This window comes from Haliotis rufescens, unplaced genomic scaffold (genome assembly GCF_023055435.1).
Source record: "Haliotis rufescens isolate VD_foot unplaced genomic scaffold, xgHalRufe1.0.p SCAF_15, whole genome shotgun sequence".
Classification (NCBI taxonomy): Eukaryota; Metazoa; Mollusca; class Gastropoda; order Lepetellida; family Haliotidae; genus Haliotis; species Haliotis rufescens.
This window is the reverse complement of record NW_025963835.1, coordinates 4,970,364-5,042,452: the sequence shown is the minus strand read 5'-3', so window position 1 is coordinate 5,042,452 and position 72,089 is coordinate 4,970,364. Positions and strand designations below refer to the sequence as shown.

General features: G+C 39.9%; 4 protein-coding genes across 7 annotated transcripts in view; all 4 read left to right on the top strand.

Annotated features, from left to right (window-relative positions):
* The window catches only part of LOC124134980 (spermatogenesis-associated protein 22-like), a 15,735-nt gene extending 7,269 nt beyond the window's left edge, over positions 1-8,466 (top strand). For 3 of the 4 annotated variants that reach the window (XM_046500113.2, XM_046500110.2, XM_046500114.2), the window contains 4 exons: positions 1,119-1,272; positions 4,135-4,235; positions 5,461-5,501; positions 7,006-8,466. In XM_046500113.2, coding sequence (XP_046356069.2) covers positions 1,119-1,272; positions 4,135-4,235; positions 5,461-5,501; positions 7,006-7,156 — 447 coding nt within the window. In that variant the 3' untranslated portion in view covers positions 7,157-8,466. The remainder of the gene's footprint in view (positions 1-1,118; positions 1,273-4,134; positions 4,236-5,460; positions 5,502-7,005) is intronic. The other variant, XM_048396066.1, reaches the window with a different exon arrangement.
* Positions 8,467-20,748: 12,282 nt separating this feature from the next.
* On the top strand, positions 20,749-30,429 carry LOC125379998. The gene is made up of 17 exons (XM_048395960.1): positions 20,749-20,826; positions 21,136-21,359; positions 21,731-21,861; positions 22,329-22,510; positions 22,878-23,086; positions 23,550-23,873; positions 24,152-24,294; positions 24,518-24,588; positions 24,719-24,861; positions 25,145-25,311; positions 25,648-25,816; positions 26,072-26,628; positions 27,274-27,536; positions 27,901-28,098; positions 28,456-28,656; positions 29,307-29,446; positions 30,394-30,429. The coding sequence occupies exons 1-17, from the start codon at positions 20,757-20,759 to the stop codon at positions 30,427-30,429; spliced, it is 3,228 nt and encodes a 1,075-aa protein (XP_048251917.1). The 5' UTR covers positions 20,749-20,756.
* Positions 30,430-31,513: 1,084 nt separating this feature from the next.
* LOC124135018 lies at positions 31,514-51,951 on the top strand. The gene is made up of 22 exons (XM_048395959.1): positions 31,514-31,525; positions 31,780-31,937; positions 33,119-34,324; positions 34,887-34,981; positions 35,297-35,830; positions 36,387-36,568; positions 36,958-37,186; positions 37,503-38,200; positions 38,353-39,806; positions 39,987-43,225; positions 43,417-43,707; positions 44,914-45,021; positions 45,265-45,409; positions 45,542-45,681; positions 45,884-45,951; positions 46,055-46,862; positions 47,336-47,418; positions 47,675-47,807; positions 48,132-48,213; positions 48,664-48,797; positions 49,074-49,153; positions 50,728-51,951. The coding sequence occupies exons 1-22, from the start codon at positions 31,514-31,516 to the stop codon at positions 51,604-51,606; spliced, it is 10,758 nt and encodes a 3,585-aa protein (XP_048251916.1). The 3' UTR covers positions 51,607-51,951.
* A 6,634-nt stretch (positions 51,952-58,585) lies between these two features.
* On the top strand, positions 58,586-70,399 carry LOC124134979. Its single transcript, XM_046500109.2, has 20 exons — positions 58,586-59,062; positions 59,566-59,771; positions 59,877-60,215; positions 60,426-60,483; positions 60,657-60,915; positions 61,164-61,291; positions 62,056-62,264; positions 62,482-62,658; positions 63,029-63,243; positions 64,108-64,458; positions 65,205-65,313; positions 65,453-65,661; positions 66,344-66,425; positions 66,789-67,211; positions 67,486-67,814; positions 68,043-68,142; positions 68,409-68,590; positions 68,732-68,929; positions 69,258-69,448; positions 69,822-70,399. Exons 1-20 carry the CDS (start codon positions 58,883-58,885, stop codon positions 70,092-70,094), a joined length of 4,218 nt encoding a protein of 1,405 aa, XP_046356065.2. The 5' UTR covers positions 58,586-58,882; the 3' UTR covers positions 70,095-70,399.
* The last annotated feature ends 1,690 nt before the right edge of the window (positions 70,400-72,089 follow it).

Here is a 72,089-nt window from a genome sequence, read left to right as displayed (position 1 = left end):
CATCAATGGCTGAATGGGGGCGACCAGGAATGGCAGCTGTTTCCACAGATGTCCGACCACACTTGAACTGGCGATGCCAGTGTTTAACAACGTCATATGATGGGGCATCTTCCCCATAAGTTGCTTTCATTTCATCGAAAGTTTCTTTTGGTGTGCGACCTTTCAAATATACAAACCTAATCACTGCTCGGTATTCTACTGGCTCCATTGTCACACCCTACTCGATCATAACACCTGTAAAAGTGGTAAGATTAATAGTTCGGTGCTGCAAATTCAGACATAACCCATAGATACATGTATCATTACACATGTGAAATTTCAACCAAATATGATAACCCTAAGTGGTTTAGGGGAAATCTTTAATGAACACCCCACGTACCATAATGGCACTGTTAAAATAATTTTGTAGGACATCATTTATAGCCAGTGATAATTATTTCTCAAGTAATCTTGCTAAACATGCAAACTGAACTTATGGAACCAGCTTGATGCGCAGTGTAAAATGTGGATTCATAGATTGAATAGGGTGTTATTAAATTCAAGGAAAAACTGTGTATTAGTTTAGAGATGTCACAAGTCACCAATACATGATGCATTAATAATATTCACAAACAATGCAATATACTATACATATCTGTATCGATTCATAATTTAATCCTGTATTGATTCATATTTTAGTCACATGTCATTTCACACAGGAACCCATTCATTCATATTTCGTTTATCTAAGTTCAGGCACACGTTTGAGGTATTTCAAGAACAGGGCAGTTGCTAGCTATAGTTTATATAATAATAGAAAATACTTATGATGTCACTACAGTTTAATATTGAAAGTATTGATTGAAATGAGACATTTTTGTATCAAATATGATAGCAGATATTGAGGAAGTTTCAAGCCTTGTTAATAGTGCTTATGCCTAATTTTATACCTAATGGTGCAATGGCATTCACTGAGGTGTAAAATGTCTTGTTGACACTCTCCTACTACAAAGTGCACTCCTGGACATTGTTGTTAGTGCCCCATGGCACACTGGGAAACATTGTTCTACCTGTATTGCCATGTATGTTGTATCTGGAAGTACTCATCCCTGTTGTGTGATTGTGCAAATCAATTTCAGTTCCATCAGGCCTCAAGCAGCAAGCCTTCAAGACTGGCTGACACAAAGGGTAAAAACCAGGCAGGTTTGAGGGTGCTGTCTTCAAGTGTGGCCATGGTAAAGAGGTCTGCCCTGCACACTGATCAGTTGGGCCCTCACATGCTGGAAGTGTTTGGTGAGACATCCTAAAATGGATATTTTTCCAGGACAAGTCGCATGGGGATTCCAGTTTAGAATAGCTCCCCTGTAACCTATGGAGGTTTTATTAGGCAACTTAAAACTTGGGAGGTCAGGCTGAGTGACTTGGACCAGACAATCCAGTGATCAATATTTTGAACAATGATCCACGCCTTCAGGGTACGATGGATCACTATCAACCATGGTCACCATGTCTGACAAATTCTCGCCTCTTAAGGGGCTGTTGGGTAGCCTAGCGGTTATAGCGTTCGCTTGTCACGCCAAAGACACAGGTTCGATTCCCAACATTGGTACAATGTGTGAAGCCCATTTCTGGTGTCCCCGCCATGATATTGGTGGAATATTGCTAAAAGCAGCGTAAAATTACTCACTCACTCACTCACTCACTCACTCACTCACTCACTCACTCTCAAGTAACTCACTCACTCACTCACTCAAGAATTTAAGTTGTTACTTGTAGGACCATGTAGGGTGTTATGGTCAAATACAGACTAGCATTTACATTCGGTAAACAGGTATAGATTACGACACTGAGCTAAAACTCTACTTGATTTTCCGAAACTACATTCAGTTTAGTCTCCATTTTGATAATATACAAAAAGTTTTAAAATGTATTAAAGTAGTTATACTAATCTCCAGTTTCACAACAATATATATATGTACCCATTAAACTCTCATTATAAAATATTGTGTTTTGAACTTTTCATTCCTTTTGTATTATTTACAAATGTGGGGCAGTTGGGTAGCCTAGTGGTTAAAGCGTTCGCTTGTCACGCCAAAGACCCAGATTCTATTCCCAACATGCATGGGTACAATGTGTGAAGCCCATTTCTGGTGTCCTCCGCCGTGATATTGTTGGAATATTGCTAAAAGCGGCGTAAAACCCTACCCATCCACTATTTACAAATGTATTGCTATCAAATCAAGATAGCTAATGCTTCATTGACAACCACACAATATATTCAGTTTCATACTTCACTAGACTTTGACATGATATATGGTGTTTCAAAGTGGACGTGTAACTATTGACAGAAGAGAAGGCTGAATATCCACGTTGTTCAATGGGTAATCTGGTATGTGTCACCTGAGCTGAGGTTTTAAATCAATAGGCATGTATACCAAATGATAGTGTTATAACACTGTGTATAGATATACCTTTCTCAGATATTACTCTAGGATACAAATTAAATGTCTACCATCAGTCACAACAGCACTGATATTTTTTTTCACAAGTGCTGTAAGAATGATGCATGCCTATGCATTATTAGGTAGTTTATGTGGGTCAATTTCAAATACACATAAGAACAGGGAAAGTATCACATGAACCAACCAGACTGATGTACATTGCAGCAGTGTTATACAATAGTACATTCATTCTTGCAGATTTAGAAACATGGAAATTTAGCTACTTGTTTCATATTTGTAAGTGTTTTGTCCCCAGTATATATACAGAAAACATTTGAATAACTCTTTTTTAGATGCTGACCTTATTGACATGTACACTGTTGACTAACTATCAAGGTGTATCTACAGTGCAGTGGCATTAATTTCACTGAGCTTTGAAAATTAAGAGTTTGTTTGTCTTTAATATTCAAGTTTTAAATTGTGAAGAAATCAGTATGTCTATTCTTACTAAGCAACAAAATTCACATAAATTTCTGCTAAAAGCAGAGTTGATTGTAAAATTCCAACTATGTCATGAGCATATCTTTAGGAATTATTATGAAATTGTGATGACACACATCTTTGTATTATAATTTACTTATTTTCATCTAATTTTATCTAAACAAATAATAATTTGCAAACAAAAGATTATCATTAAACATGCGTAGAATTATGTTTATTGTTCTTGTTTGAGTGAGTGAGTTGGGTTTAACGCCGCTTTTAACAGTATTCCAGTTATATCGCGGCGGCGTTCTTGTTTGAAGTGGTTTTCCTGTTCATACACTAGCCAATATGGAATTTGACGAGAGGGGCACATTTCGTCTACATTTGACTTGTCCCTGAATGGCACGAGTTGGTCATGCATTGTATGATTTGGACTACATGAATGTTGTATCTTTGTTGCAGGAATTTTTTCTGCAAAATGTATACTGTATTTTTGGTGCTACATGTATGTTTTGAGACATATTGTTATTTATGATCAAATTTAAATTTTTACATACATGGCCATTTTGTCTGTATTGCATTACATATATGTTTTGCGTTGCGTGTATCATTGCATGTCATGTGTTACAGGCATCTTTTCTGCAATCTCATTAAAATCAGATCTAGGTTCACGCTGCCGCTAAACAAAGATTACATTACATCCCATTACAGGTCACATCAGAGCAAATTTTGACGACCACGGAAACGATTAACAAGAAGTCAACATCAGCCAATTAGAAAGCGGCTTTCTCCAGCTTTACAGCACTTACAAATTTTGAAAACTGAACAAACGAACATTTCGGAATGTCTAATATATGGCTGCAATTGTATGGCAGTGCTTCCCATGTTCTGTTTAACGCCTCCTCCGTTCAAATGTTTATCCCACGGAAGCGAGAGATAGACGATAATTTTGATGGAATCAGTCGTACAGACCGTAACTGTCATTCGAAATAACCCGTCTTAACGTTTTCGAGGTTGCATGATTAGAAATTACATTCACTTTCATGATCTGGTAAGCGATACTTTGAATGGTTGGATGAAAGGTCGTTCTGAAGTGACCCTTAATGGGATGTCCTCAGATCTTTGTTTAGCGATAGCGAGAACTAAGATCTGATTTTAATGAGATTGCTCTCTTCTGTGACATAGTTGTTGTCTGTTTCGCATGACAGGCATGTGTCCTTCGGTGTTGCAGGTGTGCTGGACTCAGCTGTCGTGACTGACAAGTCTGGAACAGGGAAGGAGTTTGTTCTGAGAGATGAGACTGATACAGTCCACTGCATTTTCTATGAAATTGTAAGTTTTCTTTGTCGTTTAAGCGGCACTGACCAGGGAATCTAGATGTTGCTGGCATGAGCATTGGCCCATGTCATCAGTGTGCTAGGTAAACACTCAATCCTCATTTGTGTGTTCCTAGCATAAGCATGAGGTAGTGGAACTATTCTGCCTTGGAATTCCTATAGGGTTGGTTGGATCCATCGGTGTTTGGCTGAAATCTGGTCATTGTCACAGATTGTTGAAGCTGATTGAGACAAAAAACTTTTGTGTCTTCTTGCCTTAACTTATGCAATTTCAGTAGATTTTAGTGGTAGTACAAGTCAAACCACGCTTATCCAGACACTTGCATCTTCTCAAATATTGTCTGGACAAACAAATTTCCGAAAAGCTGAATTGTCATCTGATAAGAGTTACCTCCCTTACCCAAATTTTACAGAAGCAGAAAAGACATGTTATATAATGCATATGATTTTCCTCAAGCAAATTCATATGTGCGTAGAGGTAATAACAAACTTGGTCAATAAATTTGTGATTTTTATGATAAAACATCACGCACTATGATGATTTACCATTAAATTGCATGTCCCCTACTGCTAAGCATTGTTATATATGCAATGATTGAGAAAAGACGTGTGCAGTTTCTCATAAACTAAGCTGGAAATAGCAATCAGCTGTATACACATTTTCTGCAACCAAATTTTGATAATTCTGCACACAATTCTGCAAACTTTACATTTACTGTTCATGCATTTTGTAGTGTTTGACTTTGTTTGACTTGTGGCAGGCATTTTTATGATGGATGTATCCATGGTTAGAATAGCTTACTGGAGTGAATTTGGAGATCGCTAGTGTAAACATAAGAGATCTACACTTTCAGTACGCAGTGATGCATAAGTCAGCTTCTTTTCAAAACAAAATCAGGATTTCGATTTCATTTAACCGTTCCTCAAAATGTAGAATATTAAAAAGATTGTTTGTCAATTTGTTTTTCTCTTTTTCCATATAACGTAAATGCCTCAAATAATTATTTTGAATGATTTAATTTATTCAATGCTTGATTCAAATAATGACTATTTGTTTCAATAAACCTATGCAAGTTTTACATGTTTCAAACCAGCATTTCACAGTTCTGCAAAATATTCTGCGACCGTGGAATCACAGAATACAGAAGGGACTGATTTACATGATAAAACCTACATTGTACCTGGCCTTAAACTCACTCACTCACTTGCTTTATTTACAGGATAGAAGCCTTCCTCGACTGATAAGGGGACAATGGCAGAGGTATGTTACATATGGGCTTGGACTATGTGATCACCATTAAACTCCTAGTAGCTACAGTTGTTAGAAAACAATAAGCAGGCACATGGAAAGGATGTTCCAATGTTCTTTTGTACATATTGTGCAGTTATGTTTGTGCAGTTGATTGCTTAATGGCAATTTTATGTCATGTTTAACCCAATCACTTGATCACAAACCAATTAGGATTAACAGAAATGAATGGACCAGTAATAGAAATATAGGTGTAGGTGACAATTATTGTCCAGAAACTGACAGTCAGTAATAGAACTATAGGACCAGATGTCCCATATTGCCCTGAAACAGATGGGCCAGTATTAGATATATTTGACCAGGTGTCACGTATTGCCCTGAAACTGATGGGCTAGGATTAGAAATATTGGACCAGGTGTCACGTATTGCCTTGAAACAGATGGGCCAAGAATAGATATAGGACCAGGTGTCATGCATTGCCCTGAAACAGATGGGTCAGGAATAGATAGATATATAGGACCAGGTGTCACATATTGCCCTGAAACTGATTGTGACCGATAGCATATGGGACCAGGTGTCATGTATTGCCCCGAACAGATTGGCCAGGAATAGATAGATATATAGGACCAGGTGTCACATATTCCCCTGAAATAGATGTGCCAGTAATAGAAATATAGGACCAGGTGTCACATATTGCCCTGAAACTGATTGTGAGTGATAGAATATAGGACCAGGTGTCACGTATTGCCCTGAAACAGATGGGCCAGTAATAGAAATAGTTGACCAAGCGTCACATATTGCCCTGAAAAAGATTGGCCAGTAATAGAAATATAGGACCAGGTGTCACATATTCCCCTGAAACAGATGGGCGAGTAATAGAAATATAGGACCAGGTGTCATGTATTACCCTGAAACTGATTGTGTGTAATAGAATATAGGACCAGGTGTCATGTATTGCCCTGAAACAGATGGGCCAGTAATAGAAATATTGGACCAGGTGTCATGCATTGTTCTGAAACAGATGGGCCAGGAATAGATAGATATGTAGGACCAGGTGTCACATATTTCCCTGAAACAGAAGGGCCAGTAATAGAAATATAGGACCAGGTGTCCTGCATTGCCCTGAAACTGATGGGCCAGGATTAGAAATATAGGACCAAGTGTCACATATTGCCCTGAAACCTACAGCCAGTAATAGAAATAGACCCCTGTTTTTCTACAGCATTTGTGTTTGCTATTATTGTCATATCATTTGCTGAGTCCATATTCTCTAAGTGAAAATGTATCTTTTAGACTCTTATCATGTTTATCATTGGTCAAAGTTGTTCTCAAGGTCACATTCTAATTTTGTTTATAAAGTTTGTTCACCCAAGATGTGAAGTAGCAAGGACTGTAAAACATATACTAGTATATCATCACCAGGCTAACATTATGACTGAGGTCCAGGTCAGTAATGATCACATTCTGTGTTGCCATGTTAGTTAAGGAGCTATCACTGCTTTTCTATCAACTCTAGATGTGTAGGCTCAGTGGAACACAAGAGTGGCAGACTCAAGTGTGTGTCTGTTAGGGCAGCTGGAGCTGAAGAAAAACATCTGGCCAAACTCGGTGAGCATCACATGGAACAACAGATGACCACAGGCAACAGGCGGCCCACCGAGGAGTGAACGTGTCACATGAACAGGTGTGAACATGATGTCATACATTCAAGTTTGAACAAAGTCTCTACTACAAGGCAGCTGATGCAAAACTGTGTTATTGTATTTGTAAACATTCAAATGCCTGTTAGAAAAGCAAACTCTTTCAATGAGGAATCTGAGTAGTCGTTGTCAGCACGGGTACTACAGATATGTACCCATGGTGCGTTTCTGTATACAGAAAGGTACCCTTGCCCAAATCAGAATACAGAAGGGTAGCCTAGGCTGAGTCCATTCCACTGCATTGCCCAAGCGCTTGACCGATTCCTTGAACGCTTATGTATGCGACACATCTTGAATGCCAAACTGAGGTAAAACTCAAAATGGCAGTAGGCATTCCAGCATGTTCTACAAAAACAGGCATACACAGTGATGGACATACTTTCTCTAATATTCCGCGCAGCATTATCCAGCTTTTATCAGATGAACTGGACCTACAGCATGTTTTGGTTTCGGGTTAAGTAATATTGATTTGCCAGCTGTTAGGTGTCGTGGGTATCTATGTGTATTATGATTTTGGCTAGGGTACATATCTGTGTGCAGGGATGTTCATGGCCTAAATAGCTGAAGTACCAATGCCGACAACGACCTCTTCAGCTTTTATCCATGACAGGATCACTTCATTGAACTACTAATTCTCAAAGAACTAAGTTTGCTTATTGTATAAAGGTTGTCTTTATTGAACTGCCTGAACAATACTTTGAGAAGTTTTTGTGTTTTGCCAAATTTATATAAGGATGTAAATGTCATGAGGTCAAAGTCCATGACAAGCCATGACAGTCAAAGTAGAACCATCAATGGTCACATGACATGAACAAACTACATGTACAACAGTTCCCAGTGGTCTAAGGTGATACAGTTCACTGTACAGAATTGCATCCCTTCGTCACTCCAGGATCTGCTGTGTTAGAGGGTTCCATTTGCAGATTCTCCATGATTGTGATCATTGGTCAGTCAGCATCATACACATTGGGGTTTCACAAAGGGAAAAACACCAGTACCTGAATCACTTCCGACTTCTCCCACACAAATATTGATCAAAGAAGAGTAAGCCCAACTACTCACTCACTCACTCTGTGTATAAGCAGCTCCTGGTGTTCAACTTCAGATTTTCGTTAATTACATTTTTCATTTCTGTGTTATTTGAAATAATATGTTGTATTTATTTGTAAACTGTGATGATCTTCTCTGCCAAAAACAAATATTGTCATGTCATGTGTGACTCATCACCTATTGTTATTTATTGTTATTTATTATTCACCAGATAATAAATTTGTTGTACCAAATGGTTTGGAAATGTTTTACTTTATTTATGTGACCATATATTTAGGGATGTTAAATGTACATATATTCAAAGGTTTATGGCTTATGTAAAGTCCAGATTTGCAAAAGACCAAATAATGACTAATATGACAAACTTTTGTTCTTACTTTAGAAATGTTGAAGATTCTAATCAGAGATTGGCTGGGCCTTCACATTTTTGATATGCTGCATTGCAACACAATGGGCCTCAAATGACAGCAAATTCTGCAAAATTTGCAGATATTAAAACTTTGAATTTTTTAATAATATTTGTCTCTCAAACCAAAAGGGCTGAAACATTTCTGACAATATGTAGAGGACCATAATATGGCTTGTATATATGCAGGGCATGAAAACGAAAAATTACTTGTTTTGTTTTTAAAATTAAATATTTCATTCAAATTATATACCATGCAAAAGCAGCTACTTAGACACCTCACCTTTTGTGTGATTCACTGCGATTCTTTCCAAATTCATTTTAAGCCTCCTCTACAAGCCACGTATGATGATCTTATCCTTACAAAATATAAACACATGCAAAGACCATATCCAGCCATTTGTGCAAATGTGAACATAGAAAGTAAGGTAACAGGGTAAGCGGTGCAAGGGACGTAACTCTTGATACCTTGTATGCTTTCCCACAGTACAGGACCAAGCAACTAATGACAATAAAACTCTCGGAGTGTGAAAATATGCGAAGAAGTCCGCGAAAGTCCTGCTATATCATGGCGGCATGTGAATAATCTGTGCCAGGTAAACCAGTGGTAGATAACGAGCAATTATCCACGCAGCCCAGATTGGATGGTGCGCTATCAGGAGGTTCATTCACCGTGTAACCGTCAGATCCTCATCACTGACTTCTATGTCAGGAATGAGGTACTGTTTGTTTATTTGTTGTTTAACGCCGCACTCATCAATATTCCAGCGGCGGTCTGTAAATAATCGAGTCTGGATCAGACAATCCAGTGATTGACACCATGAGCATAGATCCAGGCAATTGGGATCGATGGCATGCATCAACCAAGTCAGCGAGCCTGACCACCCGATCCCGTTAGTTGCCTCTTACGACAAGCATCGTCGCCTTTTATGGCAAGCATGGGTTGCTGAAGATCTTTTCCACCCGCATCTTCACGGGTCGAATGAGGTTATGAGAATGGAGACCTATACTTCCCCGGGATACCACCGCAATGAGGCTGCTTTCATCAGGCCGCACACCAGTGCCCTTAGGTTAATGTTGGTAAATCTAGATCGATTGTAACACTGTCTTGTGCAATGGACCACTGTCTGCAGTTACCTACGGAATGTTTATGGGTAGTCCTACAAAGCCTGAAGTGTGTAGAACGTAAAGAAAAATTAGTGCCGATATATTAAACAAGTCAGTTGGTATAATTACACTATGGATGCTTATTGTTTGTTTGTTGTTTAACGCTGCGCTCAACAACATTCGAACTATGTGACGGCGGTCTGTAAATAATCGAGTCTGGACCAGACAATCCAGTGATCGATATCACGAGCTTCCAATCCACGTAATTTAGGATTCGATGACATGCATCTACTAAGTCACCCAATCCCGTTATTCGCCTCTTACGACAAGCATAGTCGACTTTTACGGCAAGCATGGGTTGCTGGAGACCTACTCTACCCCGGATATTCAGGATTTGATTATTTATTGCAGTCCAATACGTGTTTGAGTGAGCTTTTGCGCCTTTATACCACCAACCAGGACAGGCGGAACCAAGCAAAGGCTACATTCATGTTGAGATCGAACCCGGCCCTAGCTCCGTCTGAGGACATGTGTTCCCCTTTGACATTATCTGAGCCGATAATCCTTAAAACAATCTTATGGTAGAGCACCGGCTTTGTCGCAAGGCCGGTATAACCTTGTATGATCGATAATGCATGAGGTCACCTTGGTTTAGAGTGCTGACTGGGGAGTTTACCCCATCGAAGGTCCAATGTCCAGTCCCATATATCAGTCCTTGAAATGGCTGTTTTCCAAAACCTGTTTTAGGTCAAAGCTTTACCCTGATAAGAAAATGCTTTTGTAGCGTAGACCGGTTTCTTTTGTTTCAAGCATTCACCCAATACTTCATTTTGAAGTTAGTCCCGTTCACTCTTGAGTTCCCACATTTCACCTCTGACCAGCAGCCATGTAAGACGCTGAAGACAACAGAATGGTCAACCCACACTTGTGTCTTGTTCTGCTTGTGTTGGTGTCCTGTGCTGCAGGTTCGCCGTTTGAAGATGGGCACAGGCATTACTTCACCTACTTCTCCAAGTCTCAAGTTCTCGGTCTGCACAACTTGTCAACGATCATAAAGGTAGATTATCAAAGGCATTTTACCAAAGATGAAAAAATCAGAGAACGAGTCCGATACAGTGAAACCCCGTTAAACCGGTCGTTACCGTTCCAAGCGTAATCGAGAAATGGTCTTCAGCAACCTATGCTTGTCGTAAGAGGCGACTAACGGGATCGGGTGATCAGGCTTGCTGACTTGGTTGATGCATGTCATCGTATCCCAGTTGCGTGGATCGATGCTCGTGATGTCAATCACTGGATTGTCTAATCCAGACTCGATTATTTACAGACCGCCGTCATATGGCTGGAATATTACTGAGTGCGGCGTTAAACAACAAACATCATTACAAGGGCAATCTGTGATCTACAGGACTTGGTGGGGGCATAAGTCTAATACGCCGCAATTCACAAAGCAAAATTGATATTTTTAGACGTGCCAGAAACGTATGATTGATGGATCGAATACCAGCTCGCTTAGATGTCGTGTCAAGGTTTGACAGCTCTATAGCACTACACCGGTGCTTGAGTGTTTAAACCAAAGCGGCAAACATCTAAAACCTCCCTTTTCTCCCACATTTACCTGACACTGTTTGATCTTACTGAAATACTTCTCAAAGCGGCGAAAAATCAAACTCACCCTCTCACAAATACCATTTTCTATGTTTTAGTTTTGTGAATAGTTATAAGAATAATAACATATTTTCATTATTTATGTGTTTGTTTTAATTTTAAGTTCAGGTTCACGAGTCCGCGGACCCTACTTTCGCTTGTGTGGAATACAATATATTCTATTTATAAGATCCAACCGAAGCTATTTATTAGCGATCACGTGATGAAAACAAGTAATATTTGTATTCAGTTTTATTCCGTGCACCAACCCTTTGGTGTTTCAGAACAAAAGCCGTACCAAAGTCTTTTTGATTTTCTTCAACTTGATCTGGAATTCAGTAAATGCCAATGCTCTTTCAAAGAAATGTTTCCCTTTCTAGGGATATTTTATATATACACAGGGCCACGTATACGTTGTGTTATAGTGATCAATCAATATCGGGTGCTTTCACCATGTGGCCTGAATTGTGGCATCGGACCCGACTATGTAAATTGTTGTTCATGCTATCAACAAATGGTTTGCCTGATTCAGGCTCTGTTATGAATTTTGTTGCTTAAATCGAGGTGGAACGAGCGTAAATCCCCAACTCCGTTGTAAACGCTCCCGTTGTGACCTGGGTTAGAAAAGGCCCTCACCACTCTATCATCGTATCCCGACTACGTAGGGCGTTGCTCATAACGTTGACCACTGGTGTATCTGTCCCAGAGTCGATGCAGGCGTGACATTGCCGGAATATTTCTGACTGCGGCGTAAAACAACAAACTATCATCTATTCCTCAGGTAAAGCAGTGTTGTAGCCAGTAATCTCAGTCACTGTGAGTGAATGTCAGCCATATTCCTGCATAATCACGGCGAGGGACTCCAGAAATGGCCCACAGACATTGTATCCATGTGAGGAATCGAAATCGGGCCTTTATTGTGACGAGCGAACGCTACCCCACCGCCCCTCAGTAATGATTATTGTAATGCAGCTGTTATAATGTCTTATTGCTATGCCTGATATGTCCATTGAGTCATACAATTCTGAACTGAATATATCTCTGAATTTATTCTTCGTAGACGAAAAGGTAACCTAATATTCGTTTTGTTATGTCCATTACGTATTTGCTGTACAGACCACCGAATTGGTATCAGTGCGGCTTTAGAATTATGACATTATTTTGAGTCCTTCAAAACCTAGCCTGGGTACATTTAAATTATCCCCCCCCCCCCCCCCCCCCCGTCCACCATCGCGAATATGCATAAATGTCAACTCATTCTGACGCCCTTAGCTTGTGACGTCACAGATGACTACGGTGTTGCCCATTTTGTCAGATAACAGTGAGCGTGGTAAACATTTGTTACAATTCTGGAGAAAAGAAAATGCTGTGATGCCCTGAGCCCAGTTCCATGAAACAATCCTGATCCTGACCCTTGACCATCACTTAGCATCTGCTGAAGCGTTATGAAACTATTAAAAGCTTGCTTTATTAATGCGTGTAGAATACACACGCTGACATTGTACAACATCATATATTATTCAGTTCCACGTGACGCCCGTGAACCAATCAGAAGATGGCAGCATGAACCTCCTGATGATTGACAGCTTCGTACAACATTCCGATCAAGGATATGGTGAAATATGTTTTCAATTGTTAATAGTGCCTGTAAAACGTTTTTAGTTTTTTCGTCGGTCTTTGACCTCTCCTTCATTTTAACACAACGGAAGAATTATCCATTAGGTCTAATCCTAACCCTGTAACAGTATCGATTACGAAACTGGTAAACTGCGTCCAGACGATGATTGCTAATGTCATGATGATGTTATTTTCAGTGGACAATAACCCAAAGCACTGGGACCTGACACGGAAGTAAGTTCTCCATAAACACGTTTAACCATCGCTCAGAACCAATATATATCTATATATACTCCCATTCTATTTCGCATCTTAACTGGTGTCGTTTTTCTAAATTTTCGTTCTAAATTCTGCCTTAGTCGCAAACAATTCTAGACTTCGTTTGAGCAATAACCCTCAAACGTAGGGTTTGTTTCCGGGCCATAAAAACATTAAAAAAACTTTCAGCATTTTGCAACGAAACGTGGCATATACATTGCACATCAGCGTAGCTGGTGCCTTTTATATTTTGAATTTTTTATAAACTGTATTTCTTACGTTACCATGGAAACAATTTAGACTTAGTCTCAAACAGTTATAGGCTAATACATAGGTTTGCATGACACTAAACATGTTAAAGGACCACATACTCAACTTGTGCCTTTTCATATTTTTCAATTTTTTATTACTTTAATTTCTTGTGTTTCAATGGAAACAAGTTGGACTTGTCTCAAACAAGTAGCCTTTGTTTCCCGCCAAGACTCTACACCTGATGCATATTTCTTCATGAAACCATTATCTTTCAAGTCTATAATTTTCTATTTTTGTTTTTCGGATTTGCAAACACATTTACAGTAACAACTTGAACTAATGTATAAAAAAAAGCAGGGGAGACATATGATTTTGTTTGAGTGAAAACAAATTCTAGTTTAGAATGATTTCACTTGGAACGGTATCGTCCCGATGAACGGTCATTGACCTGGGGATACCAATCACAAATATTAACTATATTTGGAACAATAAATGCTTGGGACACCTGGGTGCCTCAGTGCTTGCAGACGCAGTGTTATGCCGTCTTGATATAAGCAAGTTGCAGGTTCGAATCCTACATTCACTCCCATGATGATCCATGGTGTATGTATCGTGGGACACGGTCGCCCAGTCGTGATTCCCTGACCAAAGCCCCCCTCCAATTCCCTCTCCCTTCATTGTGTATAGGCACCATGCCATGCTAGTTGGATTCAGCAAAGTGGTACACCTCGATAAAAATGTGCTTCGTTCCTTCCCACGTTAAATATAAATGCTTTAATATGGTAACTGTTGAAGCCGTCGTTAAACTTGACTCACTGGTAGAACATACGGATTTGTTAATGAAAAACTAAAAAATGTTCTTTCACAAATATTACTTAATTCTGATGTGTGTTGCAGCTTCCTGTTCCACGTGGGCGGGGCTGGAGCAGTGACACAGATCTTCCACCACCCGGAGGAGGTGCACGAGGTGGTGACCCTGAAGAAACTACTGGCCGGAACACTGTCCATGTATAACAAGGTGCGGTGCCACACGGGGGCTGCCATGACAGGAACAAAATTAGTTTTTAAAAATTGAGTGTAAAAAGTACAGAGAGCCGGTCGATGGGTGACCATGTTCGGCAGCCTGATTCTCGACAGTTTCTAGGGCTTCTGTCCTGCCCCACGCTGAGTGAGTGAGTGAGTGAGTTGGGTTTAACGCCGCTTTTAGCAGTATTCCAGTTATATCACGGCGTGTCAGCTTAATGTGTGAGGAAAGCCCGAAGTGATCCCCTGTTTGGTGCTGACAAACCTAATCGGGGCGAACCGGAATTCGAACCAACAATCATACTAGGCTTCTGGCATGCCCAAGGTACGCAACTCTGCACAGCAGATCGCGGCGCCTTAGACAACTGAGGCAGCCCCACAGTGAAGCACGTGTAGCACATGTGGTGTGTTCTCAGGCAAGTGACTTTGTTCACCCAGCAGTGAATGGGTGCCCCGTGAGATAAGATGATAACGTGACTCTAGCCTCTCATAGGCAGCTTGAGTTGTATACTACCTAGGGAGATGTGAAAGAAAATTGAATATATACTGATCCATTGACCAGAGTAATACTGGTGTCAGCGCTTTGAGCTTGCGTAAACGGATGGGATGTAACGCATTACAAATACAAATTTAATATTATTATGTACAGATTAAAATAATAGCACGTGAAGACCAACCAACAATGCAGCCTTTTGCATTACCCAGATTGCCAGAAGGCCAGAAGTATTCCTGGTACTATCCCAATGTCAGTCAACTGATTGGGAGGTACCAAACCTAAGGCACCGAGAATAATGGTGAGTCGGACAACTTGGTACTTGGGATACAAGCGTGACATTTCGAAATATTATTATTATTATTATTATTATTATTATTATTATTATTATTATCGCTTTGGCCAGTACTCCGGTACCAAAAAATGCACATATGAAAACCTTCTTATTTTCATTCTGTTGCATAAAATTTCAGTTTTTCTTTCAGCATTCCTCGAAGATTACGTGGAAATACAGTGATTGGGAGACGGATCAACATGGTAATGTATAAAGTTTTATTTAATATTACCTTCATTTAACGCTCAATAACATAAGAAAACATACGTAATTGTATTTGAGATTGGACTATTAAAGAACTGTTCACATTGTTGTATTAAAGGGAGGCTACTCCACTCGTATTCCGGCAAACGATTGTCAACCGGAAGTGTGGTGAGCAGACGACACGACAGCACAGCCGAAACCCACAGACATCATGAAAAGGTAGGTGTGTGTGTTTGTCTGTGTTTGTGAGTGAATGAATGTTCATTTACACCTCAGTTGGTTACATCAATATAGGCGAGGTCATGGTTCGATGTTAGATAAGTGTTCGCTCGTTACACCGAAGGTCCGGGTTCGACCCCCAACGCTACACACAATGGTTAAAGCCCATTTTGGCATCCGGCCCATCTGTGATGACAAGAAACAAAACAATACAACATTGCTGTTGAAATGTACATAAGTATACCTTTTGGTTGTCATGAGTTATTACTAACTTGCATATTTCTCCATTGTCTCAGACGATTGAATATGACCACAAAAGCCTCATCCAGCATGTCAAATGTACGGACACAATTACGCTTAGGAACGAGCCTGCCCCTTCTCAAAGGTAAAGAAATATGCTTATGTTGTAGAGTATCTGTGTATCTTCAGTCGTTTTATTTATGATACCCGTGAAGATACTAGTTCGGGTTGGTCTTCAGCAACCCATCCTCGTCGTAAGAGGCGTCTAAAGGGATTTGGTGGTGACGCTCGCTGACTTGTTTGATGCATGTCATTGTATCACAATTGCGTAAAACGATGCTTATGATGTCGATGACTGAATTATCTGGTCACTATATGTTCCCCCTTTTAGGTTACGCTACATGGCATTCTGGCCCCAGCAGATGGGCATAGATATATCAGACGTTGTCTTACAATTTCCGACAAAGAGAAAATGATGGACAAATACATTGTGATATAGGGGACATTCATGTATTTGAATCAGCCAGGGTCTGACGATTTACAGTATGACAGTATGGTAGCCAGGGGCCGCCGAAGGACAGTGTGGAAGTATAGTATCTTGGGTCCGTCAAAGGACAATGTGGAAGTGTGGTAGCCAGGGTACGCCGAAGGACAGTGTGGAAATGTGGTAGCCAAGGTACGCCGAAGGACAGTGTGGAAGTGTGGTAGCTAGGGTACGCCGAAGGACAGTGTGGAAGTGTGGTAGCCAAGGTACGCCGAAGGACAGTCTGGAAGTATGGTATCTGGGGTCCATCAAAGGACAATGTGGAAGTGTGGTAGCTAGGGTACGCCGAAGGACAGTGTGGAAGTGTGGTAGCCAAGGCACGCAGAAGGACAGTGTGAACGTATGGTAGCCAGGGTACGCCGAAGAACAGTGTGGAAGTATGGTAGCTAGGGTACGACGAAGGACGGTGTGAAAGTATGGTAGCTAGGGTACGCCAAAGGACCGTGTGGAAGTGTGGTAGCCAGGGTTTTGTCGAGGACAGTGTTAAAGTATGGTTACCAGGTTCTGTCGATAGATAGTATGAGGGTATAATTATGTTTCTTTGTGAACACATGTACGTCGTATTTTGCAGCTCCGAGCAAACAGAGGATGTCATCATAGTTTCACCAGACATTGGAGGTAAATATAATGATGTGTAATACATACTGTATGTTATGATTCATTCATTATATTAACATTCAACAAGCTTAATCTTAATATTCGAGACACACACGATATATACTAGCTTACAAGACTAATATGAAGAAAGAAAAACATATTTATTTTTATTTTGTGATTCAATGTCCACAGGAACAGTATGAATATTTAGAAATGAAATACGAATTATATTAACGTGATATATCTGTTTTGCTTGTAGCATTTCCTTCCCTGTCTTCTACTGCCAACAGCACCGTGAAGCTTACAGCTCGCAGGTAAACTCCCAAGACGCACGTACTTGTAGTGGCAGGTTCGTTGTTTGTACATTCTACTGATTCAAATATTCAGAACTTGAACTACAAAATCAACTAGAAAATATTGACACGTACATGTAAATGTTATCTTTCTACAAACCCAGGCGAATGACACCAGCAAGTGGAATACTGATGTCTGAGTTCAAGGCGGACACCCCCCAAGTTAAGACGGTCAGTCTCATGTATCAAATCAGGGTCAGAATGAGTCGCTATGTCAGCTACACTTGCACAAAACGTCGTAACGCTACAATCACCTTGTGCAACTTGGTTAAAGCCTACTGTGATTTATGATATGCCGACATCGTAGATCATTGCTCATGTTATCAAGCACTGTGTGTCTGGCCCACATGCGGTTATTTAAGGATATGCTGATTAAGCTGATTTCGGCCAAAACTACTCTTTCGCCAACTGTTATTTTAACCAAAATTTATGTCTAATTTTTAAAATTACTAAGGCATTGATGAACGCTGTTTCAGATTATTATTTATTAGAATTTTGTTATTAATCATTAGAAAATTATTGATAATAAATGCGCATAAGGTTTAAACATAAATATATTTACAATTAATTATTTAAACACTGTATATGCTTATAGGTGGAATAGCGGTGTAATACCAGTACTGGTTCATTTTCATGTGTGTCCCATGCAGCCAGTACCAAGGGAGCAAGCACTGAATGAAGTAAAAACAGAGTTTCATAATCTGCTGGACTGCATACAGTCATTCGACGACAAATGTAAGTTATCGAATGTACTATTCTTTTACACCGATGGCCCGGGGTCGATTCGCCACATGTGTGTGTGTGTGAAGCATATTTCTTGTGACCACCTCCGTGATAATGCTGCAATATTGCCAACAGAGGTGGAAACCATATTTACTCGCATAGATAACCGTGGTTGGGGGATGTGACCGAAACATGTGTTCATCCTGGGCTGTAATATATCTGCGTGCTCGTTACCTTCCACACGGATTCCCAGGTCATTAAGGTTTGATCACTTCAGATATTTACATTTTCTCTATCCGATGTAAAGTTTAGGTAGTAAATGAGTACAGTGCTTCTAGTTGCAAAAATAGGTGGAAACATTCCGTCAATTGATGTGATACACGTAGCAGTCACGGATGAACGGGACGCATCAATGTTTTATAGCTAATCACCAATATATCATCTGAAGTATAAAAATAGGGTGAATTAGGGTGCGTCAGCTGCTATTTCGAATGCAAAAAGCACTCGTGATGAATCCTCTATACGCTAATCTCCAGTGCTAATATCAGAGAATCTCAGAGAATGACTAATCTTTTGAATTTTTTTCAAACTTTTGACCTGATACAGACACTCACGTATGAGTCATGTTTCTGTCTGTTTTAGCGTCGTTTCAATCAAGTGTTACTTACAGGGCATTAACTGCACATATAAAGCCACTCGGGTTAAACATCTCTTGCTTGCAAATTCCAGTCACCGCTAACAGGACCGTGTGCGTTCAAGACCTGATGCGCCTCTTCAACAACCTGACACAGGTGGACAGAGTCGCCCTCGGTCACCAGTACCTTGCTAAGTGTGACACCAACGACACTGTGTGTAGAGATGAGAGGTACCTGTTCCTGGACATCCTGTGTCGGAGAGGTGACGAGGACTCGCAGAAACTGGTGTTGCAGTATGTCCTGAACGACCAGGACGCCACCGAGGACGACCTCAGACGCCCCCTATTCCACTACGTCGTTCTCAAGGAACCAATCCCGGTACACATTGGTCTTTTCTTATTACACTTTTTGAATCATTATATTAAGATCATCGTGATCCTGAAAACCCATCCGGAAAATGATTCATTGAGTTTGATGGAAATGTTTGTGAATTTGGATTCACGACTATCGGATCCAGGCAGCTAAGGTACCAACCTTTCTTCACAGCTAGTTGCAGTGCCCGTCCCACAGGGCCACCTGTATAAGGTGTACAGGTTAAGAAGATTTCACTTTGAAATACTACAGTTACAACTAGATGACGCACTTGTTATTTGCATTACATTGAGACTCTAATGTCTGTTAACAACCAGAAGGTGATACTGGGGTATTATTTCAGTATGTTGCCTTGAATGTTGTACCATCAGTAATGTAAATCTATATGATTCATTACAGGAAACTATCAAATCTGTTGAACGGCTCTGCTTTGTTGGTGACTATGACCACGTTCGTAAGTGTACTACTCTCTTTTTTGTAATCGTCATTTAACAGCTGGCTTGTGGGTCCAAATTGCTTTGCAATTGTCCTTCGTCCAAAAGTTATTTTGTCCCATTGGTATCACCTTGATGAATAGACCCCTGAATGTAAAATAATGACATGTAGTAGAATTTCGACTCTCCTCGTTTCTCGATCTAAGGATAAATTGTAATTATATTTTGTATATTATGATGAAATACATGTCTGAAAATATGACACTTTCTGCTGGTTGACTTTCATTCTGCCTCAATACTTTCAGCCTGCATCACAGAGTAAGATCATCAAGATAAATAAAAAAGTACAAAGAAAATAGAATATGACATGAAATGTCATGGTTATCTTATTTCATTACGTCAGAAAGTTGACTTTAGATGTCACTTGATGAGATAAACATAATATTTAACAATAAAAGCCAATTATCATTTTCAATAATTAAGTAACAAGTGACACCATGGCATATTATTGTTTAACCAAGCAATTAGTTTTTCCGTTTAGGTTTCCATAAACCGAACAAAATTAGGCCACTACATTTTGCAGACTACTGTTTCCTGATTAGCTGATACATGTACAAGTAGTAGGGTGGCGGGGTTTTGATTGTATTAATCAACTGAACGATGTAACTAATTTCGCACTGTTACATGTTTTGTGTTAATAATTACAAAATCTTCTGTGAAGTAATTATTATTTGACGTGTGAATTTATTACTATTGTCTTTGAAATGTTTTTACATTTATGGAGGTATGAACGTAAACAACGGTGTGCACACAATTCGTCTCTGGGATCTTAAGAGGCTTCATGGCATATCAATAAATAATCACAACAATTTTTTTGAGTAACTTACCTTGAAACTGACATACATTTTGTTCTTACCTTTCTTGTGAAATACGTAAATATCAGCATCACGTGAAACGAATACGCTGTGTCAACAATCCGTACTTGCAGCTACACTTGAGATGACCTTGACCCAAAAGCGAGCCTGTCTGACACTAGGGGCTCTCGCCAGATCCCTCTCTGATATGGGCAACAGCGCAGCCGCTGAGGATGTCCTGGAGAAGCTTGAAAATAAACTGGGCTTTTACAATCACAGTGAGCATCTATTCAAATATTAGGTTCTGATCATGATTAAAAAATATCTAATTTTTTAATTTTGATTCAGTGTTGAAAATAACACTGACCTTACCCTGTCCAGCATTGAAGCCCACTGTCCTACATGTTTGCTGGCGTGTAAGTTATGTGAATTGTTTGACCATTATATTATCAGCCGAAGCCAATGCTAGCATTGTAATACTAAATTTAGATCGGCAAGATAATAGATGCCGGAGATGATAAAATGGATCAAAATATCCTGTGCAAGGCATCGGATGATGCTACATTAGCAATGTTATATTTTGCTAGGTCTCTCTTTCCCTGTATTGGAGCGCAAAAAGCGGTCAATGGACGACTTTGACCACGAGCAGCACCATCATATCGTGTCAAAGATGGTTCTTCTACACAGTCTTGGGAATGCCGGAATGCCAAGGTCATTACGTCATATCCGTTCCTATCTCCAACCTAACCTAGGCTCCACAACATGGCGGAGGGCTGCAGCCAATAGTCTCCGTCAGTACACCTGTAACGAGGTAAAGAGCTTCAACCTACCCAAAGAAGTGTAATAAATGAAGCAGTATTATAACAATATAAAGTTGAATAAAGTATCATCATTGAAAAACGATTGAAGGGCACATATGAAGCCAATTCTAGTAAGCCATTGTTAAAACCTCAATAATTTGTAACTCTTTATTTTATTTACATTGGCACAAAAAATATTACATACTAAACAGTATTTACAAGAGGTGCAGAAGAGATCCTCTTTCGTTGATGAACAAGCTTGCATTTTGGTTGTCATGTATTATTTTCAGGTTGTGGAAGTAAAAAATGATATGCGCACCGGTAAAGAAATAAAAATAATAATCATTTATCCTAACAAAATAAATCAATTAACATCTCTCAGAGTGCACTAGCGCTGTTTGACATCCTCGCCCACGAGGAGAATGAGAAGGTCCACAAGGAGGCCAGAGAAGTGTACCAGAAACATCCTCAGAGACCCCACCTGGTCAAGGACAAGGAGAACATTCTTCTGAGGTAATGTTAACTTTGCTTCCTCCAGCTGCATGCAAAAAGCGAATCTGGACCTGACAGTTCAGTGATTGAGCAACGATCCACGCCGTCAGGGTATGATGAAATGTAAATTAACCGATCATGACCACCTGATTCATAAGTCACCTCTCACAACCAGCAACCAGCATATATTGCTGGGGACCAATTCTAACCAGGGTTTCTGAGGTAAAGGGTTATGAATCTGTGGGTATAGGTACATTTTATATATATAATACGTACATTGTGACCAATGTATTTTGTATCTTGTATTTTGTATCTTGTATTTTTGTACTACTTTTTTTTATATTTGTAGCAGTAGTAATATTGTGGTTGTATTGGTAGTAGCGTTACTAGTTAATGTTATGAAATTATATTTCACTTGTTTTGTTATTTTATTCGTTTTAAACTGGTACCTGGTAACGTTTTAAACTGGTAACCACTGTCTTCAACAGCCATGACTACACCTTCAACTCCGTGTCCCGTGTACGCCGTGAGATCTTTCACATCGACTTCAGCGACGGTATTCGTCTGACCATTAGGGTGCCTGGGTTTCAGTATGACAAGACCTACGGGAGCAAAAAAATCGGCGCGAGTCTTGGCCTTCGCATGATCAACATGCTGGACCTTAAGCTCCGTATGTATTGGCCCAATATCGGCCTTAGTCTTACACAGTTACAACAGTTACAGTGAAAACAAATTAGTATAAAATACATATATTCACAATGATGACCTATTTACATAGTGGATTAGGACTGGTTTTGATACACTCATAGCGTACGATGACATTTACGTAAGAAGTAAAAACAATTCAAATATGCCTTGATGTTTTTTTATTGCAACAATTTACATCAGTGATGAGCAAGCTTTCGGTAAATAGGCGACTGAATGGCACCCTGACTATAGTGCGATCTACGGTCAGCAAATAATGGCACAGGCATGTATTTATCATAAACCACCATTTATAATATATAATCATAATATTTGTCCGTCTTGTTTGGTAGATCCACTGCACAGTTTTTTCAAGATAGACGTGGATAATGCAGCATGGGTGACAGCAAACCTCGGCATTATTGGCAAACACGTGGACATCATCAGGGCGTCACTGTGTTATGCTGGACACATCAACTACGACCTCAACGTCTTAAAGGTTCATATCAGTAAAGTCGGATATGAATATGCGATGATAATGACAGGGATGTCGAATATCTTGGTAACATTACCCAAATGGAAGGATGTGATAACGTTCCGATATTTGCACATGTCCAATTTAGATGTTCTCAATGCTGATTGGTAATTTGAAGCCAGACTACGTCACAGTGCTTATTGTTGGAAAAAAATACTACATGACTTCATTAATTGTTCACGACGTCACAAATTGATTACGTGAAGTCATCTGAACAGTAGGCTACCGTCAGTAAAGTTTACCTGAAAGGTTGATTTTTCATTCTGTTTTCTTCGGCATGGTATCTCAGTGGGCAAGCACTATGAAATCGGCATTAGTCCAGACTGGTACAAGCAGTCACACACACACACACACACACACACACTCTCTCTCTCTCTCTCTCTCTCTCTCTCTCACACACACACACACACACACACACACACACACACACACCTCTGAATGGTAGATGTTATTGTGTACATGTGAATCAAGAAAACACATTTGCTTTCAGGATTTCGACATCAACCACTTCAAGGATCTCCTTCAGAAGCTGGACAATATATTCCACTCCATAGTAGATGGCATCAAGGACGCAATCGCCATGTTTAAGAAGATCACCCGGCCAGGCTACATTAAAGACATGCTGACAGAGATCATCAACTTTGTGAAGGGCCTTCCGGACCTGGTTGTCCAGTTTGTGAACGACTTTGTGATCCTTGTGAAGAAGGTGGCCAAATACCACACTGATCCCATCATGGAAAAGGTTAACTTGATCGCACAGAGGGTCAAGGCTTTTGCTGAGGAGATCAAACAGGACGCCCTTGAGTTCTATCACGTAAGGTCTTTAATCAGGATTAGATATTTGAAAGGGAATAGGATATTTTATATCACTCTTTGAATAAGTTGAAATAAACATACCACATTTCTTAGCGGGGGCTTGGCACAGCAGGTTGGAGCTAGTCTTGGTCTATTCTTCCAAATTGAGATACTGGTTCTATATTATATGTAGTAATTAGTTTGAATAAATGTTTTTTGCAAAATTGTACTAGATCATAAAGTAGGCCAGTAAAGTGTTGTTTGAATGACCCGATACAAACCTCTATGTTATTGCAGAGCATAGCTGACGCTGTAGTGATAACGCTGCCCGAAGTGGGCAAGATGCTGAAAGAAACTGGGGATGACATCGTTGCAATCTTCAAGAACTTCTTCAAGAGTCCAGCACAATCCTTCTCCAAACTTGGCATAGCTGTTTTGAAGTATTTATTGCTTTGTACTTTATTGTATCATTAATGCGATAATTTTGTATTTGTGTACAGAGGCCGCGAAATTACTAGTACTTAGTGGTCACGCGTGAACCCCGTTTGATTCCTGATATAGGTATATTGCATGATGCCAATCATTGTGTTCCTAGTGTTCATGATATTGCTAATATGTTAATGAACATATCTACATCATTGGAAGAACAAATGTCTTTTTCAGGGTCCGGCTTGCTGTAACAATGGTAATAGACGCCAAGAATCGGATAGTAGACGCCTGTTCATTTGTCAAAGGTATGGCTGACATGAGATACATACACAACCATACAACAAATAAGTAAATGATGCTGTGCTTAAACTGCATTCTCATCCTGCCTTGTTGCAATGAAGGAAAGTAGATTTTCGCTGTGATTGCCCCTTTAAGGAACAAGTCCATTCTGGATGCATGTCGATGAAGAGGTGACTGAAATAACAGATGACATCAAAGACCTGGTGGACATGGTGGAGGCCAAGATTAACATGACACTTCACCCCAAGTTCTCAGGACCTGATGGCATAATGGGACCTGTAAGTACACTCTCCTACTTTCTGTCACATGCTTTTATCGTGTTTGATAAGAACACGCCATTTACAGAGACACAGTTATATCGCCATGAGTCACATCCGTGATTTGCTCCTTTTTGTTACACATTTTAATAACCATAAAGTTTGTATTGATACCGATTATGTCCTGTTATAATCAAGGAGTAGATTATACATATGTTTCTTGTCAATGGAGAACTACATTGTAAGGAGAATGAACAGACGTGTCAGTGAAGCAATTTGTCTTACAGCTTACCTGCTCTTTCAGTACTCGATGAAGGAATGGTTTCACAACGAGTCACGTGTGCTGCTATCGAACGTCACACAAAGGTTATCAGGAGTGCGGACGATCGCAGATCCTTTCTTTAAGGCGTACACAGATGTCATGACTGTCGTTAAGGGCGTAAAGGAGGCATATGAAACTGTGAAAAGAGTGTAAGATTTTGTTCTAATGTTTCATAATATATTGTAGATGTAAATGTTAAAATATTGTTTACCCTGTTTTTAATGCTCGTCATTAACATTTACTGTTTTTGAATTGAAGTGTTATTCTGAAAATATGTATTAGTCTTGTTACAGATTTCAACGCCTTGATATTCTTCTAAGCCATTGTTTTGAGAAATACAATGTATTATATTTGCCTCACGTAACAGATATATGAAATGAACCATTCGGATGAGACTTCAATGCCTTGACATATTCGATATTCGCTTCAAACTTACTTTAAACTGATGTGACTTCAATGCCTTGACATATCCGATATTCAAACAGGATTAGCACAGGAAAAGCAGTGGTTCAGAAGATATTTGGAGGCAAGTTCCACCGTAAATTTCCAGCTGAGAGAGAATCCGGGTCCTGTACAGAAGCTGTCTGGCCTTCGACAGGCGGGAACAAGTATCACACTATCGGCGTTGATGTCAGTGCTAATAAAGGACAGGCTGTGCGTAATATGCATTTATATGTACTGTGTGGTCTTCAGTCCTATGTAAAGCATAACTTAGGGGTCATACATCTGAAAAGCACACACGGACACACATACGACAAAGCTGCAATCTTTCTGACATCAGCGTAAATTATTCCAGTGTCCAGTCCACGTGAACAGAAATGTTTCATGCCGCCTTTTATGAACTGGTGTGTGCATAGTATCATAATATTATTTTCTTTAACCACTTTATATTGTTTGTTTATTTTCCAGATCGTTAACCCCGTAGCAGGCCTCGTCAAATCAACGGGACATGATGAAATCACTATCACACCGACAGATGACAACTTTATGGAATACCAGATCGTTATCAACAACGTCATTCCAAACAGATACGTCAAAGTTTCAGGCGCCGTCATGGAGGCTGGGGACGCAATCGGAAATGCAGGAGACACTAGATGCGTTCCAAATTTCATTCACGTCGCTCTTCGTGTCATAGAAACTGGGGAATACGCTGACCCATCTAAGTATCTGGACAGACTTCTGCCCTTCCCACACTGGGTGCAAGAATGTAATGAACACGTCTTCAAATACATAGGAAAGACATACGAGGCCAACGGGATTACACATGGCGCCCCCAAGGTAACTGAAGACCACTACATGGGTTCACATTACACAAAGATGACTGCTGCAGCTCATGTCGAACCTGATACAGCTCCTCCTTTCAAACCAGAAGGAGCAGATCATCCTAAAGCAAAGGCTCTCGCACCGTCCTTCACCAAGCTTGTGTCGCCACTGAAGAACTTTGGTCTTATGTTAAAGTCTATCTCGTAAGTATCCAAGGTGTGGACCATTATTGTAACTCAATTTTAACTACAAATTATAGATATATACAATTTCCTTATTCTTGTGTGAGCTACCTAAATAAAATGGAAAGATTATGTGCAAGATATCAGTTACCTGAAGTCAATATGCTGTTTTACAAACTTGTTTATTTTCAAGTAGATATTTAATCAACAATACATATAATTTGATAAACATCACCGTCTGTAACTTTACTTCATTTTTGAAAAAGGAGTGTTCTCTTGGTTAAGCATTGATTAGAAAACAAATATTATATGCTCCCGTTGTCAAACTATTCTTTACACAAAGGCTTCCCTCGACACTTGAGTTCTCTTATTATTCTGTATTTATAAAACAAGATACTTGCTCTAAACTGGACGAGAACACAAACATGGCTTCAAGTATATTTGTGCCAGAATAAGCGACATCATATACAGTCACAATAGTTATATTGCAATTTATTCTATTATCAATGAAGATAACGACGTTCTCATAGATGTTTTCAATCCGTTTCAACTAAATGCCTTTGACCCAAATTATTATCCTGTTCCAACGACATAATCCGAAATATCCAGATGTATTTAACATAAAATAAAACGGTACAAACACTAAATGTTTTCCTCCTACAATAGGATTCCCAATATTGAGTCTGTCTTCAACATCAACACCATGACGGTATCAAAGCTCAAAGATATATTGAAAGCTAGGTCGGACATCGTGAAGGATATTGACGACTTCGTGTCCCAGGTTGCCCAATGTCTACGATCGAAACCTGTGGAGGAACCAATATCTTTTTCAACCTTTAAGATGCACATGCTTCTGTCCCTGAACAAAATACCTGCAATTGGAGACAAGATTGATATGTTGGAATCGCTGGTAACAAATAGCCTAAATGGTAATTACCTTTTGCAGTATATTTAATCATGTCAGCCACTATTGTAGATTTTCATCAATTATTTTAAATCCATATTTACTCACCGGTGCAATGGTGTGGCAAATAGTTAAAATCCTTACTTGTCACGTTAAATTCGTGTCCTACCGTCATGACATTGTTGGAATATCACTAAAATCATACTCACTTTGTTCATATTGCTTGCTGAAATCTTTGAGAAAGCTGAAATCAATATATAAACTCTTTATGTACGGTCATGCTTTGTACATTTAAAGTCTGCTTCTGGTAAAATACACGCTCAACGAACCCAAATACTGATTTGTTGGATAGTCTAAATATAAAATAAACTGCTTCTTGTTCACCACAGCTTGTCCAAACTTGAAACAAGGGCTAGCGTTTGCCTTCGGTCACCTGTGTACCCCTGATCCCGACTGCCAAGGCTTGACTTGTGGCCTTGTGTTTCCATACTCCCACTATGTGAAGTCTGTCAAGGTCCATATCAGAACGTGTGGGTCAAGCTTAAACCTAACTGCCCCTGGAATGAAGCACGTACAGGATACCCATGGTACGGTATTTACGAAATCGACCTTGCAATATTTCTAGTTGGACTTGAAGTGCAAGGGGTGCGATTATAGTTGCACGACCGAGTTTAATACCCTTTTGATTTTTTCAAGGTTTGCATTTTCAAGATTTCAAATTAGTCATTAAGATCATTTTGACCTCATTACGATCACATTGATCGCGGTACAGGAATTAATGGGGAAGATAATCAATAACTCCTTGCATCTTCTTGGTTGAAGTTTCTACTTAAGTCTTACTATTCGTACGAAAAGATATGTCATATTCGGGCAAAGTGTTAAAAATACGGCCAAATTCTCCTTTGACATCTGGAATGAATTATGTATTTACGATTTTGTTCAAGGTGGCGTTGAGATCCATGTGCCTCTGCTTGACGATGTAGTTGAAGGGATTCACATTGTTTTCCAACTGAGCACAGCTGAAATTGGAACCGACATGTTGGTGAACCTGACCGGCAGTCTATGCTCAACAGACTTTGGTTCCTGTTTGCCTGCTGTGGATATTATAAAAGGCGCAAAGTTCCACAACCCCCTGTGTTCACCAGGTAAAACTGAATTCTGACGATACCCCGTGACGATTCCAGATTAGAACTGTTCGTCCAGAGCCAGTGTTTGTCTTAAACTGATACATGTCGACTATATGTCCAGTCTCGTTGACTGGGTTCTTTTGTGTCATCATACCCCGACGGCGTGGATCGTTTCCATCCGATCATTTACAGGCGGCCGTCAACTAGCTGGAACAATGCTGAATGCGGGGGTTAACAACAAGAAACATAATTCTAACTCGAAGTGTTACATGCATGTCTAATACCACTACCACCATCTATTAATTTGTAATGGGGCGATATGGTAGCCTAGTGTTTAAGGCCGGGGTTTGATTCCACATATGGGTACAGCCCAGCACCCACACCGTGATATGGCTGGAATATTGAAACCCATTTTAATTTGGGAATATTTTCAGTCCAACGCATTTCATACAGTAGTCCTTTCTCTGATAAACTGTAAAGGTGATACAAGTATTTTAAACACCCTATGTTATATCCTTAGTGTTCCCTTCACTTGTTATACTGAATAATATTAACGAGTTTCATATGCAATCGTTAGATTATTACGGTACTCGTTATGTAAATTTACACGACTTTAACGTCGTCACTTGTTGAAGATGATAAAAAGTTTTGTTTGTTTTTTACCCTAGTCAATATAAATACCAGCTTTGAGTATCAAATCGAGTCCATGCCTGTCCGAATGTTGATGTCAAAAATGTCGCAGTGTAACCTGGACATTCCCAAAGCAGTGACGTTGCTCAACAATATCAGACAAGGCATCCTTCATGAGGTACGAACGGCTTTTACCCAGTTACTGGAAATGATGAATTGAACAAAATACGTAAATTGTTTGATAAATAAGGATTGAACATCATTGTATTGCACCCCTTTTCTTGTATTCAGTCCCAGAAAGTAAGTGCGAACTACATCGTTACGCGCCGACAAAGGGTACCTTGACACTCAGCTCGTTAATTCAATGTCAACTTGGCGAATATGATGAGAGTATCCTTGATATCATTGATAAATCGGTTTTCAATCGAAACAAAGTGTAGTTTTGTCCATAAGAGAAGTAAGCAACCTCCAATCTAATGATTTGCACACAAACACGAGACGGGCACTTGAAACAAGCGTGTAACAAGATGCGCTGGTGAATTTCAGTCCGCGTGAAATTAAAATGGAAGTGTTGGTCATTTTCATGACACATGTACAATACAGTGGTTTGCTATGTTATGTTCACATTAGTCTTTTGCTTATTTATTCATTAATATTGCCAAATATACCCTCATAACATTAAGAATTCCATTGATAACTTTCGCTACAATGTACATGTTGGTCCATGGGTGAGATCACTGTTGCTGAGGCGCGTGGGGTATGCCTAGTTGTCAAAGCGTTCGCTCGTCACGCGGAAGACTCCGGTTCAATTCCTGACATAGTTACACTGTTTGAATCCCATTTCTGGTGTCCCACGAAGGGATATTACTGGAATATTGCTAATAGCAAAACCTAGAGAACAAACACTCTCACTCACTTACTCATTATTGATTAAGTTCTTACAATACCAATTGTTGTGATAGATTTAGTCAGTCACATATGGAACATGTTTATTCAGTGACTAACATGTACAATGGAGATAATCGTACAAATTAATTTACTTTTTTATGTATTCAGGACGATACATTTGCCATGTCAGATAATATATTAAGTTGAAATACACTGGCTCATCTCTTGTGTTCGAAGGATGAGAGCGGTAGAATCACCAGCAACGAAAGTTAGGCCACCATACTAGGGACCATGGGGACTGACAGTACCTCTGCTACCTGCATGGTACACGATGCATATGGAAGTGTCATAGTCAGATAACATATTCCAAAGTTGGTTGCTTTGTTGTTTTACGCCGCACTCAGCAATAATCCAGCTATATGACGGCGGTCTGTTAATAATCGAGCCTGGACCAGACAATCCAGTGATTGATATCATGAGCATCGATCCACACAATTGGGATCGATGACATGCTTCCACAAAGTCAGCGAGCCTGACCACCCGATCCCGTTAGTCGCCTCTTACGACAAGCATAGTCACCTCTTACGAAATACACAAAGCTGCCTTTGCTCACATATAACTTTTGTTTGGTTCTTTTCTTGTTGAATTCTTCCAGTGATTTCTCTTTCTTTTAGTTGTTTGACACAAAAAAGATGGCCATGGAAGTATTGCAGGAGGAGTACCAGGCAAAGAAAGACAGCTGTGCCCGGAAAACTATTCCAGTAAAATCCATTGATATGCAATTCTTCGCTGTACATAATCTGTTCATGGTTGGGCCAATTCCGATGAGACTAGGTATGTATATAAATGTGTCCAATTATTACATGGGAATATGTGTAGAGCATACTTTACTCCAGGTGTAAAAGTCACAAGTACGGATAAATGGGCCTTTTGCCGTGATGATGCAGGTGACTTTCACTTATTTCACTCTCCCCCCTCCTTCCATGTCTGACCGCATGCTCACTACTTGTATCAAAGTAGGATTTCAAAGTAGATAAATTCTATAGTACCACTATCCGAAAACCAATCGCTTAGACCAGGCCCTAAGCACTCTCTTGTTGGTCGTTTGAAGTGACTAAATTGAATTGGGTGGTGAGTCTGAGTCTTGCCACCGTACCCTATTGTACATTGCCGTGAGTTAGCAGAGTAACAATATTATTTACATGTGTTTTCATGTTTACTGAACCGCAAAGTTAGATTCTCTGGATTTACTGGAGCGATGACTGTACTGATAAAGATGCTATTGTCAATAATTTCAGGGTTTGGTGCTGGTGGCTCTGTTGGAGTTGAGATTGAGCTTGGTGCTTGCTTCCTTAGCATGAGTCTGGAGGTAACAGTTTCAAATAGTTCTTAATAACTACAAATGTTTAGTGTATATCGCAATTGTCATGCTTTACATAAAGACATTCTTGGATTTGGAGACTGGAAGGTAAAGGTAACACAAAAATAATAATGATATTGTGTTAAACACCATTTATGTTTCATTTGGTTTCTTTCTCTTCATTGGCAAATTATATTATACATGCGTTGTCACAACAGAGGGTTTGTATCAATGATTTAGGCTGTATTCCATCTGAATTTTAGGCCAAGGTTACTCCTAGTGCTTCCCTGAATGTGTGGGGCAGTCTCGGGATTGACATAGGATTCGCCTATGGAGGAATTAAACTGACAGGTTACATCATGCAGACCAAGTTTCCAGTGACTGGCAGTATTAGGTTTTCGAAGTTCCCCCTGGATGTGACGTAAGATGTTGTTTGTTATTTTCCTTGAATTAGCAAAAGCTGCAAAGAGTTTGTTCAGTTAAAAAGTCCAATTATGGACTATAGTATTTGAAACCTTCTCCACATATCCAAAATCTGAATGTCAGCCTTTTCGGGAAAATTAGTCATCACAGCATGTATCACACTCCAGCGCAGTGGAGACTCAGCAGAACACCACTGCCACGGGCTAATTTGCATATCCCGTGACCGGACTTTTCTCTTGTTTGTAAACAAACGCGCTTTTTCAGAAATCAGTATAGAACGGACTAATGCAAGTATTTGGGGGCGCTCTACATATTGTTTTGCATAATTATATAGATATGCTACTACAACTGCGTCAGTGAGTTGCATGGCAATATATATTTATACATCAAAGTGACCGTATCGCTAGCTCTCCGTTGGGCTTCGATGACAGCACGTTGAGCCGTACAGCCAATGTAAACAAAGGATAACTACGCAAAAACAAGTAGATATTCACGTATTAGGATACTTTCTTAATGAAACGTAACCATTCTTTGACATTTGTTTATGAAAATGTGTAGACTTGTCAAACATGAAACGGATGAAAAGCATAAGCAAAGCATCTAGAATGGACTCAGTCTGTTAAACATGTGACGAATCGTCACATGGCGCTGGCCTGTGGCAGAGGTACTATGCTGGCTGGCTGCCGACCCGCATGGAACTCTTGGTAGGAGAGTGAGCATGTATGCATTAAGAAGGTACCACAGTGATATTCAAGGTTCAAGGTTTGTTGGTTTAGTCTTTCACGGGAAGTGTGCAGTTATTATATATATAAACTTCAATTAAACCACCCGAATTCTTGGAAATGTTCCTTCACGAAACACAGGTTAGCATTTGCTACAAGGTCTGATAAGAGTCGACATTATGTAGGTGAATTTAAAGGATTTATCTTTTCCCGGATAGTGGGTAACATGTCTCAAAAAAAATAACTTACTTCCAGCCTTAAAATGTATCCCTGAAGTCATGGAGCCAAATATATTTGGTTTCAGGAAAGCAATGACATGATTCCCAAGCTGTCCCAATTTTGTATTAGTCCTGCATACAGAAACTCTGTTACAACCAAACTCCGTATTTCACTTCATAGTCCTCCGAAATATTGATAAATCTGCTGTACAGTCTTATGCAGACTACTATTATTTCAGGGCAAGGATGGATATGGAGATGGTGCCACTGACCCTTCAACTGTCCGCATATGCAAAACTCAGACTGATATTTGTAACTGTCACAGTATATAGAGGGAATATATGGCACTATTCAACACCTACAATAAGAAAGAACATCTTCACACATCCATACAAAGGCAGTGACTCCTCACCACCAACATTTTCCAAAAACGCTGTTGGAACCAGAAACAGGAGATCTGCTGATTCTGGAGGTTGCGAAGTGAGGCAGCTTAAAGGACGGTCACCATCCGACACTGCATTTCTTCTGAAAGTTACGTCCTATGATGATGTCAGCGATGTCAAGATGGATTATGGTATAGGGACATATTCGGGTGGAACCAATGTCGTTGACTGGACCGAAATGGCTGGAAACACACTTACAATGCCTGTACAACTCTCATATGGTATACCCCTTTATTGGACCTTGAGGGCAAGAAATAGTGAGGGTGGCGAGGCGTTGACACAGTGCATGTTGCACACATATGACAACACTCCTCCAGATGGTAGGGTTGACGAAGATTTCAGGATATCAAGTAATCCATTTGAACTTGGTGGCACAGTGGTAGTTTTGGATGACAGTATAGTCGATCCTCAACAGGAAATAGCTCTTGGATTCGGCCCTGGAGCGCAGGGTTATGAGGTCATATCTTGGGGGCCAGTATCTCTCGAGAAAACAACCATGAGGTCAGAGGAAACAACGGATCTAAAATATTTCTCTCTGCCGAACACTGGAAGTTTGACTGCCAAACCACTAAAGAGTCTGACGACAGGATTTGATTATGAATGTGCGAAACAGTGCATTAGTTTTGGCCAGAATTGTGTGTCATTTGACTTTGAATACAATTTGCAAACCTGTGACCTTCATTCTGTCAGTGAAGGACCCAGTGCAGCACTCCGGCTAAATGGCAACTATAAATCCTTTGAGAGACTCGGCGTAGGTCAGAATCATTATAAGGTCTTCAAAAATCTTAACCTCACACACAAGGAGACATATTTCATGAACACCCACGTTACAAATGAGCTTGGGTATGAGAGCCATCTGTCCTCTCATGGAACGCTCATAGATCTGACACCTCCCAGTCCTGGACCTGTTGGTAACACCACGAGGGATGAAACCACATTCGATAACTGCACAGCATCCATCCTCCAACGTTGTAAGGCACTCTCAAAACTTCCTAATCACAGGTGTGTATTTGCAGGAATATGAGGTATACCTCTGGGGGCTTCCTTCACGGCAAAGACAAAACTGGTATCAGTAAGTTCATTATAACACCTGGCGGTCGGGTAGCCTAGTGGTTAAAGCGTTTGCTCATCACGCCAAAGACCCGGGTTCGATTCCTGACATGGGTACAATGTGTGAAGCACATTACTGGTGTCCCCCGCCGTGATATTGCTGGAATATTGCTATTGCGTAGAACCATACTCACTCACTCGCTCATTATAATTCCTACATTTTTAATTTCTATGATTTCATGATTGATTGTTAACCTCCATTGAACAGCCACATCAAATTGACAACATGATGTTAAAGATACCTTGATCAGGCGCTTCTAAGTGATTAAGTGAGTATTCAAGTTATATCACAGATTGTATGTGTTAGGAAATCCCGAATTGATGCTGGTCTTTGATGTTTACCACTTTCATGAAACCCAGGGGTAAGGTGCTGACAAACCTAGAAACATAAACTACGTATTTAACTTCTGATGCATTTTACTTGTTAACGTATTCAGGTTCTTTCGTTTTCTAGGAAAATAGTCGATGGAGCTGATGGTGATACTGTCTTCAATGGCAACAAGCGTCTGTTTGATGAAAAGTACACCCTCTCTAATAATCTTATCGGAGGTAAATAATTGTTTATATTTTACTGTTTGTTTACCAGCTTGACCAATGTTTATACTCTTCAAACACATTCCGTATGTAATACTTTTTCCATGAATCTTATCGTGCGAGTTAGGACTAGTGCACACAGAAATAAATACTTGCAAGATGTTTACTTACTGCTGTACATGGTCTTGTTGGTACAGAATGTGGTAGTTTCTGACATATGTATGGTGCCCCGGACTTTGCTGAAATATTGTGTCCGGATATTGCTAAAAGTGGCACAGAACAATACTTACACACTCTTGTTGGTGCTCATATACATTTCATGTCAAACAGGGAACTGGCATGGCTTTCATGACAACGAGACTGGCATCTATGGTTACACTTGGGCTGCTGGTACATCTGTATGTTCAAACGATGTGGTGGACTACAACGACCCTCATGCTGGAATACCAAGCAGGGATGAGTGGACCTACAGCGGCTTGACCTCAGGCCTTCATCTCTCTGATGGGCCCCATTACGTCACAGTTCAAGCTGTCAACAACATCATACATGGCGGGGCTCTTGTCACGACAGTGTGCCACTCAACACCCATCATAGTCGACACGACACCGCCCATCTTCAATGGCATTAATGAAGTATTCTTTGATGGCGATTTTGAGCTACTTGGACTGTACTACAATGGATCTGATCCTCTATCAAAAATTGCCCATGTTCACGTTGGGCTTGGATTAACACAGAATGATGTCAGCCTGCGACCCTATGAAGAATATAAAAGCTATGCTAACCCAAAAGAATATGTGTTAGTGGAAGATTGTGTCCTGAAACCTGGAGTTGCTACCTGGCCAAGAATCCGACTTACCAACAACGGTTTGTAGACCAAGTATCATACTGCGTTTCCAAAGATATTGTGGTAAACATTATAGGGGTGTATTTTTTAATTTATTTGAACTGTAGTTATACTATAAAACGCTCTTCAGACATATGTAAGACTATCCCTGCTTAGTCAGTTGTAAAGAAACTGTAGTAAAGAGTACAGAGCAGCCTTGAATGATAGTGAAGTAAAATAAACGTGTAATGAACACGTACGTAACTAATATTAGCTGTCCATTCTTCCCTGGGCGGGATTCTAGATAGACTTTGTCCCCAGCAGCCTTTGCTCGTCGTAAGAGGCAACCAATTGGATCGGGTTGTCCGCCTGGTTGATTTTTGTCTGATAGCATGGCATCGTACGAGACAGCATGGCTCATTTTCATAGCTTCAATAAATGAATTGTATGTCGAAAATATTTACTGGCCTCCATCTGAACTATGACAAGGTTGGGAGAATCTCATTAAATATCCATAGCCACTTTTCCATGTTCAACTTTGTCGTACCCAATGTTTATTCTTGCACACTGTGATTCACTCCTTTTTGTGTGTTAAAGTGGGGCTTTCTACAAGTGGTCATGCCAATGAACCCCTCGTTGTTGACAACACGCCTCCAGTAGCGGGCCTAATCAGAGATGGGGGAATGGTCAGCATAGATATGGACTACCAGGCAAAGGCGAATACTATTTGTGCACAGTGGGAAAATTTCTACGACCCGGAGTCAGGAATTAAGGAGCAAGTTTATATAAAATTGTTTTTAATTTGTAATAATACAAGGTTTAATAACTGTTTGATTGGCATCCTAGAAGTTGGTGAGTAAGTAACGAAATGTTCAACTTTATGCATAATAACTTCTTATATATTGCATATATCGACGTTTCGATGTAGATTCTTACACCGTTATCTAGCTGGAAGAATCTTCATTAAAACGTTGCTGAATGCAATAAATGTTGTTTTTGTTCATGTTTTTTAAATAGTTACCATAATTACATTTAACTTATGTGTGGTTTTCTATCTATACATATTTTTCCTTGGTATTTGTCCCTACTAATACCAAGGAAAAATATTTTCAAGCAAGATCCTGCTGCTAAAATGTTTCATTTAATACAATGTCCCTTGGTGTTCAAGCTGCTGATATGCTGTAACAGATGTGAACTTATATTTGAGTTCAGGTACATGTGGGGCGTTGGTACCAAGCCTGGCACAGACAACATTGTCAAGTTCAAAGTGGAGGACCGGATAATCCATGATGACTGCACCAATGTCTCTCTGACTCATAACACGACATATTACTCCACCATCATCGCATTTAATGGGGCCTTGAACATGATGAGAGTCAACTCTACTTCTAATGGAGGTATTAGAATAAATATGACAAAAATGAGTTTTAAGGGTTATGAAAGTATAAATATCGAGGGGTTAGTGCAACAACCACCTATTTCCTTTCTTTATTCCATAATTCCTTTATTCTGTACTGCAGAGAAAACAAGTTCAGCAGTTAATAAAGTATGTCCTAGCTTGTTCTCATATGAAAACTCTAAGCCCAGTTTGGTAATTCTCCCAGATGTTCAGGCACTAACCCCTCGATATCTATGATTCTGTGAAAAAGAAAGAATGTTATGTTTAATCAAACATACTTTTTAAATGTTAAATCCTACTATTCTGTTACACAGTCCTGGTGGATACCACGGACCCAGTAAAAGGCTGGATCACAGATGGAGACAATAAAACACAGGATGTCACTTACACCTCAGAACAAGCTCTGATTCAGGCTGTTTGGGGAGGCTTCTCTGATGCTGAGAGTGGGATTGTAAAGTATGAAGTGGACATATATACCAACAATCAACATAGGAAAACAAACATCATCTTGCCTAATCAGAATGGCCAGTTGAACTACTTGAACGAGAAAACGCTGGAACTAAAGCAAGGCGATGTTGTATATACAAAAGTCAGGGTCTTCAATGGAGCAGGGAGGAATGTGGAAGCCTCAACCAATGGCTTCACAGTGGATCTGACACCGCCAGTTGCATACTTTGTTCACGACCATGATGGGCAACAAGCGTTCCAGTTAGATAACACAGGACTTCATCTATCATGGAAGTTTGAGGACGCTGAATCTGGCATCGAGAAGTATATGATATCAGTTTCTGAGGACTTAAATGGCATCATGAGGAGAATATGGCCCTCGCCATATGATTCCCAGAAGACAAAGGACGTACCAGCCACAACGATGTCCTACCATGTACCTGTTCCTCTTCAGGATGGTAAACGCTACGTTGCCAGAGTTATAGCTGTCAATAAAGCCAAGCTGTCCAAAACAGTTGATTCTCCTGGCATTACAATAGACTCAACTCCACCAAAGATAAAACAGGTTAATGTTCTATATTTCAATTACCATGAACGATTACACTCATGTCAATGTTTGTTATGGGCAAATGCATTGACCCACTTTCATTTTTAAATCTTTTCTTTGAATGAATTTCATGGTTCCAAATGGTATACTAATCATCTTCATTTTTCCAGATTCACCTTGGACCAATGAAAGAAGATGAGGAAATTGAGAATCAAGCCCTCATCCACACAGATCATTCCAAAATGACAATCTCCTGGAGAGCGGTTGATCCTGAGAGTGGTATAAGTCAAGTTTATGTTGCTGTGGGAACCTCCAAACATGATCAGTCCATAACCAAAGGGTTCCTCACTTTCACACAGACAAGTGAAGTGACACTGAAACATCTAAACCTTATTGATTTTCAAACAGGTGGAAACTATTACTACTTCCAGATTAAAGTCAAGAACGGTGCAGGTGTAGAATCCCCAGTAAGCGTTTCAATGCGTATAAATGTCCTACCTGGAAATGTCCCAGGGGTGATATATGATGGAAGGAAACGTTTCATTGATGCAGACTACCTGCATGATAAATCAACCTTTGCGATGTCATTTGCTGGTTTCAAAAGTATTGCCTGTGGTATTGTTGCCTATGAGTGGGGCATTGGGACTGAGCCTTATGTGACAGATATTGTGCCATTCACTGGCTTTGGCATTGTCAAGACGAATGAATCATCAGGCTTTGGACAAATTGACATCCAACTCTTTGAAGGTGTTAAGTACTTCACAACAGTTCGAGCAAGAACTGGACACAGTTGTCATGAAGAACACATAGTTTCAACATCTGATGGTATCATGGTGGACACAGAGGGACCTATAATCAAGGCGTCCAACAGAAAAGGACATACAATCCCAGATGTTAAGTCCTGGGGAGTTGTGTTCCAGACTGACACCGACATAGTTGAAGTCATTCCTGATATCACTGATCCCTCTGGAGTGAATGTAAGCCATGTATGCTTAGGTTCCTACCCATATGAGGATGACATCCAAAAATGCAGTATTCAGAATGAAAAGAGCGTCAAGGGACTACATCTGCAGCCAGGATCATCAGTATTCATAACAATCGAAGCCAAAGACAATGCTGACAACAGTGCTGCATGGGAGTCTGTTGCCTTGATTCCTGATTCCACTCCACCCGAACTGGTTAACTTCACATGTACAAAGGAAATTTCCAGCATGAGGACTGGAATAGCTTGTGTTTGGGATGAAGCAAGGGAACATGAGAGTCACATAGAATACATCAGTATCTGCCTTGGTGTGGCTGATAATCCATGTTCACTGTCTTCTTTTGAAAACATAACGCTCCAAAAGAGATCATGGAAAACTGACATCTTTAGAGTCATCGACGGAATTCATGATGATAATATTTTTGTCACAGCGCACCTTGAAAATGTCATGAAAAAGAGGACCGTATTGACCAGGGAGGTCTTCATTGACACTACAGTTCCTACGGCTGGTAATGTCTTGATTGTTACTGATGACATGCTACACATAAATAGGACAGTGTCAAGTATGCAGTGTCAAGTTCCAAACTCATTTGTTGAAGTCATGATCATGGGATTTAAAGATGAGGAAACAGGCATTGTCAGGTAAAACGATATAAGAATAATATACTTTGCTTAACTAAACCTACGAGCTGAAACTTAACCATCAATGCATTATTTGTTTTTGTGATATGTTATATCATATTAATTATTGTCTCTTATCTTTAATATTATAGGTGTAATGTGTTATGTTTGTGAGTTATAATATCTGATATTTCATTTTAGATGTGAAGTTGGTCTTGGTCGACAGCCTGGGTCAACAGATATTCATGGAATGATGGAAGCTTTGCAAGGAACCATTATTTTCATTGGAGGACTGTCTCTACAAAAAGAAGATAAAGTTTTTGCCACTGCAAAATGTTCGAATAGGGCTGGTCTCTCAGCATCTGCAACATCTCAAGCAATAGTAATAAGCCCATTCCCACACCTAGCAGTAACAGATGAAACTTTCCAGGCAGATCTAACCACGATAGAAGGCCACTGGCATTACACAAGTGGTTGTCCTGTGGTTAAGGCTGAGTGGCAGATTATGACAATCAGCTGGACTGTATTCCAAGACTTCATACCAATACCAGCATCTCATGGCACTTTCTACAATGACGAACTCCATCTCACAGCAGGATTTACTTACATCAACGTGATTCGTGTAACCGATGCCATAGGAAGAATTCACGTCGGATATTCAAATGGTGTGACTGTTCTCGTAGAGCCACCACACCCAGGGGCCGTCAGGGATGGGGTGGATAAAGATACAGATTACCAGACGTCTACAGTTGAACTGTCAGCCAACTGGGATGCGTTTGGTAAACCAGATAGTAAAGATGCCACACAGCAGATCGATCGATATGAAGTTGCAATAGGTGACGATGTCAAGGACCCAGCCTCGCGCTACAACGTCCATTTCTTTGAAACTGCCCACCTCCATACTTCGTACACATTCAGAAATCTGAAACTGAAAGCTAAGTTGACATATTACGTAACAGTACGTGCATACAGCAAGGCTGGGAGTTTTGAAGAAGCATACTCAGATGGAATTAAGGTTGGATTTGATTTGGACATATCCCCTGGGAGCATTGACTTAAGCAAGTTCAGTGATAGTGGTAATGATCTAAAGGTCTCATGGACTGGATTCTACTCAGATATTGGACTCACAGAATACACTGTTGGAGTCAGCAAGGATAGTATTACCCTTCCGGTTAATACTACTAATTGTAAGTCACTGTTGTCAGCTATTTCTCACTATCATGTAACGTTTACATCTACTACTGGATATGACACTGTGGTCCATTTGAAAAATCTTACACTTCAACAAGGTCACTCTTATTATGTGACAGTCATTGCTCATGACACGGTTGATTCATGCATTGGGGTGTCTGAAGGTCCTGTGACCATTGATACAACTCCACCTACACAAGGTCACATTTCTGTAAGAGGAGGTCAGATGTCACGGGTTGTGTACATCAGCAGCAGAGACGAGATTACCCTTCACTGGAATGGCTTTGATGACAGCGAAAGTGGTATTCAAAGATACCACTTACAGCTCTACTCAGAACAGCCTTGTATGCACCAACACAAGAAACTGGTGAAAGTAATGGATGTCTACAATAACACGCATATTACTCTGTACAGTTTGAATCTAACTGTTTCCCTGATGTATACGTTCACAATATCTGCCATCAATGGAGCTGGTCTGAATACTACAGCTGCAACACTGCCTATCCTCATCGATGTCTCAAGGCCGCAAGCAGGAACTGTGAAAGTTGGTAGAGACTGGCACACATCAAGAACCTTCCAAAATGAACATGATATTGTTGTTGTTCAAACAGCACTCGCAAGAAACAAGAAAGCTTCAGAATGCAAACGGAGTAAGGAAATATTCCCCAAATCTGTAAGTAAAGAACACTGGCAAACCCTTGTCAGGTCGGACATATCTCCTTCTTCTGCTCTTATTGATCAGTTTGCAAGAGTTGCCCTCACGTATGATGAGAACTTGCAAGATATCATACGTGGTGGTGTTTTCCTTAATCTTGAGGACTCTCTGTCGGAGGGAAACTATACATTCATGTTAGTAAGTGCCAAGGGACAGAACATCATCACCTCCATACACATGGATTTCTCTGACATTACAACATATCAAACCCCAGTTCTGATGGAAATACCAAAATTTGATGATAACGATATGCCTGAAGAAACCAATGCAACTTCCAATGAAACTGAAGAAATAGTTCAATGCCTCTCATCACCAGGAGTTGCAGTCTTCTTCTATGGCTATGATGATGATACCCATGCTTGGAAAGGACGAATCTGTTTAAGAGATGATACTAAAGAAACAGAATCATGGTTTGACTTACCTGAAGATCCGTCAGACTATGTTTATGAAATCTGCCTCGGATTCAAGAAGGATTATGACAATGTGAAAATCACATGGCGGACAACCCTTTTCTTTGAAGGTCATCGCATAGCAGATATTGCGGGATTTGCATTTTCTGGAAAACCAAGCATCATCTACCGTGTACATAATCTGAATGATTACAAACCTCCAGTACGGGATCCTCTTCATCCATTCTTTTCTCAAGCTCTGATAAGTTACGTTTCTGTACCTGATACAGCTGATAAAGAATGTTTACATGGCAAACCGTTCTTTGATGGAGAAAGCGGAATAAAAGAATTATGGATGGGAGTTGGAACAAATGAATCTTTTGTAGACAATGTGGTCCCATTTAAGCTTGAATCAACATTTTGTCTACCTTGTAATGATAGATGTATGGAAGTATGTGATCCCAATTGCTCTGTTTCAAATCTTGACAAACTGTCTGTTCTGTCACTTGAACTGCAACATCTCGCCCTAGAACACAGTGAAAAGTTATCTGGGAACACAAATACTAACTCTTCAAAGCTGATGGAGTACAACGCTCCGACATACTTTGTCAGTGTTAAGGCTGTGAACTTTGCAGATCAATCAACGGTTGTGATGTCAAATGCTTTCCAAGTTGACATCACGCCACCAAAATTCCAGTACATGATGTGTGTTGATCCTCAACACTCTCTGGACGAACCGATTGACTTCATAGGCTCTAATAACAGTGTTGGGGCGTTCTGGGAGTGCAGTGAAGATGTCAGTGAGATAGCTGAATACACACTTCAGATTGGCAGAACAAAAGGAGGTCACGATGTTTTGAATGCAACCTCTGTTGGGTTAAAGAGAAAGGTTGGTTTGACACTGGAGCATGCGACCATGGACGATGGCAAAACCTACTATGTCACTGTGACAGCTATAAATTCAGCAGGATTATCTACCAAGATGGGATGCAATGTGACGGTAATGATGGGGGCACCTGCTGTTTCTAGTGTCTACACACAAAGTCTCTTCACCTCAGGGTACACAATGCATGCTGTGGCACTGACACCATCACAACACAGAATCGGTATCCATGTACATGCTGGATCTGGCACCCTTTACTATGGTGAGATTTTATATTTAACCTGTCTTAATTTTATCAGGCACTGTTATAAATCAAACTTGGGTTTTCAGAGCAAACTGAAGATTTTAGGTAATTATTTTTATTTATTTAAATGATTGAATCATTATTAGAAAAACATAGAAGAGAGCAACATAATGGTTTATACTTCATTGCAAATTGTGTTGCTGTTTTAGAATGGACTATTGGCACTGTCCCCGCAACTGATGACGTCTTCCCAATCATCAAAGTGGCACCGCCAGCAGATTCTAAAATATCTATTGAACAAGGACATCTGTTGATCGATGGAAAAAATACAAACATATCTCTAAGTGACTACAATACTAACGACACAGATAGCAATACCTCCAAAGCAGATGGGTCCTTCCTGATGCTGGAGCCAGGCAGGTGCTACTATCACAGTCTTCATGCTGTGGGGCGTTCCCATGTTGCGGTTGCTGTACCCACCCTACCAGTCTGCGTAAAACGTAAGTATTTCAGAATATTGATACTTTGATAACATTCTGAAAATGGGCGAGTATTAAACCCGGTGGTCGAAATGCAGTTTGTTCGATTCCCTGGTCGACTCGTAAGCAAACGATGTTAAATGATGGCATGTGTTGTTACTCTGCTTGGCGCTTTGCATATTGGGGTAAAACAAAGACTGACTGATACTGAGATGGTATATGCTGATGCGTGGTACCTCAATGGTTTAGCACTGTGAAAACAACATTCATCTGTGCTAGAACAAAAAGCAACAGAAACACAGGTTCATACACGTAAACTTATGAGTAAAATAATTGTGATCCTAAAAGTTAAACCCCGACTCAGCTTTTTCTACCATGCAATGTGTCTCCCAAATAAAAAAGGATAATCACCATAGTTCAATTTTTTTACAATCCTCATACGTTTTACGGAAGTTAGTTGACGTCAAACGTCTTTCATGAGGTCACAGCACAATTGTATCTTAGCACCAATGAGGTCCCTCTTCTCCTGGCGGGTCACATATTTTCATCTATAGAAAACGGTTCAACTTCATACCTGATGTTCAACTGGGGAATGGTTTCAATATATTATTGGATTACGTATTAGGTCCCGGAAAACGATAACTTGAACACATCAACCAAGTTTCATGAAACCGTAAAGTCAACACATGCCATTTTTAATTGTTATGTCATATTTATGATATGACTGTTATATAATTTCATTCAAAACTTCGATGCAAAACATAGTCACTTTGATGCAATTTCATAATACGTTGTGATCATTTCAGTTGCAACGTCAAGACTGAAAGACTGATGACTATCATGTTCAGACTGTATTTAACACATGGTACAAAGTATTATCATATTTATTTGCAATTTTGAACTTGAAGTTCAAGGTCAAGTGTACATGACTTTCCGTTTCAGAGGTCAGAGATGGCAATGTGTACCTCAAGTGTTCTCATTGAATGGTGATCTGATGTAATTAAACAAGAAGTGCTTAAAACTTTGTTACTGAGGGGGGGGGGGGGGGGGGTGATGTATGATGTGGCCCAAGACTTGCAATCAAGTAGTGTTTATAGTTTTTGTATGAACATCATTGACGTGTTCAACATTTATGAGCATTAGACCAATGGCATGTTTGTATATTTCCATAAGTTCGGGAATAAAATAACAGTTGTATGATTGATTATATTTTCATTTTCATTTCAGGAAATGCTGATACTCTGGTAGAATTTGATGAGAAGAATATCGTTAAAAAAACACTGGTCATTAAAACATTGGGCAATCACAATGAGACCCTGACCCTGTCCTTTAAAGGTAGTTATTTAACAGTATACATGTTATTCGTGGTTTTTAGATATTGTTTCTGCTAAATGTGAAGTGAAGGCATAATATTTACTGTATCTGCATATACCCTTGTGTTTTGCATTATGTTATTGCATTGGTTTTCCATGGTCATAGATATATACTACAGAAAGGAAATGAAGTGTTAAATGGACTTTCCTCAGTCGTTTAACTCCGCAATTCTATCAACTGATATGTTATGGGTCATTTACATAGGCTACAATGGAAGTCTCCTGATTGGTGCCTTAAACACAACCGACCTCTCGAAGATCTATGGAAGTGCAGCATCAGCTGAATATGTCCCTTACATTCATGATCCGGAAGAGTCTTTGCAATCTACAACAAGACTTTTATATGGGAGGTAAAAACCTGTAGTTGTATAAATGAGGCGCCTTGCCACAGAACTGTATCTTATATTTAAACAAACCTATCAAGCAGCTCGTGTTCTAGTTTAGTTATCAATGGTAATAACTAAGTCTCTATGTTGCTACAGACTGATAAAGCCAGTTGGACTGTCATTCTATATGACGCCAGCCAATGAGGCGTTGGTGGAAACGGTGCTGAACATAAGCGCTCATGGAATTACTCCTACAGATGACAACAAGTTCATTTCACTGTTGTCATGGAATAAAGGTTTGATTTTGTTACAAGGAACACATTTCCACAAATATTGATTCTACCATTTTACCATATTATCAAACAGTATTAATGAAAATAAATAACTCTGTTTGCTACTCTGTATATCGTACATCGTATTAACAAACCAGTTGAAACGGCATTTCATGAAACGATAGTAATATGTAAAAATGTTTGATGTATTTGTATATGTCTACAGGTATGCAAAGGTGGCAGTTCACTGACCGTTGTTCAAAGACACTACCAACCAATATTGCGAATGGAAAGGTAAATGATCAGTATTCATTTTTATATCTTGGGAAACGTGGTTGATATGTCTATGGGATACACATATTTACAAATAAAGCTAATATCTTTGGGGTTTTTTCAGCTCTGCCTTAATGGTTACAGTCAAGTCATACAAGGAACCAAATATATTAGATTGAAAGAACCCCTTCTGCTGAGTCTGTTTGAAATCGACAAAACAATTCACAATACACCACCAGTAGTCATGACGAAGGCCATATCAGCTATTGAAGACCAGCAACTGATAGAATATATTGAGGTCACAGACAAAGAGGGTGATCTTATTTCCTTTTCCATCAAGAGCCAAGTGAAACATGGGAATGCATCTATTACCACTGATGGCTACCTAATGTATACCCCAGAACAAAACTATTGTGGAGACGACTCAGTTACAATAGAAGCAAAAGAACAGACTATTGCCCAGCCGCACAATGCACTCCAGGTTATTCACATCCAGGTCACCTGTCGGGACGACCCACCAGAGCTGAGCTTCGTCACTGTTAATAATGACATTTCTGATGCAGAAACTATCGATATTGAAGTCTTGTCGTCTGCAAAAATCGCCTCCAGAACTCTCCTTGGGACCTTTGTTCTCGTTGATCCTGACATGGTTAAACTTGACCTTGTGTATGATTCCAAAGTGGCAAAGGAGATCAACCTTGAGCTGAAAGAATTGGCCAAGCCCAGTGACCATAAAGCGGGGACTGAGTTAAAGTATAACGTGACGATCGTGAATTCTCCAAATGCACAACACACGAAAACCATCAACTTCCGAGCTAAATACAACATGGTTTACAGTAATATGATATCCTTAAACATATCTGTTGTGAACAGTTCATGTCAAGGCTCAGGATGTCATGTAATCAAAACACAGACTCCAAAAGATGACAAAGGTGAGTGATGGTCATATAAAACAGATTACATGTCGCCCTCCTTGCCATACGTGACGCAATACTTGTTGATACTGAGCGATCGATCATTTGATTCTGGAAGGTGTGTGTGTGTGTGTGTGTGTGTGTACACGGTCACTAATCAGGTCTTTGAAAGGGATTTAGAAGTGACACACATAAGGAACATAATTAATGGATGTCAACAACTTTATTATAAGGAACACAACGTTTCGGAGTATATGCTTATCCTTCATCAGGTGAATGAATGCCATGCGGCAGAGAGCATATATATGTACATGTAAAGAAAAAAACCCAATAAGATAACAAAAGAGGGAAATACAAAGGGTATAAAACTAACAAGGGAAGCCAAAAGAGGATTGGCGCTGATAGGTGATTAGCATTAGACAATGGTGATTAGCAATAGACAATGGTCCTGAATGTCTCTTATGTTATGAAATCCCTTCATGCTGTTGTAGATGCTTCTGCAGATGAAGAGTTCAAGGGCCACCATGACCACGACACGATGTTTGCCCCTCCAGAGCAGTTGTTCAGAAACGACGTAAGTTGTAACTTATTTGAACATCGTCATAAATATTTGAATTTTAACTAATACATCTGAGTTAAGAATGTCATTTTAAAATATTTCTGATCCTTCAAAAGCTCTCCCTTGCATCTTACTTTAAAAGTTGCGTTTATTCTAGTATACTCGTATTCAACATGGGTCTCTGCTCATGGGGTTAAGGTTTCAAATCAACAAAAATACACATAACACCTTATATATATGTAAATAATTATCGGGCAATGAATTTACACAGTTCCTTGGTGAAGGATCTATCAACGCCTCAGGCTTGGAGGGGAGGAGAATATCTCTCAGTAGAGAGGGGATCTTCTCTCTTACTTTGCAAAATGCTGAGGCCACTGAAGAGTACATGATCTTGACAGCAGCAGGTTTGAAAACTGACTAATGTGGGGTAGTGTTGTAGTCAAAGTTGGCAATACTCTATTGATGACATGGCCAGTGTGCATACTTGCAGCTTAACATGTTCAGTCTAATTTTTGGACAATGCGTCTTCGTGCCTAGTGTAATTTTATAAGAATATATCAATCATGACAACGTCCAAATTAACATTCTTTGTTTTGTAAGCACCATAATACGTGCCAGTGTAGTAAACATAAGACTTCATAACTTTGGCTTGCCTCCAACTGGCTCCATGATGTTACTGAAATACTATTAAACCAAACTCACCCACTTCCTTATCTGGTTTCTTTCAGGGAAATTACATATTTCTGCAAGTGAACCGATGACTGCTTTTGAACAGAAAAAATTGCTATCTGACAGGCGATACAGAGGGAGGTTGGTAAATGCGTTGTCAATACAACTTTGTATTGATGATTGTCGATGTTACTGTTAACCTTGTAAACTCAAACTCCATGATTTTGATCGTTCATTTAAGCAAATAAATATTGCAAGTCAATCCGTGGCGTTTGATCGACTGACCAAGCATTTGTTATACAAAGTCCGCATATCAGATTTGACGTTTATACAACCATAAAAAGCCAAACATATTGTCAATTCTTAAATATATTGGAGAGTACTTGGGAGTATAAAAGGTTTCACTTTTTTCATTTGAGAAATTGAAGTGCAAACATTTGGATCATATCAGGTCCTACTGTTGGCGGATAACTGACCATATTACACAGTTTGAATGAGCAGTTTATAAATGCAATGTTGGTTGCAATTTTATTCAGCGAAAACACCAGTAGACATTTGCAAGGTGTTCATTATTCATTCATTGTGTTACAGGTTGGTGGAACAACTCGGCCAACCTATATCTATCAGTGTTAAACCGCAAGACCTCAAAGGAATGCATGTTGACATTAAAGTGAAATCAGTTCACGACAACAACACAAGCATCAAACTGTTTTATAATGACAGCCGTAAGTCCATTTCTTATAACGTGAAACGTTCTTACTTCGGCCACTCAACTCAATCACACATTTTGATAACATAATATAACAATCATGACAATGTATGATCTTAACACGAGTTACCTGGCCCCAGCACCTGTTGTTGGGGAGTGACGTATTGCAGCGAAAAAAAAGACTGTCCGTCTTGGAAGTACTTCATCAATTTGGCTACAGAGTCTTGAAAATATCCTAAAACAATTTGATTTATTCAGTTCCCCTACATCCTGCTTTTTGCCTGTTCCACAGATGGGGCATGGCACGAGTTGCCGGATATTTGTAACAAAACTAAGACACTTGTAATGAGTGATGACCAGCACATCGTACCTGTAAGTATATATCCTTTCCCGCTGTTTGACGAGTTTCTATAGAAGCCGAAGTACATGCATATGTAACTGGTTGTGCATCAACATTGATATTGATACCTACCTTATGTGTATATGAAGCGTTAGAAGAGGGCTGTCCGATTTTGATAACTGACATTGTGTCCGAGTGTTAACAAGTTGAACGCAGGTGACACAATGTGAAGTTTGACCATTAAGAAATCTTTTCGCAAGTTTTAGCTTTGATTTCATAAAACGGTATTATGCACAAGCTCTGATAAAGTCATTGCAGCCCTGGTATGTTGCCATCTGTAACGTCAGGGTATCAGCAGCCGTCCTTGTTTCAGACAGCTATACAGCTATCATGTCATATTAACAATTTACGTAATTTACGGATTAAACTGCCGGGCAAAACAAAGGAGAGGCAAACAAACCCCAGGCATATTGCCAGAAACATCGTCAGACTTTTAGAACGTTAATAACAGACTGGTAGAACACAGAACATGGCAAGAACGCGTGACGAAGCCACGGAATGACAGGTACTTGCGCACTTTGCATTTGCGTAACAGGGTGGTCCAAGCGACTGAAATGGCAACAAAAGCGATTGGACGCCGCATCAGTCGACGGTCTGTGGTTCGACGCTAATGCGTTTTAATATACCGCCCCTTCCATAAACGAGGTTGACCTCAACGTGAAAGACTGTCAAAGTAGTACAACGCTCAAAGAAGGTGCTTTATACTGACGAAAGCAGATTCTGCTTATATTAATACACAATGAGGGTCATGCATGGGTTTATTGTCGTAGAGGGTAAGCATCCATGGTGACGATATGATGATGGTTTGAGAAGGATTTTGTGGCAACCTTGTAATCATCAATCAAAGGCCAGACAACCCTTGGTTTTAACATTTCATATAACAGGGAACATTCTTATAGCACGACAGCGTTAGGCCGCTCACAGCAAGGGTCGTCCAGAATCTTGGCGGCGAACAACGTCGTCCTTCCTACATGGCCAGTTCGATCACCAGACTTTAACCCCTTTGAACACTAGTGGGATTATCTGGAACGTCCGATCAGGAGGCGTCCTCTCCCAGAACAGAACAGCTGGAGGTCGTACTGAGGAACAAATGGCAAAGGGCTCCCAATGACGTTATCGGGCGCCTGACGTATGATAAGGCGATGTAGTTGAGCGTACTTTGCGCTCGTGGTGGTCATATTCGCCACTGAGAAAGTCTGGTATCTGTGACACAACTTAAACCGATCAAGACAATATCTGCTTCATTCTGTTTATTACTGTGTGCTGTGACATTGCCACCCCCATGTTCCTTGAAGCGTCAGTGCATCTGTTGTAAGGTACTCATTGACATGATGCGTGTACTATTTCCTGTGATACCCATATGAAATACATCAACCACCGAACAATTATTTCTTGTTCGTTTCCATCTTAGCCACCATTAATGATTGGTTTATATTTGCACGTCAGTTTATTAGGGTTATATGGCCAATGTTGGCACGACTTAACTCCAATTATGTTTTCTTATCATTTATACGTATTTATACAATGGTGTATTGTTCCATTTCAGATATGTCCAGATCTATTAAGGAAAATGACTCTTACCCAAAGCAACCGTGGTGACCTGTCGCCAAAATTGGTTATGGTCGCAATGAAAAATAATCCAGTGAACACCCCACCCTTTTTAGAGGATGAGGTGATTTACACTCAGGAGGGTCATACGCTTAACCACCAGATCAAGGCAAAAGATGCTGAAGGCGATAAATTTACATTCCATCTGGGTGATACCAAACTTACACATGGCACTGCTCACCTAGTTGCTACAGGCGCCCTGCAATATACACCAGGGCCCCACTTTAGTGGAGTTGATCACATTGAGGTTGAGCTTGTGGAAGTCGGTGTAAAAGGGTTCACGCCAAATTCTCAGAAATATACACTCACCATCATTGTGACATCGGTGAACGACCCGCCTATCCTCTACTACCTTCCCCCAGACAGCGATATGTTCCGTGTAGAGAATAATGACCACGTGGAACTCGACATTACAAGACCAATGCCGTACCAGACAGCAGTTGTTGATCTCGGCTACGTCGTCGCAGCTTCCTGGAATGCGGCTGACGACATAGGATTCGAGCTGATGCCCCTCAATACATCACTTCATTTCTTTGATGCTAAACCAGCGGCGTTACCAGATTCGACTTGGAGCACTAAATTCGCTGAAATCAGAGAAATTCCACAGAAGAAGGTCTCCAAAATCACCATGCACTTCCTGTCAGAGTTCAAAGGTACCCTGATGTACAAGGTCAAGGTCAAGGACAAGACTACAGGAGTTGTTGAAGTGGTTCTGAATACCAGGGTTTCTTACAAATTCTGTCAGCATGAAACTGTTTGCGTTGATCATGTCAGCGCCAAGAAACTGCCCGCCTTGGACAAAGAACGCCATGCCTAGAGTACATATGCTTATGGCTACAATTTCCATGTAAACGTTAATTGTAAGAGTATCTGTACACTTAACGCGGAACTTTTATGTGATGATATTTGTAATACTGAAATGATTTCAAGATTGATGTGCAAGATGTATTGTGTGATACTGATCACTCCAAGGCTTAGAGCGTTACGGAATTCGTGCATGTGCTAACATGTTACATTTTGTATGCGCTTTTTTATGAAGAGTGATATGTATTCAAATATCGAAGTGCAACTATTTTGCAAGGAAGATGATGAATGAACAGATGTAAATGTCAATTAGTATACAGACTGGAGGTAAATCAATAATGCGAATAAAAGCTTTGTCTGCATCTAAAAGGTTTTTTTTAGTTTGTGCTTGTATTTATAGATTTCATGGGTATAACAGTTGTTATACCCCTATTATTGGTTTGAATGTTTTGCAGGCAATATATGCAATCTTTCTCAATGATCCAGAGAACTTTGTGTTGCTCGGATGGCACATGTATACTACTCGATCTACATCTCAAGATGTGAACATGTTATATTGTTGTTTAACGCCACACTCGGTCTTCCAGCTATATAGCGGTGGACTACATGACTCTTGACCATGCAATGCAGTGATTGATATTGTGAACACAGATCCATACCATCGGGACACGATGACACGCAAACAACACCACGTTGATGAGCGAGACCACGCGATTCATTTGGTCACCCCTTACGACAAGCAAAGGCTGCAGGGAAGAAAACGTTAAAGCTTATTGTAGTGAGTGAGTTTAGTTTAACGCCGCTTTGAACCATTGTCAGTTAGATGATGGCGGGTCAGCTGGATGTGGGAGGAGAGTCCGGATTGATGCATGCTTTGAGGTTAACCACTTTGGGCGAAAACCGCTTACAAATCACAAACAATAATTGAATAATTTGCAGTAAAAAAGAAACACACAAGATCTGCGAGCGGTAGTATCAGTTAACATGACATCTAAGACTTCTAATTAAGGCCATATGCAAAACATTTGTCCCGATAGAAACCACATTTCACGTATTTTCAATAAACGGATGTAAATACAGTGTTCTGAACAGTATTATGTGAAAGGCCCTACCTGATATGACTCGAGTAACTTTGTTTTATGTTCTGTTCGGGGCAGACAAACCGCAACTGACACTCTAAATCAATAAAAAGCCACAGATTTTACAAATATTTGTGCTGAACACTTTTTAACAGAATATAGTTCTGATATCGTAGCCGCCATTTCCTTAGACGTCTTCTGATCTATTAAAAAAAGTTGCAGTAAATAAAATATAACAACTTATGTATACGTTAGTTTGCTTGCACAACACTATTTCACTATTAAACACTTGGGATTCGAACCCAATGACCCTGCAAGTACAAGCAGATTACCAGATGCCAGTTGAACAAATTACGGGAAATACACACACGAATAATTAAAGTTTATGCCTTGTAAATTCGAATTGCGACGATACATGAGTCACCCCCTTAGTAATTATCTGTTCCCAAATGCAGCATACCAAACTTTGACTTCAGTGTATCGTAACGGATGCAGACAGAAATGCGTCACACTTTCCATGTATTGGTCTGAAAACAAAGTACATTGTCATCAGCTCATTCAGATAACCGTACATAAGAACGTCCTGTATTCTTATCCTGTTTTATGTATTAACCAATTAAACTGGTTGTGATAATATTATAAACGAAGGCATAAAAAATGTTTTTCACGTGCACAACGTGTATTACCGAGGTACGCACCACGCTTGGTTTCGAACCTCCGTCAGAAATATATAAATATTCTGTTCAAATCGACACTATCTTTTGAAATGCTATTGAAATTTCATTATTACGGCGTTTTTGTCTTATAACAACCCTATTCTTGAAACTAATCAACTTATTTTGTCGGTGTTCACAGATTATATGGATTATTTCATGATATATCATTGTCTATATTGGTTTCTAACTGCGTAACCTGTACAGCTTTCTCAACACTTTGTTTTCTTTAAACGAATCTACTATTTCCAATAGTTTCTCTGATGTACGTGTGATCACACTTCCTGATATTTTCTCTCACCTGACCTGTCAAGTATACTTGGTGTCGGAATTATCGTGAAATACACCCTTACATTTCACAGTTTAGTGCCAGTGTTCTCATCAGAAAATTACCTGCCTAATTCAAAATTCTGACAATTTCGTCTTCATAGTTTTAAAATCTGAGTTAACAACGAAATTAGACTCATTGCAAAATGTGTTCTGAGACACAAGCAATTCATCCCCACATTCCGACACCTTGTCTCCGTCAAACGGCAGCTTGATTTACTTTCCGTGACTCGTATTGTTTAGCACGTGCATTGCTCCGTTCCAGTGAATTGGTCAAATCAACACACGCCATTATTTGATCGAAGAAGTGATACGTTGTAAAAAGGGCAAACTGTTCACCAAGTAGTAAATGGGTACCCGATAGGATAATGTGGTAATGTGACTGTTAACCCACTAGCGGCTTGGGTTGTATGATTCCAGGTAGCTGAGAATGAAACTCGAGTGCACACTGATCTATTGGCCGGGACAATAACAGCGTATCGCCATGAGTATCCACTTGGTGAATGGAATCTGGCGCATTGTAAATGAACATTATCCTCCACGGAAAATAAAAGTGGCTCCTTTAATGTGTTACACTTATCCGAGCGTACCCTTGGATTTGATATCATACAAATCATCATTGCAAGTGTATAACTATTGGAGAACGCAGTGTTTAAGGGTTACGATATCTTTGTCAACATACACAGCCTGATTGTCCATACACATCTGTAAATGTCAGAATGACGTTAACTCAGCATAACTTTGAACTCAGGTGAAGTAATCAGTGAATGAGTACAATATAACACCGCACCGATTTTTATATAATATGCCACTGCGTATCAGCGTAACGCAGAAGGAAAATCCAGAATAACTCGCTGAAGACGTTTACCACTTTGAGTGAGTGAGTTGGGTTTAACTCCACTTTGAACAGTATTTCAGTTACATCACAGCGTGCCAGCTTGAGGTGGAAGGAAAGCCAACAGTGATGCAGGTCATAGATGTGTACCACTTTATGAGCCAATGAGCACGGGTATGACACTGACAAAAATAGGAACATAATCCGGGCGAACAGGGATTCGAACCAAAGTGTCTTCACACCAAGAGACGGAATTCTGCAAATGACTAGTGTCCCCTTGATCACTTTGGCAAAATCAATGCAGGGTATTGTGAACCAATGAATGTTGTATGTATGGTGCTGACAATAATAGGAACATAATCCTGGCGAACAGGGATTTGAACCCTTTATCACTGGTATCTGGCGAGCCAGTGGGACGAAACTCTGCACCCGACTGCACCACGCGTACCCCGATGACCACTTTGGCAACATCAGTGATGGATATGGTGCTGACAAACACAGCATTATATTAGGGTCGAACCTTATCTCCAGCGGATCCTGCAAAACCGAAGGATACATCTCGCATTAGCTAATCGCTGAACCTTAAACCTCTTGGTCACCGGTGCCAGGGTTTTGTTTGCCAGTTGTATTTGCGGTCATGGTTATATATAGTTACAATAAAACTTAATTTATTCTATACAAGAAATATTACATGGCTAAAAATGTATTTCATACCCCTGCTGATAAAACCATTTGTTGAACCATGGAAGTGAAAGAGGGGTTAGAAGAGGTCAATCAGTGTACTAGTACTTCTAATAGACTTTTTGATTAACATTTGTCGGTGAAGCGGTGAAGGTTGAAGGAAGGTTGTTCTGCGTGCACTGTTGGGTGCCTTGGGAGTCTTAGTCATCATAATGTTCCTGCCAAACAACCTTGATGTTGTCAACCTTTTTTAACACCAGGGCGTTACTGTTTAAATTTACACTACACCAGATGTCCCCGATAATATCTATGACTTCAAGAGTTTGTTTGACTTTAATCTTTGCTTACAAAATCATTTCGAATGATACGGTCTGCAAAGTGACCCTCGCAACATTGTAATCTTAACTGATAGGTTGATCTCAATATATTTCTTTGTATAGATTATCGAACTAATACATTCGTCTTTCTGGCTCTTTCTTATCACAGTGCAAATGGCCTTCACCCATTCGTTCCTGTCCACAGCACCCTTCACAAAGGTGCCCTCGTACTTTAGATAGCTTTTCCACCCTGAAACAAGTTTACATTTCGACATTGTATCACCCAGCTATTGTCACATTGAACGACTGTTTGATAAATAGTAGTATCAACTGATAAGGTTATACCCCCGTGTGGATTAATGGTTTCAATCACTGAAAGCCCCAGTTCAGATTCGATTATTGACAGGCCGTCGTGATTCAGCTGAAATATTGCTGGTCTCGGCATAAACCACCATCCACTCACGGTATGGTTATACAAGTACAGAGACAATTGAACAAAAGCACATCGAAGCACTGCAAGTGAAAGATATGTTTACAGAAAATATTAACGTGAAAATATTAATATGTGGATGTCAACTTCATCATTATCAGGGGAATGATGAACGAGTAAGCATATACTCCGAAACGTTGTGTTCCTCATAATAAAAAAGTTGACATCCATATATTCTCTTCCTTATGTGGGGCGGTCGGGTAGCCTAGTGGTTAAAGCGTTGGCTCGTCACGCCGAAGACCCGGGTTCGATTCCCGACATGGGTACAATGTGTGAAGCCCATTTCTGGTGTCCCCCGCCGTGATATTGCTGGAATATTGCTAAAAGCGGCGTAAAACCATTCTCACTCACTCACTCTTCCTTATGTGTATTACTTCTAAATGCCTTTCAAAGACGTGAAAATATTAAGGTATTATTACAGGTAATATTGGGGTATCGCCGTTAGTCGGCTATATTACACCTGCTAAAATCACCAGAATTTTGATATTGAATGCAGGTAAACAGAACGATCACTTAAGGAAGAGTGAGTGTGTTGGGTTTACGCCGCTTTTAACACTATTCCAGTTATATCACGGCGTGTCAGCACAGTGTGGGAGGAAAACCCGAAATGATGCAGGTCTGAGACGTTTACCTCGGTGAAACCCACGAACCTAGAAACATAATCGGGGCGAACCGGGATTCGAACCCAAAATCATTTTCTGCCGTGCCCAAGGGACGCAACTCTGCACAGAGAATTGCGGCGCCTAAGACGACTGGGCCACCCGTGTCCCCTCACTTAAGGAAGAAAGAAATTATCTCTGTATTGTTTCGCTTCATTGTTTCCATATGCATAATCATATAAGCAATGGTTTACAAACATCAGGGGATAATAAGTCTCGACTATCTCCTGAAACATATTCATATGCATCTAAAAATCTTTTGGGTGTAAAATCTAGTACAGAAAACGCAAGGGTATATGGTGAATGCTGAAGGTTTCCCATGTATATCAATAGTTATTTAAAGGTTATTAAATACTGGGTCAAGCTATTAAATATGCCATCTTCAAGATACCCGAGAAAATGTTATAACATGATGCTTCTCTGGGACAGCCATGGGAAACATAATTGGGCATCAAAAGTTAAAAACATGTTATACGAATGTGGATATATTTGGTTACAGCAACATGTAAATGTGCCACATCATTTCGTCACCCGTTTGGCACAGACCTTAAAAGATATATACATCCCAAAATGGCATTGTTCTTTGTCCAGTTCTAGAAAAGCAAATAACTACACTTCATTTCAGACTACTATTATACAAGAAGCTTATCTATTAAGTGTAAATTTACATAAGTTTAGAACAGCTCTTTCTCGATTTAGTTGGGGCTCACATGATCTATTTATTGAAAAAGGCGGATATGAAGGTATTGCAAGAGAACATAGACTTTGTACGATTTTAAAAACTGATAGTATTGAAGATGAATATCACTTTTTATGTGTATGTCCAGTGTATAATGATTTAAGAGCAAAATATCTAAATAATTATTTCTACCACAACCCAAACGGTAACAATTTTTGTAAATTAATGACTTGTGATTGTACAGAAACTATGACAAATTTATCAATGTTCATTTTTCATGCTATGAAACTAAGAAAATGTATGAATTTGTAACACGCCCCAGACAATGTACTTTAGGCCTTTGGCCTCATCAGTACCATGAATAAAGATTGATTGTTTGAAACATATTCCACTGCTCGTAAAAAGCAAAACAGCGGAAAATTACCGGAATGGGTCACTGATGATTAGTGATGTCATCAGGTGTTCGCAATAAGGGAAGCATGGACCCTACCGGCAGCACCCACGTGCATAAAAAAGTGTTTGTTTGTTTGTAGCCTTTCGCCTCACAGCAATACTCCCGCAATATGGCGGCGGCCAGAAACAATCGAGTTTACACCAGATGATCGAGTGATGGACCAGGCATTCCAGTGACACTGGTTTTGTTGAACATGAAAACGATATGTTAATTTGAATAACGTCTGCAGCTTATACTAAAGAGAAACGTTTAAGAATGTTATTCTTTTTGCAACACAGTGGGGAGTGTTCTAATGTCTCGGCCAAACATTTCCTTTGTACAATTGATAAATGCTACTAATCTCTGGGAAACTCGGGGACTTCAGTACACCATAAGGAACATCGACACAGTTGAAGTATATATAAATCGTCTCGGTTATGTGCCGAAACAGATTCCACTGTGGTGCAAAGTATATGAATGGCTCACCCAATTTTACTAACTTTGATTGCGAAGTGAAATGACACCGAAACCCCACCGACCTAACCCGGTTGTTGTGTTGACTGAAAGGATTTGAACCCAATGAGTCAAGGACGTTTGATTTGAGAGCCAGTTTGGGACCTAAAGACTTAAAAGTGATTGACCTGTTTTCTTATCTCCTCACGAAACAAAGTCACCTTGATAACACGTGCAGACCCTAATATGGCCTGAAACATGGCTGTAAGTCCCCATTTACCACCGAATTACAATGCAATGCTCTTGAAGTACATTTACCAGACAGTTTTCGTTTCAACATGCGTTTTGCTTTCGGATGTGGTAACTAAAGGAGGAAATAATTATGTATGGAGGTTTGATACCAATTCATAGAGAATGTCACATATAATTTCCATTTCCAGTTTGTTTCTGTTTAAGACCTGTCCTCCCCTTGGCCGCCTGCAAGGTCTCCCTTGAGTAGCTTATCATTTGAAAGGAACGTGTCCAGCTCAGTATGGTTGGACTGTACAACCCTTAACCGGTAAATAGAACCGGTTTGATTTCTTCTGAAAACCATAACGGCTACTCACACAGCAAGGATCAACATGAAGATTGTTGTGTTATGGGCTGTTTTCTGCGTATTTTGTATTCGCGCTATCAATGGCGGGCGTCGATTTAAACACCAAAGTCGAGGTAACGACGTTGATGACAATGCTGAATGGGAACTGAATTCCAGAGGACTCTTGTCACATATTGTCAATCTCGATGTCCTGCCTGACGTCAGTGTATGTACAGTCTCAGTGAAAATGGTTTTTTTGCTCCTGAAACCTTCTTATGTTTCACATTGTTCAACGTCGTAACATAAATATTAACTGTTTATATGCTGATGATTTCTTTGTTTGTTTGCTGTTTAACGCCGCACTCAGCAATATTCCAGCTCTATGACGGCGGTGTGTAAACACTCGAGTTTGATCAGACAATCCAGTGATTGATATCATGAGCACATATCTATGTAAATGGGATACGATGGCATGCATGAACCACTTCAGCGAGACAAACCACCCTATCCCGTTAGTCGCATCTCATGAGAAGCATGTGTTGCTGACGATTAATTCTAACCCGTATCTTCAAGGGTATGTTCATGCATTCATTTTGCGTGAATCAAAGCCTGCAATAATAGTTGTTTCCCAGTCGTGAAGCCATAAGATGGAATACCCATTGTTCAATGACTGCGGGCAACATTTAATGAGCCTTATAACATTGATTATTTTCTTACTGTTCATTTTAGGTTGCCGAAAACAGCAAAGGGCAGATAATCGTGAATCTTCGGGACACTTCGGTTGCTTCCGGGTGGCAAACAGGATGGTATTTGATGAGCACCAATGTCCGACAAAGGCATGGATTAGAGTTCAAACGCGTCGCCATTGTGAGGAAAATAAAACGCGTAAATATCGTCAGTCATACAAAAGTCAAGATTGAAGGCATCGACGTCAGGTAACCAACACCTTGCACAAATGACATAAATCAATACATATTGTGTATGTAATTGTTGCGATTTCTGTCGATTGTCATTTATTGTTTCCGTTTATCTATTTTCAGCGCCTTAGATCTACTTCAGGAAGCACAGGTGTTTCTCAAATATCCCCACTTAACCAATAAACATGGTCATCGTCAGAAAAGATTCGTGTCCAATCTTCTCTCTAAAGTTTTGGACAAAATCAACTTCCATGCCACCGATGGCGATGAGTCCATCAACTTTAACTTTGATCCCAAGACAAATCACTCAATCCATACATACAATGTATACAAGGAGCAGGGTAACAAGGAGGTCAAGGTCGAAAAGATCAGCAAAGGTAAAACTAGTGCCATTCCTCGAGATGTTGACTTTCGCCTCACCTGCAAGGATTGTTTTGAAGTGAGACACGTTGGGCATACAATGTAAGTATTATTATGCAATATATATCGGAACACAATATCGAAACATCGAACATTGGGAAGTATGTATATCATATAGGTACTCTTTCATTTCAGATGTACACAATCAAAATATTCAGAAAATAATTTATTTTTTTTAAAATAGCAAACCTTTGCTCCAAATGTTTCATTCAAACTGACAAAACATTTAAAACAAATAATCTTCTGTTACAGGCAACTTGACGTTGAGAGACGAAACAAGACAGCTTTTGTCAAGAAATTCCTTATGCAGGTTGTATGCAATTTTTCAAATAGTTTCAATCGCTTTTCAGTAATTCTTGACCAAACCCGAAGGACATACTTTTAAACAAACTTAAAAACCTAAAGCTAACACTTGCGATATTAAAAAGATATTAGACAATCCACGAAGCGGTGCTTTCAGTAACACCTTCAGAAACGTTTCAGGGCGACGTCGGTACAATTTACAACGTTGCCTTAGACGTTGACTTCAGAAAAGCCGTCGGCGTCAAGGAAAGACTTATCTTAGACAAAACTCCCACAACGATATTACGGACTATTCCAGTTGCAACGGTGAATGAGAAACTACCAGCCATACAACTAGTTATCTCATATTACAAAACTGTATATTTAGACGTCAACGCAACATCTGATGGACCAGTCAACTTCAGTGGAAAATATCGTGTACAAGGAAATTATACTGCAAGTATGGAGCATTAATTGTCATTATCGTATCATAATTGCTGAAGCTCATGTGCAGAATTTTTTTCAGAGAAATAGTAATGAAGATTTAAAGTAGCAGTTACCATGTACTTGTATTGGTCTACCGTGATGGAGTAATGCTAAAGTGATATCTTTATGCACGCTTTATATATATTTACCAGTTTCAATTACTGCACTGTATCTATCTTTGGAATAGGAAACACTTGAATATATAATCATATTTGAATTCAGCCTCATCTGAAGCATCAGGGCAGATTCCGAAAACGGAGTTGACTACAACTGGCTGGTCATTACCAGGCCATTCATTCAGCGGGCATTCCGCAAACAAGTATAACTTTTCGATGTCCCTTTATCAAGAGGTGAGACCATATACTGTTGTGATGATTATATTGATCGTCAATATGGGTGTCAGTATGACAGAAATTAATGTTTACGTGAAACCGACCGCCTCCGTGGTCTAGAGGTAGATCGTCCTAAACAAGGACTGGTTGGCTCGGAGTCAGTATAATGTTTTCTGAGTGGGGTATTCATGTTAAACTGCGACATGGTATCTCAGTGGGCTAGCACTATAAATCGGCATCAGTCAAAGCAGCCACACACACACACGCGTGCATGCACGTCGCTATATAAGTGCGATAATCTTGGAAGCGACGTAAAACCCAATTTTACCTCACCTTACGTGAAACCCCTGATCGTAGGTGTCAATATCAACTCTTGTATCATCTATTTGGCTTTGTCCTTTCAATAATAGGATAGCTGAAGGTCGGGGGTTCGATCCCTGGCCGCGGTATATCAAAAGACGTTGACAGATGGCACTTATTACCCTGCCTGACACTCTGCATAAAGAGGACTGTTAGTCAAATATGTCTGAATGGGGTAGCCAAGTTATCTGCGGCATAGTATCGCCGTGGGCTAGCAATACGAGAATAGTACATGTCCAATATGGCTAGCACAAGCAGTCACACACAAACGGATGCATGCACGTCAGCAAGTGAAATAATCTTGAACGCGTCGCTAAACACAATCTCACCTCTCCTCACCTTACAGTAATAACGATACTAATAATTATTTTACATGAATATATTTGATTTTTTTTAACAATATGAATCCCCTTGTCTGCCAGGTTACTCTACAAGCTTCTGTTCAGTGGTCTCAGCATGATGTTTCCCTTGTGTTCACGCCGCCGGAAGTTGCAAGTTTCAGACCTGTCCTGTACGCCCGAACTACCGAGGATGAATACAGTCGCTGTGAAACAGCCACGCTTACAGTTGATGGGATGTTTACCCACGACAAGTCAGATTTTGTGGCTAAAGCTTTCCATAAAACCATATGGTAAATTAATTACGTTTCACTTTCGTTTTGTTATTGCTTGCCCTTGACATGCATTAATAATCATAACCATTGCACAACAGATTGTTATTAACATGTCAAGAACACCCGATAGTTATATGATTAATCCTAGTATTAATCTCTGATCCTATACAATTAGGCATGAACAAACACTATTGTCTTAATGATTTGACATAGTCATATTTCTTATTCCTCTTAGGGACCTGGGCTTAGTAGACACGTCCGTCATTCGCAAGTCATTGGTTAACGACACTCTCTCCACTGTCTGTTCCGCAAATTGTGGTCCTCCAGTCGCTGATGTTCATGGGAAGACCATGGCAAACATTTGTGGTGCAGCAGGCCACGCGATCGTTAGAGGAGATAGCAATTTTAAGAAGTAAGGTCACGGGAAGGCTTTGTTTCATGAAGTAAGCACATTCTTATATGGTCTGATTCGGACAAAGGAGATTCCCATGGTTATGAAAATGGTTTTTATTTACAATTTGCTTTTGACTATTGGCAGTAGCCTTAGCGTAACATATATTGTAACTTAGATGATAAGTGTGGTATCAAAATAAAAATTGAGATGTTTCGAAATAATACTATTTTACGAAAAACAATTAATAATCTAATCTAAGGTTTAATATGATAACAGAGTATGTGTTCACATTGCCATATAGGCTTCGATTTACTATCTCAGTATTGCTGAGGTCAATTAGGCCTCACGTGGCGATTTGAGATATCTTATGACGACATTTCGCTTTCAGATTAACCTTGATTGGAGGCGATTTCATCCTATTCCGATCAGAAGAAAAGGACAGTGCCACCTGGTGTGGAACGTCAAAGCGGCCATGTCATAAATGTGTGTGGAGTGATAATGGCGACAGCGAGACTGATGCTTGTGCAGACAGACTGATGACGTCAGCAGCAGCAGCAGCGTTGACTACCCTAGGCCAGTTTGCCGCACAGGAATGGCCAAACCGTAAGAATTCGTTGTAGGGATGCGCTGCACCATTGAGTTCGTGACGTTTGCGAAGTTGATGATGATAAGCTGTAAATTCAAGGAGTAGGTGTGAGATTGAAAATGAAAATATTTAGTCGATGACTTTGGGTTAAATACATGTTTGCTGTATGCTGTTGGCCGACAGTAAATGTGCAATACAATCATGTGATGAAGACGTTTTGGTTGAAAATGAAAAATTTCGAGTTCGGGAATTCGTGCAACAAGAACTGGGGATGAGTGTTTTAACTAACTTATATATCGTCGAAATGCAAGGAATACCAGAAAGATTAAGAAAACATCGAAAAGGCTTGTGGTAAAACAGTAGCGTAGTCTTAGTATCAAAAGAATTTCGAAGACAGTAGGCGAGGAAAGGTCACCTGTAGCATGCAGACAACTGAAGTCAGTCACATCTAAGATAACTCCCTCTCATCACCTGCCCGATGTCTCAGATGGAAAACAGTGGATAACAATATTAAACATAATATGCGAGGTTGCAGGTTCGTTCTGCTGGGTAAAAACAAAAGGATGAGGTCACTAGAAGTTTAGAACAATGGGGACTAGCGTCTTATAATAAAATACTTAAAATAAGACATACAATGGCATGGCTACATGGTGATTTGCCTTTGGAATTTAAGATCATTCAGATAATGGTTGTCAAGAATAGGTCGCTATGAGAGTTTCATAAAGTGGATGTAATTTATTGATAATATCGGAAATACAAATACAAAGAAGTATAAGTATGATTTTTGTGTGAGAAAAGAGGACACGGTAAGATAGCATACCAATTGTGCATATACGATATGTATTTATCATAAAAATAATTACAATTTGCATATACTACAGGGAAACTGGTGGTGCTTGAAGCATGGGATGAACCAACATCGGATCATCCTCACGGAAGTCATGGCGCTGCCTCACTTCACTATTCCGGAAGAGCTTTACAGGTGGCGCTGACAACTGAAAACCCGAGTAAATCTAAACCTCTGCAGTTGGAAAAGTCAGCCCCAGTGTTGAAGAGATTGGCGGAACTAGGTGCCTGCGCTGGGTTCCCTTTCTTTGATGCCACTTCCGATCATGTGGAATTCTGCGTTCATGATGGTTCAACGCCTCAAAAAAGATCAAGGCGATCGGCCATCGGACCTTCTGGAGACAGTTTGGAGAAAGGGTCGTTTCTAAGAACAATAAATGAAACTGGTAAGAAAGTCAAAGATTATTAAGGCTTGAAGGAGGTTTTTATTGAGAGAGATATTGTGGTAATTTGTGGAATCGTAAGAAGCATTTCATGTATATAACGAGAATCCGATAAAGCAGGATAGGGCAATACAGCGAGTCAACGGATGTTGCTGTTATTTCATGAGTTGGCACACACACACCTATGAATGAGTGTAAGACGTCTTAAAGAAACTTCAAACCGTATTTCAGTATATCATGGCGTGTCAGCTAAATTTGGCATGAGTAATCCGGCACGCTCTTATTAGGCTATTGTGACTCGTTACGTGTGTAACTGTGCATTTCCTTATTGAATAAACCCGTGAAGATCGGGGGTAGAAATGGTCTTCAGCAACCCATGCTTGCCGTAAAAGGCGACTATGCTTGTCGTAAAAGGCGACTAACTTGGTTAATGTATGTCATCGATCCCAATTGCGTGGATCGATGCTCGTGATGTCAATCACTGGATTGTCTGGTCCAGACTCGATTATTCACAGACCGCCGGAATATTACTGAGTGCGGCGTAAAACAGCAATCCAACCAACCAACCATATTAATTACATAATGCCACTGGTGTCGAAAAAACATGAGATCGAAAATAGAGCTGTCTTTATTTTTGATACTTTAGGAAGAATGTATCACAAAACTCAATTGATTTTGTATTTGCAGGTCCAGTGTCATTTCGTCACTTTAACACATATAAAGCACATATGGGGAACTATTTTTTTCAGGGCTTAAGTCTGGTTCTACTGTTTGTAAGCAGGGAGTGAACCATCATCAGGTTCAAGTGCTTTCCCACGTCATCAACCCCCCATTGAGAGAACATGATTTACAATATAGGTATGTGTTGATAGAATCCATTTTGATATAGCATCGAAGCCATATCAATTTTGCCATCTTTAATCGAGACATAGCATTATGATATATTTGTTGTGAGAAATGTATAATACATTTATAAAATGAATATCATTTTCCCCAGACTAATTCAGTATCCATATGAAGACGTCATATTCAAGCCCGAGGGATCATCATCGGCAACATGCTATCAGTCGACCAGGAGATGCAAAAGCACGTGCAAGTGGTCTGACAGTACGGAACCCTGGGATTGGTGTCAGACGAGGGTCATGACCCCAAGAATGGCGATACGTCTACGACGAATGGCCGCTATTGTTAACCATCATCATTCAGGTATTATTGTTTCATATTAGTATGAGATGATGGTAATCTTTTATTCTTTGTTTACCGCTCCATTACACAGTACAATGTTTATCAATATACATATACTTTTAGTTAAAATCCTCAGCAAAAGGGTTCTCTTGAAAATAAAAATATTTATCTTTTGAATCCGTTCGAACGAATTGCAAAAACACAGGTCAAATTATATGCATTTAAAGCATAAACGTTACTACAGTGAATCTCTGATTGTTTGGGATGTCATGTTCCTTTACTGAGATTGATTCTTGGAAGTGTACCTCATCTATTTATGTTTCATTGAAATTAGTATCAGTTTGAACGGTTGCTTATCTCAGTACCATTGTGAGGGTATTCAAGGTGAGGTGAAATGGGGTATAACGTTGCGATATTGCACTTATATAGCGACGTGCATGCACGTGTGTGTGCGTGCGTGCGTGCGTGCGTGCGTGCGTGCGCGCGTCTGTGTGTGTCTGTGTGTGTCTGTGTGCCTCCTTGTACTTGTCCGGACGAATGTATTTTGGTATGACGCGGCCGGGAATCGAACCCCGGACCTTCCGCTCGGGAATCGAACCAATGTCTTTGGCTGACAGGCAAACTCTTTAACAACCATGTGTTGACTATTCCATCGTTCCTAAGACGTGAATCCAAGTATATCTGTATTATTATCACACTACAGGTACAAAATTAAGTGTGTCAAAGCCATCCCTTGCAGTTCATCAAGGAACATCTGATGGCATCATGCTTGAAATGAATGGGAGGTAAAGTTACACATATACATACACGTTCTAAATTGCTGTCTAAAAAGTTGTTGCCCATCACTGGATTGTCTGGCCCAGACTCCATTATTTACAGACCGCCGTCATATAGCTGGAAAATTGCTGAGTGCGGCGTTAAACAACACACAACAACACATGTTTGACAGAATACTTTAAACTCATGCATATATTATTAACATTCTAATTTATTAAGTCTCATATAACCATTTTTTATCAATCATATGTAAATATGAATATGATATTATTTTTAAAAAACAAAAAACATTCAAACAACAATAGAGGTTTATATATATGTTACCCCATGATAGACCCACGATTCACTATGTGTATATACCAAACCAACAGGAAGCTCAAGATTTCTACACAATCAGGCACAACACCGCCAACATTCGAGCTCCGCTCTATGGCAAACTGTGCAGGCTTTGACTTCGTAGACACCTCCAAGTCTTCATCCATTGACGTCTATGTAAAGCTGCAAGACGGCTACAGGGCAACTGTTGTCCCGTTCCAGGCTACTACTTTGTTAGCTGTAGGGGTCAAGGACGAAGACTATGCCTACCCCACTGAATTGAAGGACGAGTCTAGAAAGTCTTTACTGTTTGATGGTTTCAATAAGGACGTAGCACTCTCGCAACACTTTAAGATATCTGATTTCAAGCACTCAGAGAGGAGGTTCTTCAGACTCGATACATCCCTGGTTGACTGTCTAGAGATGGTGGTAAATGATCTTGGAAAAGAAATCAGAGTCATTCAAAATTCTGCTTACAGGTGTGTATATGGACAAAGATGTATTGTTATTGAAGGCTTAATTTTTTTTATATCGGATATCCATATAATCTTCTGTTGGATACGTAGCAGCAGTTTGCTCTTGTAGATGAAAATTCTTACACTTTATCGATTGACAAGATAAGCTGTGCACATTTTGAAAGAATTTGTATCACCACTAACTGTGACATGTGGGATATGTTACTGGATATTAGATGAAGAGATATTTTTCATGTCAATGTCATACGTTGTTTCCACACATGATTGTACCACCCAGGTCCCATTCCATCAACATGCGTGACGTTGACCATAGACATCCTCAAGAAAAGTTCAGATTCGAAACAGGGCAAGCTATGTATGTCACGCCAATCGCAGACCAATCAACAGAGGTCCTTGTAAATATTGGACAAGCGTTTCTGAGAAGCTGTTCTCCAACGCTTCGACTGCAATCACGTGGCCTTGGCATTGGTTGTCATAGTGATAAATTATACATCGACATTCGACCAATGACTTCTGGTGATGTTCGTGACATAGCTGATGTGTGGGATGCGGGAAATAAGGCTTTCTTTGACATCATGCATAAAACGATGAACGAACTCAGAAAAGGTACATAATGTTTTCAGAACATTTGAGTATATGACATTCCTACTAGGTTATGACAACCTTTATATCGATATTTTAAACACTCGAGAAATGGACATAAAAATAACACCTAAATGAAACTGCTTTAGAGTCAATGACACAATGTAAATAACAATGGCAATATTCACTCTTGTAAAATACAGAGCTGATACACGTTTATGTATGTATCATAAACATTGTTTCTTTCTGTAGGGGGGCCAGCAATATATCCGTTGAACCAAAGGAGGACATGTAAAACGCCGCGGCTTGGTGAACAATTCGCATACTACTCCTTCAACACATATTCAATTGGGTACGTTTGGAACTTGGCATAAGTTCTATCAGTTGTATTTTTTTAAATAATAGTATTGTTTAATTCATGAGGTTTCTTTTTCATATCTTGCAACTTACTAAATGTGAAACTAAAGTTTACATGTGGTGAAACTGATTGCTTATATGTGGTGAAGTGATCTACTCAAGTCTGAGCATTGCACAATGCTGGCGAACCTACTTCCAAATGTCATGTCGTCATGATAAACACTGGTCTATGCTACTTTGTCTGGTTAATACATACATCAGGTTCTGTTTCCACGACCGGGAGAGCCCCTTCTGTCGCGAGACCACAGAATACAGACGGCATCAGGCCAACAAACTCCGAGATGACCTGATGAAAGTTGCAGGGACCACGATGACCAGGAGTTCGATAGAAGCGGATCTTCAGAAGTGTGTTCTGGAGAACTGTGGAGGCTGTCCTGGGAAAGGTATCTCACATGTAAAAGTAAAGCACGGCTACTGTAACACCCAAGGTTCCTTTACACAACTTGACAACTAGTGCATTGTTTTGTTGTTGCTCGTTCCAATCACAAAATCTCTTCTACTTCTGCTACATGTTTAATTCGTAGGAACAACATGGAATAAGAAAGTGAGTGGATGCGTGGGCATGGTTCACACTTTTCTGACGCTTGCCAAAAACCAGTTCAAAGATGTAGTTGACAAGGCTGCCTTCTTCAACATCGACAACGCTGAATCAAGTGTTCACTCTCTGGCGTGTCATGACGGCAATGTATGTGTGGAGAACACGCAGCTATATTCTCTAATAAGTAAGTGATTGAAATTAGTTGCTTATTTCTAAGAATTTAATAATTTCAAAAACGTCTGGTATTGTGTGTCAAAATGTCATCTTGACACCGAAAACTTGTCAAGACCTTTGCTCCACATTACTATGAACTGATATTGATTAAACATGTTTTATTGATGATAAAATGTTCGTTACAAAAGTGATAACTCTTTAACGAAAATAATTTACATCTTGTCCAAAGTGATCCATTGTTAAAGGAATGGCTTCCTATTCTGTGTAATATCTATTTTATGAAACTCACGGTAACACCCATACCACATCGTACATTAGGACTATTTGTGTGCTTGCAGTGCCTCTGATGAACTCCAAGTACCAGCCTGACCCACAACAGAGCAGAGAGGAGTTGTTGTACAGCGGCGATGACAACCCCTTGCCGCTGGTATCTCTGGTTGAACAAGAGTTTGCAAGACAGGTGTCTGGCGTTGTGAAGGTGTATATAGAGTCTGAGGCAGACATGGCCAGTATGAGGGATGTAATAAAGGTATGCATGAGAAATGCTTCTAAATGAATCAATTATTCGAGGGAAATTATCGGCTGTAATGTTAATTGTTTAGGAATGACAAAATCCGATTTATCTTAAAAATAGCTGGCATTTGATTTCCATTGGATTATTCATAATCGGGGTTCCTTTTAACGTAGTATTGACATTCTTTCAATGCGATATCATATCCAAGGCTCCCTGATCCTTTGAAAACAAACTCGTCCTTGTCATTTTACATTGACAGGCATATAACAATCATTGAGCCATTGTCATCCCTCATCTTATGAATCTTTCACAACACAAAAACATGTACATTCTAACAAATATTAGAATCCCAAAACGAACGTTGTTGTACATTGTCATCTTGTTCCAGATCCTGATGATCTACAACAGGGACGTGACTGAGGTGGAGTTCCATCTGACGGACACGGTGGACCAGGACAACGTCGTGTCCGCCCTGCAGAGGAAGCTGGAGTACTGGTCGGGGACGGCATGCCCCAGGCGGAGTCGGTTTGCTGTGGCTGGTTTCAGCATCCATGACATCCCCCATCACAGGAGGAAGAGGAGTCTGGAAAGGAGCAGGGGCAGGAACAAGGTGAAGAAGGCCATGAAGGAGTGGGAGCTGGACTGGATAAAGAAGATGTGAACTGACAAACATATTTTCGGATTATAGATGTGCCGATGACATTCAATATCCAGAGAAGGACGTTTAGATGTTTAGAGTGTTATGGTGATGCATTTGTGATTAGACTTCATGGTTCGTGACAACGCTGAACCAGATTAATGAATACATTGACACTTACCAATGATCTTTAGTGACTCTTGACATTGTGTGATGCTTTTAGACCTACCTTCGATATTCTTATCCGAGATGAAATACTTTCAGATATCAGTGAAGAATGGTTATATCTGGTATATATCGTGAATAACTAATAAAATACATTGACAATATTTCGTGTTTTCTTTGTTGTATTATTATTATCATTATTATGTATCCATCCCCGATGTAACGCAATTATAATGATATTTAATTTTCATCAACATGGCCGACGCCTAAAGAAGCTGAACATGAGCACACAGTTTAATTAATTTTATATCATCATACTTGAGTCAGCTGGGGCAGTGGGAGAGATTACCTGAAGAATGTAATATGTCCCTCCATGGCGGTGGATAAATGGTAACGATATATATGGTGATAGAATTTTATGAATATGATCCATTGTGATATTTTTGATAGAGGTTGATTGAGTTTCCTAACTATCGTTGAGCAATGTATGTCCGCATACTGAGAGACGATATAATAAGTGCATTAATAATGCGCCAAAATTCCTTTCACCAAGTGAAGCTGATGGTGCCACATTACAACCCAAGCTGCCCGTCATGCGCTTGAAGGATACAGTCACCTACCATAACACCGGGTACCTACTAACTGCTGGGTGAACAGAAGCATATTTTGAACAAAGTCACCTGCCAAAGTTGACGTGTTACATGGGCTTATATTTAAACAGAAACACTCAGTAGTCTGGCTGCCGAACACGGACACCAACTCTATATTAAGTAACACCATTGCCCGGATGAAACCTAAGTCCAACACATGATGCTTTCAAACAAAACCAGGGGCGGTCGGGTAGCCTAGTGGTTAAAGCGTTCGCTTGTCACGCCAAAGACCCGGGTTCGATTGGGTACAATGTGTGAAGCCCATTTCTGGTTTCCCCCGCCGTGATATTGCTTGAATATTGCTAAAAGCAGCGTAAAACACATACTCACTCACTTACTCAAACAAAACCAAGAGCTTTGGATTTCAATGCCTTTTTGCGAGTGCAAATTATATAGGTAAACACAAATCGGGGAATTATCTTTTGCATGTAGCATGGTTTCATGATGTATTATATTAGATGGAGGTTTTATTTACGTTAACCTGTTGAAAAGGGCAACTGAACAAGTTAACAACATAAACGGCTACAAGTACTTAACTTTTAAATGTCAAACATGAAATAAATCGAGAGATGAAAGCAGCATCAGATTTCAGCATCAGATTTTCTTTAAGCACATACAGAGAGGCATTACTTCTCCTTTAACTATTGTCCGTCAAATACTTTCGGCAAAATTGTTTCATGAATTAAATCGCATGAACAAATAATGTCGTCAGTTGTTGTTTGGAACCCATGACCTACCTTGAATGCCACCTTTTTGTAATTTTGCACCAAGTAGTATTTTTGTTCATTAATTTTAAAATTATCATATTATTTTGTGGGCAGGTTCGTGGCAATGGTAAACCGCAGTTGAATGAACGTCCGTTTGGGTAGGGGCAGCTTCAACATGCTCATTATGCTGTTCACATTTAAATATTAAGTGGAAACAGCTGACTTCAAGTTTGAATAGTAGCCTCGTCCAACGATTTAAACGAAAGACAAGGTGACAATCGGATAGAAATCCTACACGTGATTCTGCATGCATAACAATTAGTCTTTCTCCTTTTCAAACTAACAGTTTTCAACAATGTTTCGAATCTGGTTGTTGTCATTGGTAATTATTAAACATTAACGCCAGAGAATATTCAGCCTCAATTATCTACTAAAATAGATTCCATTGGGGGTAAACAGCAAAATAACGATGAAACATATGAGTGGATTCTGAAAAT

What these genes read in the sequence shown, in the direction of transcription:
- LOC125379998 (XM_048395960.1), top strand. Translation starts at nt 20,757, where the DNA reads ATGGGCAACAGCGCAGCCGCTGAGGATGTCCTGGAGAAGCTTGAAAAT. An exon ending in CTGATGGCATAATGGGACCT is followed by an intron (nt 24,862 to 25,144) that starts GTAAGTACACTC and finishes CTGCTCTTTCAG; the next exon opens with TACTCGATGAAGGAATGGTT. An exon ending in CAACCCCCTGTGTTCACCAG is followed by an intron (nt 28,657 to 29,306) that starts GTAAAACTGAAT and finishes TTTTTACCCTAG; the next exon opens with TCAATATAAATACCAGCTTT.
- LOC124135018 (XM_048395959.1), top strand. An exon ending in CCAATATTGCGAATGGAAAG is followed by an intron (nt 45,952 to 46,054) that starts GTAAATGATCAG and finishes GGGTTTTTTCAG; the next exon opens with CTCTGCCTTAATGGTTACAG. An exon ending in GACTCCAAAAGATGACAAAG is followed by an intron (nt 46,863 to 47,335) that starts GTGAGTGATGGT and finishes ATGCTGTTGTAG; the next exon opens with ATGCTTCTGCAGATGAAGAG.
- LOC124134979 (XM_046500109.2), top strand. Translation starts at nt 58,883, where the DNA reads ATGAAGATTGTTGTGTTATGGGCTGTTTTCTGCGTATTTTGTATTCGC. An exon ending in AAGAACAATAAATGAAACTG is followed by an intron (nt 64,459 to 65,204) that starts GTAAGAAAGTCA and finishes TATTTTTTTCAG; the next exon opens with GGCTTAAGTCTGGTTCTACT. An exon ending in ATGCTTGAAATGAATGGGAG is followed by an intron (nt 66,426 to 66,788) that starts GTAAAGTTACAC and finishes CCAAACCAACAG; the next exon opens with GAAGCTCAAGATTTCTACAC.